Raw genomic sequence first — 63,446 nt, forward strand, 5'->3', positions numbered from 1 at the left:
TTATATAATTATAATTATAAAATTTATAATTTATAAATTATAATTATACTAAATGAGGCAACAAGAGAATTTGATTTTGATATATAATAACCCATTTTGTTGTACGTACCAACCTTTTTCTTTTTAATGCTACAAACAAACAACATATTCATGAGTAGTCTATCTTTATAGAGAAAAGCATACTTTTATATCTAATTAACCAACAAATAACTACCACCATCTTAGGGTTTACCAAACATTATTATATATATAATAAATAATCATAATATATACATGCAAAGTAATGAAATAATGTATAATATTATTACCCTTGTATTAATTTTAATTGTGTTGATCAAGGAATCAAGGGCAAAATAGAAAATATAAGCTATTCTATGGATTAAAAGTGCATAGAGTTTATTAAGTCGTATTTTATATTATATCTTTGTTAAATTTTATTTTATACTAAAATATTATATATATTATATATTTATAAAAGTTAATATAATTTATAGATTGTTCAAAAAAAAAACTTATAATTTTACATAAAATATAATTCAATATATTATAATACTATACTATACTATATTATATGGTGTAATATGACGTACGAAACGAACCAATATCAAATTACATAGTGTCATTACCACTTGTTAAAAAAAAATATTTGCGGAAAATTTTTTTTATGTTTTTGGTTTTATACACTTAAACACTATATATATTTTTTCGACGGATTAAATATACCTTAAGTTACATTTCTATTACTTCTGTCACTATTATGTTAAATCTTACTCAAACAAGGAGTATTTGCAGTATAAATATTTGATATTTTAGATTTCATACATTTATAAACCACATGTTTTTTTTTTCTAGTGGATTATATACTTAAAATTACATTTACAATATTTTCATCGCGTCCGCTGAATCCTATTAGAAGCAGATTATGTTGACAATAGTCAATATATTATTAGTGGTTTACTCTTATATATTTCTAATAAAATTAAATGCTAAATAGTTTTTAAAACAAAAAAATAACTAAATAATAATAAAATTAGAAAATAACAATCACATTCAGAATAAGAAGAGGAAACAAGAAAAGAGATATACTTGTAAATATTGTTTTTTATTTTTTTTTTATTATTTTGTTAATTAAATAAATATTATTTAGTTATTTTTAAATTTTAAAATTATTTAATAAGGCTTTTTATTGAAAAATACATTTTATTCACATACAATTATACTGCCCAATTTACTACTTTTTTTTTATTATTATTTTTGGATTTTTACAGTATATATTGAAATTTTTAATTTTTTTTTCTCTTTTATTACTATGGGGCAAATTTTTTTTTTTCAAAAATATTGTATTTTTTTTCAAATGTGTATTGTGTTAAGTTTTTACTGTTACTCCATGGTTGTTTTTAGTTATTTTACTATTATTTTTAATTGTTCTATTTTATTATTTTACGGTTATTTTAAGTTATTTTAAAAAAAGATAATATTTTTGTAAAAAATTTCGTGTGACAGTAAAATTATAAACTTTTGCCCAAAATTCAATATTTTTATAAAACTCTCTCTTTTTTTTAAGGCATAATATTAACAATTTTATTCACTAAATACTTATTTACACCCCCAACTTAATCACCGATATGCTTAAGATTAAGGGATTATTTCACAAATACACAAAAACAACAAAAAAAATTACAAAAATACGGTTTTACGGAATTTTAAATATTTTTACGATTTTTTTGATTTTATTTATAGAAAATACGGTCTTTTTATGTTGTATTTTTGCTAATTTGTTGTTGATTCTTTGTCATCCGTATGTCATTTTTTGTTGTTGTTTTGACGTTATTTAAATGTTATTTTCATGTTACTTTTATGTAGTTTTCTTGTTGTTTTTGTATTATTTATATGGAAAACCACAAAAATATATATATATAAAAAATTAAACGTAAAAATATAATTTTTTTACAAAAAATAATGCTTTATGTAATTATCTCTAATCCTCTTGTACAAGATATGCATTATTATTTTACTTGTGATATTGTAATCTCTAGTTTTCCATAATGTTTTGGCAAAAGTATTATTAATAAGAAAAAAAATATTATAACTTAGAGAGGAAGAAAAAAAAATTGAAATAGTTACCTCATACATGATTTTTTCTCACTTTTCTTTTGATAATCTTTTTAGAAAATTAATTAATGACATTCCAAAAAAAATGTGTTGAGTGTGGAGTAAATATATGTGTTTAGAGAAATGCTAAAAGACACAACACGTCATATGATTGTTGGTAAGTATTGGATCCATATAAATTAATAAAATAATTTTTATAGAATATCGTTAACCAATTCAATCGCAAGGCACCACCATGGTTGTAACGCCCGCATTTTATAATAATAAACTCGGAAATTAATTTTAATAATTTATATATTAATAACCATATAGATTGGGATCCCAGGTATCAAAATTCAGGTTAAAAGTACTTTACTATTACATATATATATTATTTTTTTAAAACTTTGCGGACTTGCATTTTCAAATTCGGATTCAAAATAGTAAAAGACCGAAACCCTCCGGGTTGCACTGCCGCGATATGTACAATCATGTCGAGTTCCGCCTCACTGTTCCTCCAGCTTTGCCTTTCCTTTACCTACACAAGGTAGCAAACTGATGAGTCAACAGACTCAGTAAGATATGCAAGAAAAACACGAAAGTAACACGTTGTCAGCTTTATGATCAAGCTGCCCTGAGCTTAACAACGAAGCTCCCCAAATGGTTAAGAACGCTCTTAAGGGTAGTACGACTACTGTACCATATGCACTAAAGTACCAACTTTGTACTTGTGTTGGTAGAGTCCTAAGTGTACTCCCGAGAATTTACTAAGTGTTGTACCACGATCACGACGTACCCTAGGCACTCGTGATGGTAACACCGTAATTTTATTAACATCCAAAGCAAGCATAAACATTTATATATATATATTCTTACGCTATCTTACCTCGTTCCGTGCTCAAGTGTGCCGGTCAGCCTGAGTGGAAGTGCAGCTCGACGTATAACAGGGCCCTAAATCATTATGTTCAAAAACCGATGAGAGACTCGCTAAAACACTTATCGGGAATATAAAATGCAAACTAAGCTTAACCCTATCGATGAAAAGGATGCTAATACCCTAAATTACGTAAAAACGGGAAAAACTAGGGCTCGGGAAAAAGCCCCAACCGGCAGGCCGGTTCCCAACCGGAAGTCCGGTTCCTGGGACCAACCGGTCGACCGGTTGCAACAGGGCCCCAGGAACCGGAATTCCGGTTCTGAGCTGGGAACCCAAAAATCCATCCCCTTAATTCAAAACAATCCCAAATCTTTTCAAAACTTCCAGAATACCTGTATATATTATATTAAACCAATCCCAAGTGACAAATCACAACAAATCAAACAAAATCCCAATTCACCATTAAAGCTCCAATTGAACTCACAACTTTAAATTCAATACAAATATCAAATTATTCACTTAGCTTAGCTTATAACCAGAATAACAACCTCTAATTAATACCAGGAACTAACCTAAACAAATCCCACATCAAACAACCACCTATTTCCCAAAATTCACACCAAAACCTAGTTTAACTACAATATTTTCAAGAGTAAGAAAATAAGAAGAATTACCTTAATCAAAGCCTCAATTCCAACCAATATCCTCTAATTCAATTACACAAATAAAATTCCCAGCTGCTGCCCAAGAGAATCGAAAGAGAGAGAGAGAGATTTCTATCTTTCCTTCCTTTCTTCAAGCTTAAGCAAAGCTTCTTCTTTTCTTTCTATCTTATCTCTTTTCTTTTTTTTTTTTTTTAAAATCCTTCACTAACTTATTCACAGCCCAAATAAAACTAAAATAAAACAAAAACAAGTCTTGTAAAAGACCTTCTTGCCCCCATCACTAATAAAAGTAATTAAAACATCACAAGGGTAAAATGGTCATTTACTAAACCCCGGAAATACCAATACCACTAAAACTTAACAATGATATCCCGAAAATATTCTAAACCATATAAAATGCGACTCTCTAGAGGCCCAACGTCGCTTCCACAGCTTCCGAACACAATCACAGAAATTAGGTAATTAAATATAAAACAGCATAAAAATATATATGATATATAAAATATATTTCTAAAATATGCATTCCATAATTATTAATACATAAACCTTAAATAATTAATAATATATAGTACTATTCATAGGCGGTCTTTACAATTATCCCCCCGTTAAAAGGATTTCGCCCCCGAAATCTACCTGAATAACTCAGGATGTTGAGTCCTCATATCAGATTCAAGTTCCCAAGTGGCCTCTTCCACTTTACTGTTTCTCCAAAGTACCTTGACCAATAATATGGTTTTGGTTCGGAGAACCTTTTCCTTTTTATCCAGAATTTGCACTGGTTGTTCGTCATATGATAAATCAGGTTGCAATTCCAATGCTTCGTAACTCAAAATATGCATTGGATCAGACACGTACTTCCTTAGCATAGAAACATGAAATACATTATGTACTGCTGATAATGCTGGAGGTAAGGCTAACCTATAAGCCACTTGCCCAACTTTTTCCAGAATTTCAAAAGGTCCAATAAACCTAGGGCTCAGTTTACCTTTCTTTCCAAAACGTCTGACTCCCTTCATCGGGGATACACGCAAAAAGACATGATCACCAGGTTGGAATGTAACATCCCGTCGCTTGGGATCTGCATAACTTTTCTGCCTGCTTTGAGAAGCAAGCATTCGAGCTTTGATCTTGTCTATTGCTTCATTCGTTTTCTGGACTAATTCAGGGCCCAAGTATTTCTGTTCTCCTGTTTCGTCCCAATGAATTGGGGAACGACATTTCCTTCCATAGAGCAGCTCATAGGGAGCCATTCCTATGGTACTTTGATAGCTATTATTATAGGAGAATTCAATCAGAGGCAAATACTTACTCCATGACCCTCCAAAGTCCATAACACAAGCTCGTAACAAGTCTTCAAGTATCTGGATGGTTCGTTCAGATTGACCATCTGTTTGAGGATGAAAGGCTGTGCTGAACTTCAAATTAGTTCCCATAGCCTTTTGCAAACTCACCCAAAACTTTGAGGTAAATTTAGGATCCCTATCTGAAACGATTGACTTCGGTACCCCATGAAGACGGACAATTTCTTTCACATACAAATCAGCATACTGATCCACTGAATAGGTTACCTTAACAGGTAAGAAATGTGCTGACTTTGTAAAACGATCCACCACGACCCAAACTGAGTCGTACATCCCTGTGGTTCTAGGCAATCCAACCACAAAGTCCATTGCAATGTCTTCCCACTTCCATTCCGGAAGTGTTAACGGTTGAAGTAACCCTGCCGGTCGTTGATGCTCGGCTTTGATTTGCTGACAGGTTAGGCATTTAGTGACATAGTCCACTACATCCCTCTTCATCCCGTACCACCAGAAATAGGGCTTCAAATCTTGATACATTTTGGTGGTTCCTGGATGTAATGAGTAAGGGGTAGTATGAGCTTCTTCCAAAATTTCTTTCTTAAGCTCACTGATATCAGGGACACACACCCGTGCCTTAAACAACAGCATCCCACTGTCAGAAAAAGAGAAGTCCTTAGCTTTGCCTGCTAAGACATCTTCTCGGATTTTTACCAATTCAAGATCTTCTAACTGGGCCGTTCTGATTCTTTCTAACAAATCTGACTGAAGTGTCAGATTAAATAATTCCTCAGTCACCAACTCAATGTTTGCTCTAGCCATTTCCGAGGCTAGCTGTGAGGAAATCATAACCATGTTGGCTATTTGATCAGGTCCTTTTCTGCTTAAGGCATCAGCCACCACATTTGCCTTTCCAGGATGATATAGGATTTCACAGTCATAATCTTTTACCAATTCTAACCACCTTCTTTGTCTCATATTCAAATCCTTCTGAGTGAAGAAATACTTGAGACTCTTGTGATCAGTGTAAATCTCACACCTTTCACCATACAAGTAATGTCGCCAAATTTTCAAGGCGAACACCACTGCTGCAAGTTCTAGGTCGTGAGTTGGGTAACGCTGCTCATAATCTTTCAGTTGCTGAGAAGCATAAGCTATGACTTTATCTGCTTGCATCAACACACAGCCTAAACCCTGCCTAGAAGCATCACAATACACCACAAACTTTTCTTGATCAGAAGGCAAGGCTAGAACAGGAGCTGTAATCAATCGTTGCTTCAGCTCTTGAAAACTCTTTTCACACTTATCTGACCATATAAATCGCTGATTCTTCCTAGTTAACTCAGATAACGGCATGGCAATTTTGGAAAATCCTTCCACAAAACGCCGATAATAACCTGCTAAGCCGAGAAAACTTCGAATTTCAGTGACTGTTTTAGGTCTAGGCCAATTCTTCACTGCTTCAATCTTTCCTGGATCAACCATAATTCCATCTTTTCCAACAATATGCCCCAGAAAAGACACTTGTGACAGCCAAAACTCACACTTTTTGAACTTTGCATAGAGTTTATGATCCCTAAGTCGCTGCAGAACCATTCGAAGATGTTGCTCATGCTCTGCCTCTGACCGAGAGTACACAAGAATATCATCGATAAATACAATTACAAAATTATCGAGGAAATCCTTGAATACCCTATTCATGAGATCCATAAAAGCTGCCGGAGCATTTGTTAACCCAAAAGACATAACCAGGAATTCATAGTGACCATACCTGGTTCGAAAAGCTGTCTTCGGGATATCCTCTTCTCGAATTCTCAATTGATGATACCCAGACCTCAAGTCAATTTTTGAGAATACAGTCTTGCCCTGAAGTTGGTCAAACAAATCATCAATTCTGGGTAGAGGATACTTGTTCTTAATGGTTAACTTATTCAGCTCCCGATAATCAATGCACATACGAAGAGTTCCATCTTTCTTCTTCACGAATAGCACAGGGGCTCCCCAAGGTGACACACTAGGCCGAGTAAACCCTAGATCCAACATCCCTTGGAGTTGTATCTTTAGTTCTTTTAATTCGGCAGGTGCCATTCGGTAGGGTGCCTTTGAAACAGGTTCTGCTTCAGGAATTAAATCAATGATAAAATCTATCTCACGCTGAGGTGGTAATCCCGGCAATTCCTCTGGAAATACATCCAGGAATTCCTTAACCACATTAACTTCTTCTGGCCCAAGTAACACAGGTTTACTAGAATCCACTACCACTGCGAGAAATCCAATACATCCATCTCGTAATAAATCCCTAGCTTTCAGTGCTGAGATTCTAGGGACACGAGAGCCTTGAACCAAACCAACAAAAACAAAAGGTTCCTCATTTTCCGGTTCAAAAGTCACCATTTTCCGTTTACAATCAATACTAGCAGAGTACTTGGACAGAAAGTCCATACCAAGTATAATATCGAATTCGGCCAATGGTAACTCCACGAGATCGGCATTCAACTCTCTATCTTCAATTCTAATTATTACTGATCTAACCCACTTTCTTGAAATAATCAATTCCCCATTAGGCAACAGGGTTCCAAACCCCGTCTCGAGAATCTCACTAGGTCTAACAAACTGATCTAAAAGTCTTGATGATACATAAGACCGAGTAGCACCCGAATCAAATAAAACAGTATAAACAAAACCATTGATTAGAAGCTGACCTGCAACTACTGAAGGACTGGCAGCAGCATCTGCCTGAGTAATAGCAAAGACGCGTGCAGGGGCAGGTACAGGTCTGACCTCAGGCTTTGGTTCCTCTTTCTTCAACTGAGGACAGTCCTTCCTGAGATGTCCCACCGAACCACACTGAAAACAGGCTCTCCGGTTGCAAACCCCGGGATGATGCTTCTTGCAACGCGGGCACTCAGGATAAGAATAAGTCTGACGTTCTCCTCTATTCTGGTTTCCTCGAAACCTTTTACCTTGCCCTGAACTTCCCGAAGATGGAAAAGTTCTTTTCTTCTGTTCAAAGGTAGAACCCCCACTCTCTTTCTCAGGACCCGATATAGGGAGAGTAGTAGCCCTACCAACACCAGAAGACTCTCGGGTTTCTTGTAAAAATTTAACTGCCCCTTCAGCTCGAAGAGCCTTATCAACCATTTCTGCATAGGTTGTGGTATCACTTGTTGTAATAACCAAGTCATGTCTGATTTTGGCATTCAGCCCAGCCAAATACTTTTCTTTCTTGCTGAAATCTGTTGGTACAATTCCGGAGGCCAACTTGGCCAAGCGGTCAAACTTGGTAGTATACTCGGTCACTGACATACTCTCACCTTGTACCAACTCAATAAATTCCTTCCGCTTTGCACTGCGGACTGCCTCGTTGTAATACTTGGCATTAAACAATTCTCGAAACTCTTCCCAGGTCATTCTAGTTACATCTCTGGTGAGGGATACCATTTCCCACCAGATCAGGGCATCCTCTTGAAATTGAAATGTGGCACACGCCACCCTATCATTTCCGGCTACTCCCATAAAATTCAATATTTTCTCAATAACAGTCAACCACTGCTCAGCTTTTAACACATCAGGGCCTCCCAAAAATACTGGAGGGGCTTGCTTTCTAAACCTCTCATACAAAGGCTCCATGCGGTTACCAGCAACATGTTGCTCAGCTGGCACCGCAGGGGCTGCAGGAACTGCAACAGCCGGTTGCAGGGGAGGCTCAACAGGGGCATCCCGTTGCCTAAGTCGCCGGATCTCTTCTTCTTGTTGCTCAATTCTAGTTTGCATCTCGGCAAACCTTTGCTCCCAATCAACAGGGGCCTGAGGTGGATTCTCCTGTCCACCTCTCGGGACTCGACCGCGGCCTCTACCGCGTCCACGGGGGTTTTGGGGATTTCTACCACCCCGACCACCTCCGGTCTCAACCAACTCACCCTGCCTTCTAACGTTTCGCTGGTCGTCCATTATTTAGGACTTAGCCTGCGAACCCACAAGGCACGTAGGTTAGACAGTGGTCAAAATACTTTCAAGACCGCAATTAATATTTATTTAATCATATATACAACACCACATATCTTAAAACAGTTTGCAAAAAGAAATAAAGCTTACGGAACCGTGAGTTGAACTCGACACTGGCCTTGATTGTACATATCTTGACGGTCATCAGTGAACAACCCGGTGGCTCTGATACCAAACTGTAACGCCCGCATTTTATAATAATAAACTCGGAAATTAATTTTAATAATTTATATATTAATAACCATATAGATTGGGATCCCAGGTATCAAAATTCAGGTTAAAAGTACTTTACTATTACATATATATATTATTTTTTTAAAACTTTGCGGACTTGCATTTTCAAATTCGGATTCAAAATAGTAAAAGACCGAAACCCTCCGGGTTGCACTGCCGCGATATGTACAATCATGTCGAGTTCCGCCTCACTGTTCCTCCAGCTTTGCCTTTCCTTTACCTACACAAGGTAGCAAACTGATGAGTCAACAGACTCAGTAAGATATGCAAGAAAAACACGAAAGTAACACGTTGTCAGCTTTATGATCAAGCTGCCCTGAGCTTAACAACGAAGCTCCCCAAATGGTTAAGAACGCTCTTAAGGGTAGTACGACTACTGTACCATATGCACTAAAGTACCAACTTTGTACTTGTGTTGGTAGAGTCCTAAGTGTACTCCCGAGAATTTACTAAGTGTTGTACCACGATCACGACGTACCCTAGGCACTCGTGATGGTAACACCGTAATTTTATTAACATCCAAAGCAAGCATAAACATTTATATATATATATTCTTACGCTATCTTACCTCGTTCCGTGCTCAAGTGTGCCGGTCAGCCTGAGTGGAAGTGCAGCTCGACGTATAACAGGGCCCTAAATCATTATGTTCAAAAACCGATGAGAGACTCGCTAAAACACTTATCGGGAATATAAAATGCAAACTAAGCTTAACCCTATCGATGAAAAGGATGCTAATACCCTAAATTACGTAAAAACGGGAAAAACTAGGGCTCGGGAAAAAGCCCCAACCGGCAGGCCGGTTCCCAACCGGAAGTCCGGTTCCTGGGACCAACCGGTCGGCCAGGTTGCAACAGGGCCCCAGGATTCGGAATTCCGGTTCTGAGCTGGGAACCCAAAAAACCTTCCCCTTAAATCAAAACAATCCCAAATCTTTTCAAAACTTCCAGAATACCTGTATATATTATATTAAACCAATCCCAAGTGACAAATCACAACAAATCAAACAAAATCCCAATTCACCATTAAAGCTCCAATTGAACTCACAACTTTAAATTCAATACAAATATCAAATTATTCACTTAGCTTAGCTTATAACCAGAATAACAACCTCTAATTAATACCAGGAACTAACCTAAACAAATCCCACATCAAACAACCACCTATTTCCCAAAATTCACACCAAAACCTAGTTTAACTACAATATTTTCAAGAGTAAGAAAATAAGAAGAATTACCTTAATCAAAGCCTCAATTCCAACCAATATCCTCTAATTCAATTACACAAATAAAATTCCCGAAATTTCTTTGCCCAAGAGAGAATCGAAAGAGAGAGAGAGAGATATCTATCTTTCCTTCCTTTCTTCAAGCTTAAGCAAAGCTTCTTCCTTTTCTTTCTATCTTATCCCTTCTTTCTTTCTTCTTTTTTTTTTTAAAAAAAAAATCCTTCACTACTTATTCACAGCCCAAATAAAACTAAAATAAGACAAAAATAAGTCTTGTAAAAGACTTTCTTGCCCCCACCACTAATTAAAGTAATTAAAACATCACAAGGGTAAAATGGTCATTAACTAAACCCCGAAAATACCAATACCACTAAAACTTAACAATGATATCCCGAAAATATTCTAAACCATATAAAATGCGACTCTCTAGAGGCCCAACGTCGCTTCCACAGCTTCCGAACACAATCACAGAAATTAGGTAATTAAATATAAAACAGCATAAAAATATATATGATATATAAAATATATTTCTAAAATATGCATTCCATAATTATTAATACATAAACTTTAAATAATTAATAATATATTAAGTACTATTCATAGGCGGTCTTTACAATGGTGCTACACAATGGCGGAGTTAGCCCAATAATTTAATGGGGGCAAAAATGTTTTTTTTTTTTTTGAAGCATTAATGAAAACTACAAATAAAAATATATGGGATAAAAATAAAAAAGATAAATTTTATGAGGACAAATATAAAAATATGTAAGGACATAAATAAAAAAAAATTATGGAGTTAAAATATAAAATACTCAAAAATTTATATGAATAAAAAGTTGAGGGGAGCAAATGATTCTACATGCTCCCCTTTCCTCCGCTACCGGTGTTAAACACTACTAATGTTTTATAACAATACTCATATATTAAATATTATTTTCTAAAAAAAATAATATAAATTTAAAAAGAATAATTGTAACTATTAAATAACTAATAAATAACTTTGGAAAATTCTATAATACATCCTCTTAAAAGGGATGCACTGATACATCTCTATCCGTTTTAGTATCCGTAATAATTTTTTAGTCAAATTTTTTCTCATGATCATGTAAATTATAGTTATTTAAGATATCCTGCGAAATTGTAAGAAATTTAGAAAAGTTTAACACGTCGAAAACTGCATTCAAATAGTGTGTTGTATGCGTGACTATTTTATTTTATACACATGTAACATAGACTGTTTAAACATTATTTTCTATATTGTAAATTATTTTGAATTTCTCAAAAATTTGTAGGATATCTTAAATTGCTATAACGTACATGAATATAAAAAAAAATAGACTAAAAAATTATTCTGAATGCCGAAACAAGCAAAAGAACGCATCAGTATATCCCTTTTAAAAGGGTGCATTGTAGAATCACCTAATAACTTTATAGCATGTTTAATGTAAACGATTTAGTTAGTTTATTTTTGTTGATTATACTAAGTGAGCCATTTTTGCATGTAATAAACTATATTTGGTTTACTTAATGAAATTTCCATTTACCTTTAAAAGGAAAAAAGAATAAAATAACTATTTTTTAGGCAAAATAGTTTATCAATAAAATTTGGCTTCATAGTAATTAGTGAAAATCTATATTGAGATGTGGATATTATTATAATTATTTGTTTTGCCTAAATGAAGAATACACCTAACCCAAATGGTTGATTCAAAAGAACAATAAGTATTCACAAAGAAATATATTATCTTTGGAGTGGGAGAAAGATACAATATTGTATAGAAATCAAGGTCAACACCCATAAACGCATTGGGGGTTTTGTCTCTATATATGAAATATGTAAGAACTATCTCTAGCTAGAAATTAATTAGTAAAGTTAATATAAATTATTATTTGTAACTTCCATTACACTTCAAGAAAAATCATTAACTAGGTAGTTTTCAAAGATGAAAACATACTAATTGGCCTATTTTGTTTTGATAAGCAAAAAAGAAGTTAATAATTTCTTTTGCAAGTTTGTACAAATAACACATTACCTATAAGGTTTTTTTTTTTTTTTGAAAGACCTATAAGGTTTTTTTTATACAATAATCACATTACCTAGAAGTTGTATATAATATTAAAACATGTATATTATTAATATAGTTATTTAAAGAAAAGCCTACATTACATAATGATAATGATTGCAACATTTCTCAATAAAATAATAAAAAGTAAGTAGTGTAAGTACTAAAATTTTAAGTTTAGATCCAATAATTTTTTTAGCAGCATTATTACTTGATATTTAGTAAAATTATAATTTTCATCAAGTTTCGTTAATACGATTCCGTTAATATTTTAAATTTGTAACTAGACTTATTAGTTTAGACTTATTAGTTTACTGCATCCATCCAGAGCCAATAATATAGAACCTAAGCCTATGCAAAGACCTATTTAAAACAATAATAGAATTTGTATTGACGAAATTATAAAAAAAATTACAATTTTACTAATATATTATTATGGATACTTATGTTATTAAAAATAATTATTAGCTTTATATAATTACAAACTTAAAATGTTAATTACTTATGCCGCAATTATTCTAAATAATAACAATAATAGTCATATTTGAGTTATTTACAATAAAAGCATCGTCATGAAAATAAATTTATTAGCCATGTGACACAATCATCGATATATAAAATGTTAGGTAGGATTTTTACCTTCCAAATTTTGAGATACTAAATCACGCTCCTTGAACTTTTAAGGTCATTAAAATTCCCCTCTGAACTATTGAGATTATTGGATTTAATGACTTTTGTCTAATTTTAGTAAGGAAAGTCTAACATGAATAAAAGTTTAAGAAGTATAATTTGGTACATGTCAAAATTTGAGGGACATAATTTGGTAGATATCAAAGCCTGGGGGCATGATTTATGAGAAATGCTAAAAGGCACCAGTGGTGCCTAGCACTCTCCTACGTGTCAATATCACTATTGGTCTAACTAAATATCGGGTCTCATATAGTTTAATGCAATAACTTTTAAGGAGTATCGCTAGCCAATTGCAATGCGACACATCTAGAAGGTACTAAGCACCACTAGTGCCCACTAAGTAGGATTTTTACCTTCCGAATTTTGAGATACTAAAGCATGCCCCTTGAACTTTTAAGGTCATTAAAAATTTCCCTAAACTATTGAGATTATTGGATTTAAGGACTTTTGTCCAATTTTAATAAGGAAAGTCTAACATGGATAAAAGCTTAGGAGGCATGATTTGGTACATGTCAAAGTTTGAGTGACATAATTTGGTAGACATCAAAGTTTGGAGGCATGATTTATGAGAAATGCTAAAAGGCACCAGTGGTGCCTAGCACTCTTCTACATGTCAATATCGCTATTGGTCTAACTAAATATTGCGTCCCATATAATTTAATGCAATAACTTTTAAGGAGTATCGCTAGTCAATTGCAAGACGATATATCTAGAAATTACTAAGCAATACTGATGTTAAATAGCAATGCTCTATGATTTAATACATAAATATTAGTAAAATTGAATGAATTTTGACAAAAATTCCTAAATTTAACAATCTCAATAATTAATAAATATTAAAGTTTAAAGGGCAAAACTCTTACTCGGCATAAAATATTTAACAATAATGTGGCCATTAAGTAAAAGGATGTTCGTACGGTTGTTCCCACCAAGTAAAGCTAAAAACTTTTTCACATTTGCAAAGCACTTTCATAATGATTAAATTGTTGGCTTTCAAACTATCAATAAGTGGGAGCCAAGGCTCCAAATTAAAACAAGTAAAAAGCTAAAAGAAACAAATTATTATTAAAGTATAATCTAATCTTGTTCCTTTTTCCTATTCCCATATGCTCCTTTTATTTATAACAAATATTTCACTATTAGTATTCTTTAACTTAAATCACTTTGCAAAAATATTTTTTCAATCGCCATGACCAATTAATTTTGAATTAAATATAGGGTAAATATTATTTTAAATCTGATGTTTTACAAAAGTTATCAATTGGACCATCTGTTTTGTAAAATGAGAAAATGAACTTTGTATTTTTTAAAATGGTAAAAATAGGACCTTGAACTTAATTTTTGACAACTTTTTTTTTCTTCAATATAACCAACTTGAAGACAATGCCTAACACGAACATATACAGAAAATGTGAACAGTTTTGTCATAACACCTTTATATCGGATTATTATTAATTTTTTTGATAAAAAAATTAGTTTAGGGTCCTATTTGTACCATTTTGAAAAATGGTAAATTGCGGCATAAATGCCTAATATTTCAGATTTTATACACTTAAATACATAATGTTTATTTTTAGAGGCAAAAATACCTAATGTTACATTTCTCTTACACCGTTACTACCACTTCCGTTAACTTATCATAAATATAGACACGTGGAGGGCTCAAATACATTACATTTATTTATTTTATTTTAAAATTTAATATTCTTAATATCAAAAACTAAATACTACTTGTTTAAAAAAAATAAGAGAGATGCAATACTAAATTACCATAGCTAAGTGAACCAGTGCAGTATATGGAACATTATTATCGAATTGAAGTACAAATATCATGTGAAAATTGTTATGAGAACTGATTTTTTTTTTTTTTGGAACAAGTAACATTTAGTTTCTGATATTAAGAATATTAAGTTTTAAAATAAAATAAAAATAAATGTAATGCATCTGAACCCTCCATGTGTCTATATTTATGAGTTAACGGAAATAGTAGTAACGGTGTAAGAAAATTGTAACATTAGGTATTTTCGCCTTCAAAAATTAACATTAGATATTTAAGTGTATAAAATTTGAAACATTAGGTATTTATGCCGCAATTTACCCTTTTGAAAAATACTGAGTCTATTTTATCATTTAACAAAACAGATGGTCCATTTGATAACTTTTGCAAAACACAGAGTCTAAAATGGTATTTATCCTTAAGGGCTCGTTTGGAACGCCGTATTGTAATGTATTGTATTGTATTGTGTTGGATTGTGTTGTATTGTATTGTATTAGTATTATTTAATACAATACAATGTTTGGTATTGACTTGTATTAATTGATTATGTAAAGTTATAATATATTTTTAATACACTTGATCCCAACACAAACTACAGGTCCGGGTCTGGGTCGGATTCGGAGTCCGGGTCCGGGTCCGGGTCGAAGTCGAAGTCGGGTCCGTGTATGGGTCAGGGTCCGGGGTCAGGGTATGGGTTCGGGGTTCGGGTCCGGGTCTGGGTCCGGGTCGAGGTCCGGGGTCGGAGTCGGGGTCTGGGTTCGAGGTTCGGGGTCCGGGTCCGGGTCCGAGTCCGAGTCCCGGTCCGAGATCCGGGTGGTTCGGGTCTGGGTCCAGGTCCGAGTCCGAGTCCGGGTCTGAGATCCGGGTTGTCCGGGTCCGGGTCTGGGGTCCAGGCCGGGGTCCAGGGTCTGGGTCTTGGTCCAGGTCCGGGTCCGGGTCGGAGATTGGTGTTGACTCCAAATTCTTTGTAAATATTATAATACAAGCTAATACGGACCATTTATTATGTATTAAATAATACAACATACATTGTATTAAAAAATTTGGTCGTAATAATTAATACAATACATTGCTTAATCCAAATATAGTGTTATTTATTATTTATTATAATACAATCCTTATACGGCGTACCAAACGAGCCCTAAATGTATAGAGTAAAAGGAAAATATTATACGAAGAATGAACACAAACGTTACTTACACACACTTAAAAAAATGCATTTAGTAACTTTATAGTGATAATTTTTTTAATCATATCACAATAAAAAAAAAATTGACTAAATATCACTTTAGTTGTCACAAAAAATTGATTGTTATTAAAAAAATAGTATTTATAAATTGTTACTAAATTTTTTATTATAATAAATTACAATTTTTGTGAATAATATTTTTACTCTATGTTTGGTAGGGAAAAAATGGGAGGAAAAAAATATAAAGTAGAAAGAGAGAAAAAAATAAAATATAAGTGTTTAGTAAAAAAGAATAAAAAAGAAAAGAGAAAAGTGGAGAGAATCATTTTAAGTAGAGCTTACCAAAAATTTTCTCCTCCAATTTGGAAAGAAATATTTTATAAAACAATTAACATAAGTAATTTAAGGATAATATAGTTATTTTAGAATTCTGTCCTTCAAATCTACCAAACACACAAAAAAATAAATAAATAAATAAATATTTTCCCCTTCTATAGTTTTTTTTTTTTTTGGGAAATTTTAAAATATCCTTCTTTTATGTTTTGTTTATAATTTTATGGCTTAGAATTTTTAATTATAAAAATATGTTTGTAAATTTTTTAAAAAATAACTAAAAAAAAACAAAAAATTAATCTCATGATAACTATAAATAAACTATAAAATAAAGAGTAATTTGCATCATAAATATTTAAGTTTAACTTCCAGTTGCAAATAAATACTTAAATTTAATTTTTGGCGGTAATAATACCTTAGTTATATTTCTGGAAGTCTATAGGTACCTAACCGTTAAATATTAAGCCATTAAATCCACGTGTCATTTTCTTATTAGTATATTTGAATTAATTTTTTTTAAATAATAAAAATTTAATGACTTGGACCAATCAGGAATTGTCACGTGGTAATTTACTTAACCAGGTACCTACAGAAGTTTTAAAATTATAACTAGGGTTATTACCGCCAAAAATTAAACTTAGGTATTTATTTGCAACTGGAAGTTAAACTTAGGTATTTTTGCCGCAAATTACTCTAAAATAAACTAGAAAAACAACCTCACAACAATTATAAAACAACTATAAATAAATTATAAAACAACTAAAAAAATGATTTACTATTTTTACTAGAGAGATATTTTTGTAAATAAAAAATTTTAAAGAGTCAAAATTAAAAAAAAAAATTGTGTTAACGTATTTTTGTAATTTTTTTTTTCAAAATTTTAATTTATTATGTAATTTTTTTTAGAATATGTTTGATAGAGATGAAGAGTGTAGGATGGGTGAGTTTTTTTACTTATACATTTAATCACATCAAAATAACATCTATCTTAAGATTGGTATTAAGAAAAGAGAGGAAAAGAATGGTTTAAAGTGTAAATATAAAATTAGTATAAAATATATCTATTTTCTTTCTTATTAAACAATAAAATTTTGCTCTCCCTAATCTCACTCTCCATCCCTCTATATTTCCTTTATACTTGATATAGTGTTGGTCATAAACATTTAAATTATAACATAAACATAATTTTACTTTTTTAGTAACAAAATTTTAACTCTAAAGAGCCAAGCTAGGTACATATATAAAACAAAATTATTGTTTCTGAATACATATATAATGCAAGAACAAGATGTATAGCTGGATTTGTGAAAACATGTGGATAAACTAAATTAAGGAGAAAGGGTTTCAATATATTTTTTTGTCAAAAAATGAGAAAAGAGAAGATTTTTTCTAATTAAAACAATGGGTAGCATATATAGATTGACAAAAGAGTTAGGTGTGTATGTATGCATGTTTTGTAATTGCCAATGATATAGTTGATAAAAGAGAATTGTTAAAATATATTATTGGTGTCTAACATCCTCCTCGGTGTCATACTGATATTGTTATAATTAAGTATCGAGTTTTATATAACTTAAGAAAATAGTTTTTAGAGAATTCGCTAATCAATTATAGAACGCCATCTATAAAAGATTTTGGGTACCACTGACACTCAATAATAATCTTCTAAAGTGCTAATTACACTTTTGAAATATTTTAGGACAGGGCTTTGTCACTCTAAAAATTTCATATTAAAATATATTGTTTTCTTTTTTGAAAGAAACATATTTAAATTCTCTAGCTAAAAAAACACAACTTTTGATTATTATAATAATTAAATTTTCATTCAAAGAAAAATAATTAAAAAAATAAAATAAAAAACAGTTAGAGTTCTACTACTATCTGGTTTGATTTAAACTGGTACCAAATTTTATTTATTTATTTTGAGTGACTTTATTATCATATCGTTTACGTATCAAACTTTATAAAGAAAAATGTAGTTTACTTTTGAAAAAACGTGAAGTGGTAAAATTAAAAAGAAATAATAGTAATGGCAGGTTCCAATATGTTATTTACTAGTTTCAGAATAAAATTGTCGTTGAAATTTGTCTGTGTTTTGTCCCACATTATTTATATGTGAGTAATTTTTGATTAAATGTGTGGGATTGAAATATTTATTTTCTTAGTAATTTTTTAACATAGTGATTATAATCACTTATGAATTTACGTTACAAAAATTTAAAATCAGTGCAAGACACTCCTCGAACTAAGATAACTCATCGTCTTATCGAAAAACATGTTATATCAAACTATGGGTTGCTAAAATCTTAACGCGAACCACATGGGACAAAATTACTCATAAAAATTTAGACAATAAAACTATAACGTCTTCAAAGAGTATCTCAACACATTGAAAAATACTTTCCCATTATTAATAGCTATCACTAGAGGGCCTAGAGCCGAAACTAAAAATAAAAACATCGCATACCAAATCAAAAAATATATATATTAGAATGACAATCTTCAACATAAAAACTTAGAATTTAACACACAATCTATTTTACTAGCTCAACAGTATTAAAAAACTAAAAACTCATAAAGAAATTCTAACTATAATACTGTAAAATTTTATTATACGCTTGTACAATTTTTTTAGTAAAATTTTATTATACGCTCAATATTATAATACTATTACAGAAAAATATTGACTTTTGTTGTTGTTACTTTCATAACATGATTTTGAAGATTTAATTACTGAATTGAATGAAAGATCAATAGATGAATCATAACCCTATCTCATTTCCTTTTTGGAAGGAAGGTATCTACTAATTTTTTGATTCTCAATTAGTAAGAGAGATGTTGAACTAAAAAATAGGTTCTAAAAGCTAAAAAAAACATCTTAGCAATTTCACTAATCAAGTTATTGATATTCCTCAAGAAAATTGTAATCTTTGTTATTTTAAGTATTTTTATGTTATTTTACATAAACATATGTAACAATATTTAGTTACTAAATATATTAATTTTTAGCTAATAATATTTGTTTAACCCCACTCTAGCTATGTTGGTAGGAAGGAAAGAAGGAAAGAGAGGGAAATGAATGGAGAGACTAAAAAGGAGAGAGAGGAGAAGGGAAAAGTTTTAAGGATGTGCAGAAAATCATCCAATCTAATTATTAATTGATATAATAGAATTGAACATCCAATCATAATTGGATTGGATTGGATGTAAATTTAAAAATTCAATTGAGATCAAATCGGTTGTTGGATGAAACATCCGATCCAATAGATAACCGAACCGAACCAATTCAATTATCATTCAATAGTCATTTACTTATACTTATATATTTTTAAAATACATTTATAATTTTATATATTTAATATATTTTATTTTAAAAAAAACTTAGATCTAAAATATTTATTTTTATCTTCCTAAACATTAATCAAATTGTCAATGCGCATTGAATAAGTTTTATATTTTTGCAGTTTTATATGAGTTCATGAGAATTAAGTTGGATTAAACTAATGTTTATTATGTATATTGGATAATTAGGTTTTAAATTATGTTATTTTTTTAAATATTTATCTCTTAAGGAAATCAACTTAAGTGGTAACTAAAATAGATTGGATGGATCTAAACTAATCTAACAGAAAACCAGTTAAAAGCTAAAGCGACAATCCAGAAAGGTGCCTGCAATATGGTATCTGATGGTAAAGACACCAAGATCTGGGAGGATCCCTAGATTCCTCATGAACTAGACTTCTATCCCACTCCTATGGTAATCATTCCCTTGGGCTCAATGTAGTCGCGGATCTTCTCACAGAGAGGTAATTAGGACCTCCAGAAGCTTCATTCCTTATTTGATCAGGAAACAACCCAAGCTATTTTAAAAGGAAGAAAACCTTTGAGTAAAGGGAGGGATTCTTGGGTTTGGATGAAGGAAAGCAGTGGTAAGTTCTCTTGTAAGTCTGCATACTTAATTCAGGCTCTTCAACGAGCCCCCCTTTATGATGTCTCGCCCTCCTTTTGGAACAAACTTTGGAATAGTAAAATACTAGAGCGCCATAAGATTCTGTAGTGGAGTATCCTTTCTAATGCGATTCCAGTTCGTTATATCCTTAATAGGAGGTTCTAGTTAGAAAATCCCCTATGCCCTATTTGTGGGGTTGAGGAAGAATCAATGGAGCATCTCTTCCTTCATTGCAAATTGGCTTATCATTTATGGAGGTCTTTCCCGTAGAGTAGTTTCCTTGTTCTCGACACTAGTATTCGTATGTGAGATTGAGTAAAGTTTCTTTGGAATTTAAAAGACAAGGGCATTGATGTGATGAAGTTTTTCAGTATGCGTCCATTATGGTGGGCACCATTTGGCGGGCACGGAACGATAAGATTCATAATAATAATCTGGGTAGCATTAAGTTTTACATTGACTCTATCTATTTTTGCTATACTAAGTATCGAGTTTCTTTCTCAGTTGCCTAACCTACAGTGCGTAGAGATATTTGGTGCCCCTTCCAATTGACTGGATCAAACTGAACTGCGATGTCAAAGTAAGTTCGGAGCACATGTGTATTGCTATGGTCGCTATAAATCATTTGGGTGCGGTCTGTTGGGTGACTACGTCAAGTCTTGACTTTTCAAATGTTCTTAGTGGTGAAGTTGATGCTTTGCTCTGGATGCGACAGCTGAGAAAGGGTGCAGTTTTGTAATTGTTGAAAGTGACTCTAAGGTGGTGATCAACTCTTTTATTGGGCTGAGTTCAGATGAGAGATTGAAAACTACTCGCGTAACTGTCGATACACTTCTTCTACTTTTGTTAGTTGTAATTTTTCTAATATCAATCGATCTTGTAATTTTGTTGCCCATAACATGACTAAATGTGTGTTTATTCACAATAGGTACAACTATTAAAATGTTGAAGACTTACCGTCAGACTTATTTTGTAATGATCACAAAATCTAATTTTATTATTCTATATATTACACTTTTTTTTAAAAAAAAGAAGCTTAATAGTAAAAATGAATACAAGGAAGGGTAATCTAGTAAAGTAGGGTACCTTAATAATAAATTATTATTATTATTGAATAAGAAAGTAATAAATTATTAGTTGAGTATCATATGATATGATATCTATTATCTACCGAAGTCACCAACCTATAAAATAATATAAATATAAGTTAAAAAGAGTCACGATATTATATAATATCTAATTAATTTAATCAGTTAAAATGAGTTCCAAAAATGATTCTTTTCCAAAAGGTTATGAGAAAATATTATTAAAAAACTCCAATAGTAATTCCAAAAGATACACAGTACAATTCAGTGATGCAGAAGGTACAATCTCTTAAAAGCACAAAGTTTTTTTTTTTTTTTCCCTTGAAGAAAAAAAAAACATTTTCTGGGTAATCTGTGAGGAAAAAGCCAGTGAAAAAAAAAATATAAAAAAAATTCCTTTAGAGAGAGAAAGAGAGAGAAAAGGCAAATGCCCCTTTGGATATTCTGTGTGGTCCGTAAAATTTCAACTGATGGCAACTGTTCAAATGTCACAGACACCCTTCAGAGAACGCACTTACTCCTCTCTCTCTATATGTCTCTCTCTCTCTCTCTCTCTCTCTCTCTCTCTCTCTCTCTCTGTCTCTCTCTTAATTTTGCATATAACCAAATGAGAAGTTGGAGTAATAAGAGGGTCTGAGGGGATCTTCTTCTTCTTCTCTCTTCCTTATTTCTCTACTTATTAGAGCCAACAAAGTTGGAAAGAGAGGTTTTTTATTCAAGTCACTTATTAAAGAGTGGTAAAAATCATGACTTTTGTTCTTTGGTGCATTATGTTTGTGTAATTAATGATATATGGTGGTGTAGTCTTAGTCTCTGGGATGAGTTTTCTTTCTTTCTCTTGTTTTTATTTGGTGGGTTTAGTGTCTAATATGGTTGTTTCTAATTATCTTCTCTGCATGCAAGTCTTGTTGCTTTTTAATCTTTTTTTTAAGCTCTTTTTCTGCTTTTCCTTGTTGGGTTTTTCATATATTTTACTTTCTTCTAAGGTTTTTGTGTTTACTTAACCATGGTTAAGCTGGTTTTTCCTATATCTAACGTATTACTTTTACTAATGTGCAAAAGTTTTGGTTTTGATCATCTGGGGTGCTTATTATTCATAACTGTACTTGTTTACATGTTGAAATTACTGTTTTTATGGAACTTGGGTATTCAACAAACTTGTCAGATCAGACTGTATTTCTATCTTTTATGGACTATACATGTGCAGTTTCCATTTAGTATTTTTATTCATTTTATTTTGCTGTGATTTATTATTTATATATATTTTCTTAGTTGGAATAGTAGCTAGAGAGATCAAGATTATTATAGATCAAGCAAAGATGGGTCTGATTTGTGATATTATTATTTTTTTTGAATCACCATGCAGAAGTAAGTAAGTGGATGTTTTATAAGAGGAAAAATCTGCTAAACTACTCCAAGAGGGCCTGAGAAACGATGCCAAACCAGCTATGGTTTGCACTGCTAATGACTTGGAAGAATGGAAAGATTTCCCAAAGGGTCTTAGGGTGCTTGTCCTTGATCAAGACACCACTTCTGCTACCAATATAAGATCAAATCTTGAGGCAATGGATTATGTTGGTTAGTGATTCTTAGCTCTTAACTTCTTTGTTTGTTATGTTTCTGTAGCTGTTTAGTTTCCTAAACCAGAAATTTTTTAGTTTCACTCATTTTTCTTCATTACTTATTACTAATCCTTAAACCTTTCATAAAGTTTATTTTCTGTATTATTAAATGAGCTCTTTAAATCACAAGCTACTTTTAAACCCACCCCCCTTTTTTCTTTCATTTCCCCATTTGGTCCATTTTGTCAAGTATTGATTAAAAGTTTCTTTTTTTACCTTAAAGGGTGGTAGTGATTGCTTACTTTTGTTGCTTTTAATAACCCATTTTGATCTCATTTCCTTTTATATCTTTAAGCTGTTGATTCTGATAATTAGTAACCAGGCTTTGAACATTTTCTTTGATGGGGTAAAATACAAAAAAACATAAGTTTATTTATTTAGTTTTTGTACTTTAGATCTTAAATGTAATTATTTCTAGATCCAAGTTTATTTATTGTAAACAGTGAAAATTTAAACTGTTTGATATTCTTTTCTTGTGTCTTTTATCAAAGTTGGTTGTTTGTAACTGGTTACATCTGTTCATAGCTTTTCCATTATTAACTTTTGCAGTTTCAATATTTTGCAATGAGAGTGAGGCCATCTCTGCGTTTTCGAGTACACCCGAAAGTTTTCATCTTGCTATAGTAGAGGTGATGATGAAATTCAATTAAAACAAAAGCATGACAAGCATTGATGGAACATGGATGAGTTATATAATGCTCTAAGTTTCATCTATTATGGTTACAGGTGAATACGAGCAACGAAAATGAGACATTCAAGTTTCTTGAAACTGCGAAGGAGTTGCCTATCATAAGTAAGTTCACAAGATAGACAATGTAATCATTTTTTTGCAGATATAATAGTGTTTTTTTTTATATATTTGCTATAGTTCTTCATACTTTCAATTTGTTGATTGAATGAATATGGAAGTCATGTAAGGGGAAAGAAATCATCTCATGAAGCAATTTAGTTTCTAACGAAAAAGTTGTTTTCTTTTACAGTGACTTCGACTGTTCATTGCTTGAGCACCATGATGAAGTGCATAGCAGTAAGTTATCTGATTTGGCTCCCTACTAATGTTGTACATAAAACTATTGATGTTTATATTGATGTTTAGTTAATTTTGAATTAATCTTAGCCAGAATTCGATCTTATAGCGTATAATTTTCTGGTTTAAATTGCTTAAGTTTGTCATGATATCACATGAAAAAAGAATATATATACTGTACTTTCCATTGTTGTAACAGTTCATTCATATCTGATAATTCATTTTCAGCTTGGTGCAGTTGAATTCTTGCCAAAACCGCTCTCTGAGGACAAGCTTAGGAATATCTGGCAGCACGTTGTTCATAAGGTCTGCGGATTGCTAACAATATGTGCCCTTTTTCATTTATATATTTCTTTTTTGGAAGTGTTGTTAAATCCTGCAAACTTCATATTTCTGATTCTGTTAATGATATGAGCAGGCATTTAATGCAGGAGGTGGTACTCCCCCTGAGCCGCTCAAGCCCGTCAAAGAATCGATAGCATCAATGCTGCATCTTAAGCTTGAAAAGGAAGAACCAAATACTACAATCTCAATTGAAGTAGAAAATTTGTCTGGGAATAAGGAAAATAATCACGAGCAATCAGCAGGAAGTGATAAGTATCCGGCTCCTTCAACCCCACAGCTAAAGCAAGGAGCACGGTTACTTGATGATGGAGACTGCCAAGATCAAACTAATTGCTCAACTGAGAAAGAGAACGGGGAGCAGGATGGTGAATCTAAATCTGTCGAAACTACATATGGCGACTCAGTTGCTGAAGAAGATACTCTCTTAATTGGCGAGCCTGAGATGCAGGCTAAGTCTATTGTCAAGGAGGAGGAGGATTCTGTTGATGGTTCCAAGAATGAGAGTGAGAGTCACATGTCTCCTCACTTACATAATGATGATAGTCCCAACAATGCTATATCTCCTCACTTACATAATGTTGATTGTCCCAACAATGTTATATCTCCTCATCTTCATAATGATGATAATTCCAACAATGTTATGTTCCCTCAACTACATAATGATGATAGTCCCAACAATGTGATTGGTGGTGCTAACCAACCAAGCAAAGCTTCTGCTTTGACTAATTCTTCTATGTCAAAATCAAATAGGAAGAAGATGAAGGTAAGATAAAATTGTAAGAAGTTGTAGGTTGTATTGGATTTAGTATCGAAAAAGAGGGTAAAAAACTCATCATAGTTTTATTTCATTTTGTGAATCTAATTTTCGGTTTCAGGTAGACTGGACACCTGAGCTCCACAAGAAATTTGTTCATGCAGTGGAGCAGCTAGGGGTGGATCAAGCCATTCCTTCTCGAATACTCGAACTTATGAAAGTTGAAGGCTTGACGAGGCACAATGTAGCTAGCCACCTCCAGGTTGGTGTTTGTTTCCCTTTATTCCCAATGATTAATATCTAAGTTAGAGAATTGTACTCATAAGATTATGTACATTAAAAATTAGCCTTTGGTATTTGGTTGTTGTCTGCTAGTGAGAAACTCATGGAAGCTATGCCAAAATTGTTTTTTGACACTGAACAAACAAAACACCATTATCTATGCAACCCATGAGACTTGGGGATCTATTCTTCATGTAGACTTAACAATATGCTTTATTCTTCATTTAGAAATATCGAATGCATAAGAGGCACATTTTACCCAAGGAAGAAGACCGAAGATGGCCAAGACCAAGAGATCCGGTGCAAAAGAATTATTATCCGCATCAACCTATCATGGCCTATCCTTCATATCATTCTAACCATGCCGTGCCAGTAGCACCAGTCTATTCTATGTGGGGGCAACCGGGAAACCATCCTGCCAGTGTCCATATGTGGGGATCTCCTGCTTATCATACTCCATGGCAATCTGCGGAAAGTTGGCAGTGGAAATCTTTCCCTGGGGTAAGAATTTTAATTTTCTACCTTATTAGAACCGTTGTGCATATGGTCTCCTTTCGAACATGCTTATTTGACCATAGTGTTAAAAGCTTATGAAAAATAGTAATAGGGAATCTAAAGTGTGAATTTGTATAATGTGAAATTCAGATGCATGCTGATGCATGGGGTTGCCCGGTAATGCCACCACCTCCTCACAGTCCATATGCCTCATATGCTCCTCAAGTGGTATACCAATCAAATATTGTTAATATATTTGCTGTGTCATTTCTTAATGGCATTCATGCATCATTCTACTAACATTTCTTTCGCCATCTTTTTAAATTCGCAGAATGTATCAGGTTTCCACAACACGGGTGCAGTCAATAATGTATGCAGCATGCCACAGAACACTTTCGACGTTCAACCGGTAACATTAGAGCTTTATCCTCATTGTTCATGAAAAGAAAAGTCTTTTTTTTTTCGGTTGCTATTGGATATTAAAGCACTCAATACACTATTTTCATTCCACAAGAATGTAAAATCTAGACATGAATTGGCAACAATGGTAAGAATTACACATGAGAATTTTGCAGCATGGCCACAACTAAGCCGCACTAAAACTGTTTTATGTTACATCCAATAAATTAACATCTAATTCTGAAAACTACTCTTTGAAAGATCCATGTTTGACATTAGTGACTTGACTTACACATCATGCGCGTGGAAATGTTTAGTCATTGCCCCACTTTCCTGATAATGTAGAAATGAAAGTTTGACTTGATCATAAGATAATCCCAAAGATGTGATAGTCCCATAATTTTTATTTTCCTCTTAGCATGTATTCTTCTGTTATTTCAGGCAGAAGAGGTAATTGACAAGGTTGTGAAGGAAGCAATAAGCAAGCCATGGCTACCTCTTCCTTTGGGGCTCAAACCTCCTTCAACTGATAGTGTACTATATGAGCTCTCAAGGCAAGGCATCTCAAACATCCCACCTCATTTAGGCAACTCAGATTCATTATGCCATGGCAGAACTTTACATCATGATTAAATTCCTGATAAAAAAGGACAGTCCTAGTTGGTATCATTCAATCAAGTTTATGGTCTTGTTTGGCAACAATTTTGTCTAGGAAAGATTAAATATATAAAATAAGTAAAAGAAGAGTTTTAGGCCTTTAGCTACATGTTGAGACTTTATTGATGAAGACCAGCTCAGCTTGATAAGGTGCTCTCCCCCACCACTACCAACAACAAGACACTGAATTTCTAGCCTAGTCAGAGAGAGAGAGATGTACAAAATAAAAAGGGAAAAATGAATGAGTGAGATGATGAACAATGGTCCAAAAATTGCAGCAGTTGTACTTGGACAGCTGAGAGTTTGCCACGTATGTGAATTTTGTACCACATATGACATGAGAAACATATATGGCTGTAAATAGATCCTAACAAGAGTGGTTCCCACTTGGGGGGTTGTAATTTTTTTAATGTTTTTTCAAGTTTTGTTTTAGGAGTTATGAATTGAAGGAGATGGGGTTTGATCTGATGGGGGCATGGTGCAACAATTTATAGTGTGTTTCTTTGTTTTTCTTTTTGTTGGGTGGGAGCCAAATTGTGGCAGTAGAAAAAAGCTGCATGCCTTAATAAATGAAGGTACAGTTTCAATCATAGACCATAGAATAGTGTTTTACCTAGCTGGACTTTGTGAATAAATTTGACTTGAGCTTAGTTGATGCTGACTCTGACCCTTACACAGTATCAAGAAATTTATTTTATTATTATTTTTTTTGGGACCTTTATTGATATGAACAATCTAGATGTGTAGGTCCTTTTCTTCTTATATGAAGTTCATTGCTGTCCCAATTGAAGATATTTAGCATATGATCATATAAATGGTTAAAAGGGCATGTCATATCTTAAATGAGTGTTACTACATAAATGGTCATTATGAAGTTTGTGTATAGAATATAGATGCACTTAATGTATTTTTGTTTTTGAAATTGATGATAGTAAAAGATAAATTTCAAATAACATCTTCAAGGTATGCTATGCTGCATGATTTTTTCTTTGTCTTTACTCTTGCTTTCCATCTCACTAGTCACTATCTTTCTTTTAATTAAATAAATTAATAAATAATCTTCAATTTAGTTTATGAAAATGTCTTTAGAGATAAATGGGAACTGCCAAAAACGTTATGGACTTTTTGGAGGTATATTCCTGGTAGAAATGCCTTAATAATGTAATTTGTGGAAATTCAACTATTCTTTACTCTTTTCTCAATTTTTCTTTTTCTCAATATGCTTTAATATAATTTGTTATTTAATTCATTTCCAAAACATGAAATATATATTTTTTTAAAAAAAATTAAGTTGCTGATATTTTAATTTACTAAATGTGTTTAAAAGAATTTAAATTTGTTTTCGATACTGTAAATTATTTGGAAATTTTTAAAGATTTACAAAAATAGTACTCCTTTTGCTAAAAGATAATTGATCTTCATTGATAGGCAATAGTCAAAAAGGTACAAAATATGAGCAATTACTCATGCCACTAGACTTTTGCTTGTTTCATTGTCAAAGGTTGGCTAAGAAAATGTGCAATGGTGTGTGGGCAACTTTGTTACAATGAGTGAATGAGATAGTATGGGAAGTTCTACATAAATTAACACATCCGCAAACAATCAGTTTCCACAACCACAGACACAAGCAAAGAAGAATACCTTGAAGCACCCTAGTGCTCCTGCAGCATAGGGCCTCATTGTAGAAGAGAAAGGAGTCTGAAGAGTTCAAACAAATCCCATCACATTTATGAGTAAACCTCCATTCCCACTTCTATGTTTAGGGCATCAATCGCTGCATCGACATTTAAGTTTTATCATAACTTCATTTGGTGGCATTGTAGTTTCTGACATTGTTTGGATGTGTAATGTTCAGTTTTTATTTAGTCATAGGGAGACCAATGAGGCAGCTCATAGACTTGCTAAGTTAATTCTTTTCTCTGGTTCTGAGCATGTTTGGTGGCCGAGTTATCCCGATTCAGTTGTTTGTTTGATTTTAGTTGATTTAGACCCTTTTATTATTGAATCATATTTATTCAAAAAAAAAAAAAAAAGACCAAGCGTTGTCCAACATCGCAACAGTTATAACTATGAGAAGCACAAGAGACCAATTGATACAAACTCATCCTCTATCCAACTATTTTCATGCACCTAAACTTAACTAGTTCCCCAAAGACAATACTAGATGTTTCTCTATTTATTCTTTAGTGATGGTACATATATTGTTAGAATTTGGAAATAAGATGAATGAGGTTCATCTCAAAAGCAATTCGCAATGGGAGGAGTAGCCCATTCCTCTTATATATCACAATTTATTTCTACACATTTGCAATGTGGGACTAACTCTTAATATATACAAGAATAAACTCATAAAAATAAGTAGAGGAATGAAATTTATCATTCACTTAATTTGGGATTGAACAAATGGTGTGTTTCAACTTAGCATAGCCCCAAAGTACATCATTACAAAGAGGACATAGATAAGAAATTGGCATCCTATCTCTAAAAATGCCACCTTTGGGTCTGAATTGTCAATGATTAGTGTGTAAAATTACATTTATTAGATTGTACATATATAAAATGAAATTTTAGTTATTTGTCTCACAATTTTCATTACAAAAATAATTCGTTTAACATGTTATTTAATCAAATTTGTGTTATATTGCAGATTTTGCGCATAATTGATAGAAGTTAAAATAATGGGATAATTATATCAAACATAAATTTTTATGCTTGATTTTTTTTTTAAAATTTTTTTTTTACGGAATTTTATAAAAATACAAGAAAAATAAATGAACGTAACCCAAAAATAACATCTAAATAATAACAAAACAACATAAAAAATAATACACAAATAACAAAAAATTAACAATAAAATAATAAGAGTACAACATAAAAAGATTATGTAAATAAAATCTAAAAAACTGTAAAAATGTTAAAATTTCTATAAATACCATATTTTTATGTTGTTTTTCTATTCTTTTTGAAATTATCCCTAAAAATAAAAGTATCAAAGATTAAAAGCCCAAAGATAAGAAGGCCTAACTTTCCTTACATGGGCTACACACTTCACTTTAGTGCCAATGTTTGTTTCAATACTCTTTTACAAGAGAAAACCAAAAATACTCCAAAAGAAATTTAGTTAATTTTTACCCTTTTTTACAAACTTTATTATTGTTTAATGCGTGGAGTTTACTTTTCAAAACATTATGTTTATATTTTTAAGATCACTATTTTAAATTTTAAAGGTGTGAGAATTATTTTTTATGGTGTGGAGTTTACTATTTGATAGGAGCAAAATTGGTAGTAGTTAAAAAAATGGTAAAAATGAAAGGCATCAACATAAAAAGTGAAAAAGTACACATTATGAGTTCTTCTACAATTTGTACAAAAAATATGGCTTTTATTTTATGGGAAAAATTCAAAAAGATATGGGAAAAATTGTATAAAATATCTAGTTACCCTAAAGAAGTAACTGGTTAGTGGTTACCCTAAACATTTTTCCTTGTAACTTTTTCTTTTATATATAAAATTTCCCTCAAGATAATTTTTTTTCGAAAAATAACAACCATATTTTTGCAATCTTTGCCCAAAAAAAAAACGTAAAAATAAAAATTCCCCACTTAAAAAATTAGGGTGATTCTACAATGCACACCTTTAAAAGGGATGTACTGATACACCCTTGACTTGTTTTGACATCTAGAAAAATTTTTTAGTCTAATTTTTTTTCATATTCATGTACGTTATAGCTATTTAAGATAACTTACAAAATTTTAAGAAATTCCGAATAATTTACAATATAGAAAATAATGTTCAAACAGTCTATTTTACACGAGTGTAAAATAAAATAGTCACGCGTGTAATATACTGTTTGAACGTAGTTTTCGGAGTGTTAAACTTTTCTAAATTTTTTAAAATTTTGTAGGATGTTTTAAATAATTATAACGTACGGCCATGAGAAGAAAATTGACTAAAAAATTATTTCGGGTACTAAAACAGATAAGGGTGCATCAATATATTCTTTTTAAGGGGGTGCATTGTAGAATTTTCCTAAAAAATATATGAGATTTTTGAATCTCAAATGACCTCACGTGCCGTGCATGTGCCTCCTAACTTGTTTTCTCTTATAAATACCTTCTTTCTCTCCTAGGTTTCAATCATCTAAAACCCTAATCCCTCTGAAAACCCTAAAATTTCTTTCGATTTGATTTTTCAAGTTCTTTCTTTGTCTGTTACAGCAGTGAGCCGTGAGGAAGAATTACCTGTGCCAGAGGCATATCTCTTGCCGATGATGGCTACACAACCCTCTAAGAAGTTCTGAGCTCTCCGCCTTTTTGTTTTTGTTTTTATTTTCAAAGTATTGATTTTTTTTTTCTAAGATTTATCAGAGGAAATTGTGGAGACGAAGGAAAAGGCGAGGTGACGATAAAAATTCAATAGTCAATTGCTGATAACAATGATGTTATTGTGAATCTCGACAGGTTCCGATCGCTTTCTTCCCACTTCCCCCTTTACAATTTTTTTTTTTTGTTTATTAATTGATTTTTGGGGCAGATGATGAAATCTTGTTTTAAATGGGTAATTTGCGTCTGAATTAATCGTGATGCTACACCTTGGAGAACTGATCCCTTTATATTCTTCTTATTTACACAAAAAAATTCACCTTTTAAACATAAACAATGATTCTACATATGCTGTGTTTGATTATGAGATTGAATAGTTTAATGTGAGTTTTGGGCAGCTTATAGAAAAGTTTATTGTATTTTGATATTTGAAGGCTTCATTATCTGGTCGTTGCGGATGATTTTTAATCATAATTCCCATCGAACTCGTTCCCTTGAAGCAATAGTAATAGGTGCTACTTGCTTTTTCATTTAGGTTTTTTTCTATTCTATGAGAGAAACTATGAAAAGCTAGTAGCTAAATATAGTATATTGTTGGAAGAAGTTATGTGAGTCTTGTGTGATTAACTGTGATGAGTCTTAACAGACCTGTAATGATTTTGCGGAAATGATCGCAGATCAATTGAACATCTAAGGGACTGAGTTTATCATACAATTCTACTCTTCCATTAGTAATTGTAAGTGGTGTGTTGAATTTATAAGTAGTATGTAATTGTGTAGTTGTTAATGGATATGAAATGGAAAAAAAAATAGAACTTTGGTTGATTTGGGAGATTTGTGTTATTTCAATTAATGACTACACAATTACTTTATTTGTAGGTTTTATGCACACTCTTTACAATTACTAAAAAATTCTCTATTATTTTTGTAGTGTAACATATTGTTTGATTTTATTATCTTTTGTTTTCCAAGTTTTGGCTTCATGTTTTCATTGAGAAGCATACATTAATGAGTCAAATCAAATTTGTGTATGTTGTTTAATGAAGCCAAATATAAAATGTTCCCCTCGCTATCCGGTGTCTACTTTTAATGTTGCATTTGGACGTTGGGAAACTACAATTTTCAACATTTTTGTATAGTCATTAAATCCTTTTCATAGTGGTTTTGAAGTGTGCCAAGAATGAACTCTGGCTTGGAATGGCTTGTTTTAGTTATTGTTTCATAGGTTGAATAAAGAACTTGTTAGAAAGTCAAGAGTCCTTATTCTTGGCAGGAAACATGAGTTTTTAGGAAAGGGTAAGGAGAGGACAGTAAATGATTTTAGTATTTTTCATTGTATGGTATTAGTACAAAATTGTCTGGCTGATGACATGTTATATACTCTAATTTCCCTTTCATTTTATGTACACTAAAGTCTGTAAAGTCTCTATGGTGATTATGATGATCCTCACTATTTTTTGAAGAGAGGGGGAGAGAACTTTTTGCAACTGTTTTCTCAAATAATTGGACAATTTAGATTAACAACATTCAAGATGAATGTGAAAAAGAGACATGGTCTTGTTGATTGCCCTTTTAGTAACAGCTTGTGTTATTTTTGAGTTATATCTTCTGGCTTTTTTAGTACTGTTAATACAGGTTGAGTTTTTTGACACGTAACTAACAGAGTCTGGAGGCATGGCACGATAACATGGAAAAAATGTGTATAAGCATGACATGGCCCAAAAAATTAAGTGATGTGAAAACAAAGTTCAATTGTATGATATACATCTTTGTTTTTTTATTGTAACACATTTAAATTGTTTGTAAAGGGAAATATAATTATTGATGCACATAATTGTTCAGCAAAAAAATAAAAAAAGATGCCCATAATTAGTCATTTGGCCAGAAAGTGCCATATTTCCATGCAAGCATTAAAGCATTATTTATTCATTTCTATTGAGTCATCAAGTTCAATATTTTCTTTCAAATAAACAGAATGACAAAACTAAGGATAGAGCATCTCCATTGAAGATCTGCAAATTATAATTGTGATTGCAAATATAAGAAAAAGTGATTCAAATTTAAATTGTAATATAACATTTTTCTATTTATTTTCAATATTTTATTATTAAATTTTAATTAATTTATTCTTTTGCACTAACTGATATTATTATTATTATTAAATTTTATATATTTATTTTTATATTCTTATATTTTTATATTTTTTTTAATAAGCTATTAAGTGAAAATTAAACCATATATTAAATAGTAAAATTTGATGAAAAATGTCACAGAATTATATTTGTTATAAATAAGGGTAAGATAACTAGGGATGTGGAGAAAGTGACAGAAATAAGTGATAGAAAATCAAGCAGATGGTTTTTTTTTTTTCTGGGAAATAAGCAGGTGGTTGTTTTTATTCATTTCTGAGATTTTCAGTGGTAACAAATTCAACTAAGAACATTGAAGCAGAAGAGAAAATGTGATGATCATGTCACAATAATTAAAATTATACAGATAGCTTCTTCTCTTCTTTTCTTCTTATTATTTTGGTTGTGAGATCTGAGCTATTACTCCAACTTTAGATGATCAAGTCGGCTCTTACCATCAAGCTTGTTATTGACAATAAATCTGAGATAATCCTCTGAGCTAATAGTTTTATACATAGCCTTACTCTTTTTCACTACATCTGGTAAAGGGCCAATATTGCCTTTAATATTTGGACCATGAAATGCAGCAATGGAAATACGTTTCTTCTCTGGGTTCACTACAGCCCTGTGCTCAGTGCTCTTGTACTCCCCATTGCTCATTATCTGCATATATATATATATACATACTTTACATGGTTTGTAACTACAAACATCACTTGTTGAAATACAGTATATCTCACCTCAATGATGTCACCAATGTTGACTATGAATGCACCTGGGACAGGTTTCACAACTATCCATTTCCCATTTTTCTTGATCTGCAAACCTTGTACATCATTTACTTGGAGTAGCAGAGTCAATCCAGTGGCATCAGAATGTGGAGTGAGACCAATTACTTTGTCAGCTTCAACACAAGGTGGGTAGTAATTAATTCTCATCCCTTGTCTTCCATCCTCAAATTTACTAGCTAGTGTCTCAGAATTCAGCCCCAGGTTCCTAGACATGAATTTCATTACACAAACTGCAACTTTCTGCACTTCCCTTGAGTAATTATCCAGATTTTCTCTGAAAATTTTAGTAAAGGTTACAATTTTAATTGTGTCTATATTAGGGAAATAGTGAAGATTAAGTTTTATATACCTAAAAGAAATAGGTTGCATAGGCCAACATCTCATATTTCTGTGTGAGAGAGGAAGAGCTCTAATGAATAACATGTCTCCCCAATCAAGCTTTTGGTGTTCAGACTGAACATAAGCTTGGCCATAGCCTTCAATACTATTTGGCTGCTGTGCATAAGCTTTTTTAGTCACTAATGGCAGTTTGAAGAATTCTTCTATGTCATTCTTCATTTTTTGAATGACTTCCTCTGAAACCCCATGATTGATTAACTGCATCATATCATTATGGAAACTAGTCATGATCAAATTATGCCTACAATTGAATTTTGGACAAAAGTTGTGTTTGATGAGTTTATTACCTGAAAGAATCCCCATCCTTTACAAGCTAAATGAAGTTTTGCCAATTCATCATGATGCCATTGGTGTTGATTGTCACCAATCATCAATTTGGTCATATCAATTACTGGAAACTCAAATGATTCTAGTACAGAAACTGGTTTGAGCTCAACTTCAGGCCGGAGATAGCGAGGTGGAATTTTGGTCTGGTTCTTTGAAGCAAGATCTTGAACACACTCAACTGGGAGAGAACCCCCATAATCTACACTTGAAAGCTGTTGAGTATTCTTCATTTCTGTTTAGTTCTTGATAATTGACAATAGTATGCTACTTGTATTCTTTGCATAATGATTGAGGCAATTTAAAAGCCAAGAAGATAATGGTATTTCTTGCATTATGTTATTATATTGTTCGCCTTTGGTTGGAAGGAATAAAATGGAACAGAATAGAAATGAAATAAATTTTATTCTATTCTTTTGTTTGATTTTATTTTAAAGTATTAGAATGTCATTCTTATTCTAACTATAAACATTCTTTGCTAGTGTTTTGTGCATTCCAGGTTGTGTTATTATAGTGGTAACAAATTCAATTAACAACATTGAAGCAGAAGAGAAAATGTGATGATCATGTCATAATAATTGTATAAATAGCTTCTTCTTCTTCTTCTTTCTTATTTTTGGCTTCGAGTCATTACTTTACTCCAACTTAAGACGATCTACTCGGCTTTTACCATCAAGCTTGGTACTAAACTGAAGTCTGATATAATCCTCTGTGCTAATAGTCATATACTTAGCCTTACAATTTCTTACTACATCTGGTAAAGGACAGATAATGCCTTTGGTATGTGGACCATGAAATGCAGCAACTGAAATACGTTGCTTCTCTGGATTCACAACAGCCCTGTGCTCTATGCTCTTGTACTCCCCATTGCTCATTATCTGCATATATACATTACATGGTTTATAAGTACAAACATCACTTGTAGAAAAAAAGACAAGACAAAAATACAGTATTATCTCACCTCAATGATGTCACCAATGTTGACTATGAATGCACCTGGGACAGGTTTCACAACTATCCACTTCCCATTTTTCTTGATCTGCAAACCTTGTACATCATTTACTTGAAGTAGCATAGTCAATCCAGTGGCATCAGAATGTGGAGTGAGACCAATTACTTTGTCAGCTTCAACACAAGGTGGGTAGTAATTGATTCTCATCCCTTGTGTTCCATCCTCAAATTTACTACATAGTGTCTCAGAATTAAGCCCAAGGTTCCTAGACATGAATTTCATTACACAAACTGCAACTTTCTGCACTTCCCTTGAGTATTTATCTAGACTTTCTCTGAAAATTTTAATAAGGGTAACAATCAAATTTTGTTTTAGGTGTAGGGAAATAGTAAAGATTTAATTTTTGTACCTAAAAGAAATAGGCCAACATCTCATATTTCTGTGTGAGAGAGGAAGAGTTCTAAGGAATAACATGTCTCCCCAGTCAAGCTTTTGGTCTTCAGAATGAACATATGCTTGGCCATAGCCTTCAACATCATTTGGCTGCTGTGCATAAGCTTTTTTCTTCACTAATGACAGTTTGAAAAATTCTTCTATGTCAATCTTCATTTTGTCAATGATTTCCTCAGGAACCCCATGATTGATTAACTGCTTCATCATCATGGAAATTAGTCATGATCAAATTATGCCTACAACTGAATTTTGGACAAAAGTTGTGTTTGAGTTTACCTGAAAGAATCCCCAGTCTTTACAAGCTAAATGAAGTTTTGCCAATTCATCATGGTGCCATGGATGTTGGTTGTCAGCTATCAGTTTGGTCATATCAATTACTGGAAGCTCCAATGATTGTAGGACAGAAACTGAATCGAGTTCAGCTTCAGGCCGGAGATAGCGAGGTGGGATTTCTTTATGGTTGTTTGAAGCTAGATCTTGGACATTCTCAACCGGGAGAGAACCACCATAACCTTCACTCAAAAGCTCTTGATCTTGAGTCTCCATTTCTGTTTAGCTCTTTATATGATCACAGCTATCTTTGTAATCACAATTTGAGTGATTTTTTTTTTACAATAAAAATGACCAAATGATCATTAGTGAGAATAATGAATGTCAAAATTTAAAGTGAATTTGTATATTTGGTGAGACTAAACAGAAGAAGAAGAAAGTAATAAGACATATAATTGAAAAGACAGAAAATAAGAATCTAAAGATGACCCGTGGCAAGTGGTAAGATATAGTTTGAAATTATCCTTTTTTTTTTACAAAAAGAATCACGTGGTGCAGATCTAATCTCCCCTCTTTTGATGCTTTAATAATACCGAGTATCACATGTCAGCTATAGGGGTCTTATACTTCATCCTGCTTTACTTGAGTTGACCGTACTTACAACTCATGAGGGTTCCCATCTTAAAGATGACCCATCACAATAAGCTAGCCTTCGAGGGCCAAGTATATTCTCTCACAATGAGGGGCATACTAAGAGTTGAATCAGTGACCCAAACATATAAATACTTCTCTACCACAACACCACACAACACATGATTTTTGAAATTATCTGTTAGACAATAAAAATACTATAGGAAGTTATTAATAATTTGCAAGTAGTGTGAAGGCCTAAATATGTAATTGTGTAGCTATTATTAGATATGGAATGAAATAATAGAATTTTGGTTCATTTAGAATTTAACACTGACTTGAAGAATGTATTTTAAGAGGTTTATCCTGTCTCGAAAAAAACCCGTTATCAAACATTATCTTTTAGGTTAATTTTTTATTTTTATTTTTTTTTTATGTTCTATTCCAGATTTTTGTTTTTGTTTTTTTTTTACCTAATGCTTTGTTTTTTTGTTTTATTTAATTAAGATAAAGAAATAAGAAAGAAGTTAGCATGTCATTCGAAATGGGTCCACTTGAAATTAGTGGAGTGGGGTTTGGTGGTGTTAGTTGGATTTATTATTTATTTTCTGGTATATCAATTATTTTTTTAGTAATTAGAATTGATTTCTCCACTTCTAGTAGTAATTATAGTCATTTGGAAAGTTAATCCTAAATCTATGTGGTGTTGTTTGTTGTTAATCTTTTGCGTGTGTTGCTATTGGTCAAATTAATATGATTTTGCTTTGAGTCTTGACCTTTATTTATAAAAAAAAAAAAAAGTAAAAAACTAGTTTGGTTTGGTACTAGCTTGTGAAAGACCTTAAATCATATATTATGCAATTGCAAATTTCAAACCATGAAACAAATTTGATAAACAACTTGTGGTGTTTATAGTACAAAAAGTAAGAAGAGGCCATGGTATTTTTGAGCCACTACTACTCACTCCTTGAGAAAATCTAGTTGGCTCTTACCATCAAGCTTTTTCCTAAACACAAGTTTAAGATAATCTTCTGTAATAATAGTTTTATACTTAGCCTTACTCTTTGTCACTAAATCTTGTAAAGGCCCAATAATGTCTTTAGCATGTGGACCATGAAATGCAGCAATAGAAAGACGTTGCTTCATTGGGTTCACCACAACTCTGTGCTCCATGCTCTTGTATTCTCCATTGCTCATTATCTGCTACATATATACATTTATGAGTTGAGTTTCACCCTCAAACAGTTTCTCTTATCATTCAAGAGTTTCATGTAATAATCATTAGTTTACCTCAATGATGTCACCAATGTTGACTATGAATGCACCTGGGACAGGTTTCACAAGTATCCATTTACCATTTTTGTTGATCTGTAAACCTTGTACATCATTCACTTGGAGTAATAGAGTCAATCCAGTGGCATCAGAATGTGGAGTGAGCCCCATTACTTTGTTAGCTTCAACACAAGGTGGGTAGAAATTTATCCTAATTGCTTGTCTTCCATCCTCAAACTTGCTACTAAGTGTGTCTAATTCTAGCCCCAAGTTTCTAGACATGAATTTCAAAACACATAATGCAACTTTCTGCACTTCCCTAGAGTATTTGTCCAGATTTTCTCTGAAATTTTCAGTGCATGAATGATCATTTTAGGATCTAAGTTTTAAAGGGTTTGTTTCTTATAACTATTTTATGGTCTTACACTTGTTATTTGCATATAAAAGTTCTATAGTACACTTTTCAAAAGTTTATAATGTCGAAAATAAATTTCAGACAGTTACTTACTACTTGTATTAAAAAACAGTTATGCGTGCAACAAAATATTTGAACCTTATTTTCAGCAATGTTAACGAGAACATACATAATTTTTTAAGGGGTGTATTATAAAATTTCCTTTTTGTTTTGTATGTAAGAAAATAATGAAGTTTGATTAAAATTTTACCTGAAAGAAATAGGTTGAGTAGGCCAATATCTCATATTTCTAAGAGATACAGGAAGAGCTCTAAGGAATAATGCATCACCCCAATCAAGCTTTTTTTGCTCTTCAAACTGAATATAGGCTTGGCCATAGCCTTCAATATCATTTGGCTGCTGTGCATAATCTTTTTTAGTCACTAATGACAGTTTAGAGAATTCTTCTATGTCAATCTTCACTTTTTCAATGATTTCCTCATGAACCTCATGATTGATTAACTGCATCATCATTATTATGGAAATTAAAATATTATTTTAAACTCTGTGTTTTGTAAAAGTTATTAATTGGACCCTATGTTTTGTTAAATAATAAAATAGGCCTTGTATTTTTTAAAATGGTATAAATAGGACCATGAACTGATTTTTTTTTTTCAAAATAAAACTTAGGCTAATTAGCAATTTTTCCCCTTGAACTTTGACATGTACCAAATCATGTCCCCTGAACTTTTTTGGCCGTTAAAAATTCCCCCTGAACTATTAAGATTGTTAGATTTGAGGACTTTTGTCTTATTCCAGTAAAAAAATTCTAACATGGATGAAAGTTCATGAGACATGATTTAGTACGTATCAAAGTTTGAGGGACATGATTTGGTAGATATCAAAGTCTGGGGAGCATGGTTTAGTACATAAACAATCACTGAAAGAGTAAAATTGAATGAAATTAGACAAAAGTCCTTAAATCTAACAATCGTTTAGGGGGAATTTTTAATTGCCAAAAAGGTTCCGGGGGCATGATTTGGTACATGTCAACGTTTGGGAAAAAAAATTCCTAATTAGCCTAAAACTTAATAATAATCCGATCTAGAGATATTATGACAAAACTAGTTACATTTTATGTATCTGTTCGTGTTAGAAATTTATCTTCAAGTTGGTTATATTAAAAAAAAATCGAAAATCGAGATCAAGGTCCTAGCTATTTTTACTATTTTAAAAAATATATGATATATTTTATCATTTAACCAAAACAGAAAATCTAATCTGTAACTTTTATAAAACATAAGGTATACAATGGTATTTACCCTCAAATTTAAATGATAGAACTCTTAGAACTTTGGACAATAGCTTTTGTTTAATGAGTTTACCTGAAAGAATCCCCATTCTTTACAAGCTAAATGAAGTTTTGCCAATTCATCATGGTGCCACTGATGTTGATTGTCACCAATTAGTTTGGTCATATCAATTATTGGAAGCTCCAATGATTCTATGACTAAAACAGGATCGAGCTCAGTTTCAGGCCGAAGATAGCGAGGTGGAATTTCGGTCTGATTCTTTGAAGCGAGATCTTGAACACACTTGATTGGGAGAGAACCGCCATAATTTACACTCAAAAGCTTTTGATCTTGAGTCTCCATTTCTGTTTAGTTCTTGATATGATGATCACAATATAGTATACTACTTATATTTACACAATGATAGAGGTGTTTCCTTACATTATGTTATATTATTGTTGTTGGACACTACCAACACCACCACCTAGTGGCATGTTTAAAATATAGTTTTTCTATTCATTGAATTAATGTTATGGCTTTTGACTGAAATGGAATCAATGGTGTGAATGATATTTGATCATATTTTAATTTGTTTTTAATTATTGTAGTGGGCATATGTAAAGTACATAAAAAAAAATAATATAATTTGTGGCATAAATATTTATGTTTAACTTTTTCAGTTGCAAATAAATATTTAAGTTTAATTTTTAGCGATAATAATACCTCAGTTATATTTATAGAACTCTCTAAGTACCTAGTTGTTAAATATTAAATAAATTGTCACGTGGCAATCTTTGATTGATCCAAGTCATGAATTTTTATTTTTTTTAAAAAATATTTATATATACCAATAAAAAATGACGCGTGGATAATGACTTGACATTTAACAGTCAGGTACCGATAGAGTTCTAAAAATATAACTTAGGTATTATTACCGACAAAAATTAAACTTATGTATTTATTTGTAACTGAGAGTTAAAATTAAGTATTTAAGCCGCAAATTATTTAAAAAGTATTACAATAAAATTATATGGGACGAAGAAGAAGAGATTACAAATTTTTACAATAATAATAAATAACACTCTGTGAATATAAAGAAGAGAAGAAGATCTATCAAAGGTTTAAACAAAGTTAAGGACTTTTGTCCTAAAAGTTATTTCCTCCTTCACATAGACACTTAGGTTGCATTTGGTTGGGAGGAATGAAAACTTCAGAATAAGAATAAAAATAGGAATGGGAATAAGAATAGAAATAAAATAGAATCAAATTTGAAATAATGCTTAAAAAAAAGATAAAAAAATCATTAATTTTTTTTTTCCATGTTGCATTAGAATGGTCTTTCTTTCCATTTCAAAATGGAATAACCATTCCACCAAAATAGTAGAAAAGTCATTCCACTAGAATGATATTCCATTACTTTAAAATATAACCAAACAAATGAATGGAAATAAATTTTTTCCTGTCCATTCCATTCTATTTTATTACCTCCAACCAAACGTCACCTTAGGGAAACTCTAAAAATACTTTTAAAGATTTATTAAGCTTCATATGTAACGTCAATTTTCAACACACAAGTATACGTATCACTTACAAGTAATAGACTCACAAAGTAGGGTCGATCCCACAAGAACTGTAGTTAATTACCAAACAACTAAATTCCTAATTCTATTTGGTGACAATAAAAATAATAATAAAAAAGATATTTAATTTCTACTAAAAAACAAAGAAAACAAATAATTAAGGTGAAATTAACAATGATTGAAGCTTAGGGTGATTAATTTTGATTGCATCTACTTTATATGGTTTAATATAATTTAATTCTCAAATTCAAATTTTCATGTGATAGCAAATTTACTAAAGAAACTTATATTCGAGCTAGGACATATAAATCTCAACATATATATAAAATTTCTACTCTTATGATAAATTTAAACACATAAGAGACATCAAGCATAAAAATCATAAATGATACACAACCATATAACACTACAAGAAATATCGTTTTTACCAGCACAGTTCGTTACCAGCGCATAAGAGACATTAAGCATAAACTGCACTAATTAGCAATTTTTTACCCCGAACTTTGACATGTACTAAATCATGCCCCCTGAACTTTTTTGGCCGTTAAAAATTCCCCCTGAACTATTAAGATTGTTAGATTTAAGGACTTTTGTCTAATTTTAGTAAAAAAATTTTAACATGGATGAAAGTTTAGGGAGCATGATTTAGTACTTATCAAAGTTTGAGGGACATGATTTGGTAGATATCAAAATCTGGGGAGCATGGTTTAATACATAAACAATCACTGAAACAGTAAAATTGAATGAAATTAGACAAAAGTCCTTAAATATAACAATCTCAATAGTTCAAGGGAAATTTTTAACGGCCAAAAAAGTTCAGGGGGCATGATTTGGTATATGTCAAAGTTCGGGAGGAAAAATTGCTAATTAGCCTACAATTTAATTAACTACTTTTAGGTTATAAAAATAAAGATAAAAAATAAAAAGAACATCTTATTATTATTGAGAAATTCTACAATACACCCCCTTAAAATAGATACATTGATGTACCCTTATTTGTTTTAGCATCTGAAATAATTTTTTAGTCAAATTTTTTCTCATGGTCATGTACTTTATAGTTATTTAAGACATCTTGCAAAATTTTAAAAAATTTGGAAAAGTTTAACACGTCAAAAAATACGTTTAAACAGTGTGTTGCACGCGTGACTATTTTATTTTATACGTGTGTAAAATAAATTGTTTGAACATTGTTTTCTATATTGTAAATTATTCTGAATTTCTCAAAATTTTGTAGGTTATCTTAAATAGCTATAACGTATATGAATATGAAAAAAAAAATTAGACTAAAAAATGTACATGAGTACATTCCTTTTAAGGGGTGCATGGTAGAATCACTCATTATTATTTATTTATTTATTTATTTTTTTAAAAAAAAAAAGTTAATTTTCGTACGTAATACCGTTTCATTGAAGAAAACGACAAGTCGTTATATGTAAATAATAGAGGTTTTCCGGAAGAGGGGGAAGAAAGAAGGCAGTCCAGACTTCAGTCCTGGGTTGGGTTGTTTCAGAAATCATTCACATAATGGAAGCTACTATGATGAGATACTGCTCTAATAGTATTAGTAATAATGGTCTTGTACTCAAAGCCCTCAAACCTCTCCAATTCAAACTTACAAACCCACCTCAGTGCTCCATCTCTTCTCACTCTCTCCACTCTGGTACTCTCTTTTTTTTTCATCATTATGTTCATTTATGTTAGACCGCTGAAATTAGTTTCAATTTAATTAAATTTGGTGAAGATGATGAATTAGGTTCTTCTGTTAGGAGGGTATATGATGGACTGTTATTGGATGCTGGGGGTACCCTTTTGCAGCTGGCAAAGCCAGTCGAAGAGACTTATGCCACAATTGGTGCCAAATATGGTGAGTTTAATAGTTTTATCGTTTTGGGTCTTTTTCATTTTTCTCCAAAATGTTAAAGTTTGAGTTTTTTTTTCAGGTCTGACTACTACTCCTGCTGAAATAAAGCAAGGGTTTAAGAGGGTTTTTTCAGCTCCATGGCCTGAAAAGCTTCGTTACCAGGTGAGTTGTTCTATACTTTCTTTCTGTGATTGTTCTTTTGTCTGTACTGTGGCTTTAAGGAGAGAATTGGGTATTTGATTATGCATCAAAACTGTGCAATTACTGACAGGGAGATGGGAGACCATTTTGGAAACTTGTTGTTTCTCAAGCCACTGGATGTTCTGATATTGATTATTTTGAAGAAGTTTATGAGGTTCATTATCATTCTTTTTAAGTCTTGCTTATTGGTACTTTTATTTTAGAGCACTTTCTTTCACCTGATCTTTTGGTATCATTAGGATTCACTTGTTGATTTTCTCAGTACTATGCTAATGGTCATGCTTGGCATCTTCCTTGTGGAGCTTATGAAACGATAAACCTACTTAAAGATGCTGGAGGTCGGATTTATCGAGTATTTCCCTTTGTTTTTGTAAAGTTCCTGTTCTTTGTTACTGAATGTGCAAGCAAAAATACAGTTAAAGTTGCTGTAGTATCCAATTTTGACACTCGCTTGAGGAAGCTCTTGAAGGACCTCAATGTTATAGACCTGTAAGCATTAGTACTTCTCTTTTACAAACTTAAGAAGACAAATAAATAATTGATATTCCATCACCTTTTAAGCAGGATATGATGAACAGTGCCTTTGTTTCTTTTCAGGTTTGATGCAGTCATTATATCTTCAGAGGTTAAGTATGAAAAACCAGATCCAAAGATATTTGAAACAGCTTTAGGTAAAGAAACCATAATCAGAGCAATATCTTCCTCTAGGATCCCAACTTGTCAGGAGTTTGATTTATACTAGATGTTCATCTTATTTTTAATTTTTTTTTTATGGAATTGTAAACATAACTCCTTGTTTACATCAGTTATTGTGAAAATACGTAGTTTGTGGGGGAAACATTGTTTAATAAATCTTTAGCATTTCAAACTCTAAACTATAATTTTAAGTCATTCTGAAAGAATCCATCGAGGCTACCTTTAACATTTGTTTTCTTTATTTGAAGATCAAATTAATGTGAAGGCTTGCAAAGCTGTACATGTTGGAGATGATACGAAGGCAGACAAGGTTGGTGCCAACGCCGTTGGGGTCGATTGCTGGTTATGGGGAGTTGATGTGAAGACATTCTCAGATATTCAAAATGGCATTCTCATTTCCGAGTCGTAGTGCTCATTTCTTGATATTGATTCAGGTTTCTTTGTTCATGACCTGTATCTTTTATTATGCTTTCAATTGTAAACTCAATTTCTTCATAAAAGGAAAATTAACTAGCCAATTTTACAAAGAGCCCGTTTGCCTTTCATGAGATTATGAAATGTTCTGTGTTTTTCTTGGTCGTATTCCATTTTATTATGTCAGATTCTGTTCATGATTCCATGAAATGTTTTACTTATAATATGGATTTGATGGTTACCATTTATTTCACCTAAAGATTGATCACATATTTTTTTTATGTGTTTGTACTATAGACTGTGGACACTTTTTAGGAGGATGGAAACTGAGTTTGACACAATTTCCTTTTTCCTCCTAATAATAATATTATATATTAGTATGAATTATGGGTTTGGACCCTTTCATGTACAGAAAGTTTGAAACTTTATTCAATTGCAAATTAAATCATGGAACGACTTAACAACATTGGAATTTGAAAGAGAAGATGGTGCTGTGTTTATTGTACATCAAGTAATATTTTGTGGTCGTATGAGCCAGCAACTACTCCTTCAGACAATCTATGTGGCTTTTCCCATCAAGTTTTTTGCTGAACAAAAGTCTGAGATAATCCTCTGTGCTAATAGTTTTATACATAGGCTTATTCTTTTTCACTAGCTCTGGTAAAGGGCCAACATTGCTTTTAGCATGTGGACCATGAAAGGCAGCTATGGAAATACGTTTCTTCTCCGGGTTCACAACAGCTCTGTGTTCTATGCTCTTGTACTCACCATTGCTCATTATCTGCATAAATGGTAAGATTTTGTTAAGAATAATCTATTATCATGTGAGAGTTTTCTTCTCAAACTATTGAAAGTGTGATCCCATTATAGAGTGCATTTCTTTTATAAAAGATGTATGAGAATGTACATTTGTATGATAAATTGAGTACAGGGCAATATGGTTACAAATTTGTCCCATCATTTGGACTGTGTTTAGAAGACCACTCTATAATTGGATTTGAGTAAGATTTGAGGCAATTACTAAATTTGACATGTTTGTGTGATTATCTTATTACACGGTGCCCCTGTAATTAGAGGTAATTGAGGAGTCTCAACTCCCAATTACACGACCTATCTAGTAATTACACAGTGACTTCTAAACAAAAATAGTATATATTATGCTTAGTTTACCTCAATGACATCACCAATGTTGACTATGAATGAATTTGGGACAGGTTTCACAACTATCCATTTGCCATTTTTCTTAATCTGCAGACCTTGTACATCATTTACTTGTAGCAGCATAGTCAATCCAGTGGCATCAGAATGTGGAGTGAGCCCCATAACTTTGTTAGCTTGAACACAAGGAGGGTAGTAATTTATTCTCATACCTTGTCTTCCATCCTCAAAATTACTAGTAAGTGTCTCTGAATTTAGCCTAAGGTTTCTAGAAATAAATTTCAATAAGCAAAGCACTACTTTCTGCAGCTCCCTTGAGTATTTATCCACACTTTCTCTGAAATTTACAAGATCTATGTCAGAAAGGATTTGTTTCTCACAACAATATTATGTATTTTTATATGTTGGGAATTTGCATTTACCTCATGGAAATAGGTTGAGTAGGCCAAAATTTCATATTTCTGGCAGAGACAGGAAGAGCTTGAACATAGAACATATCTCCCCAATCAAGCTTTTGGTCTTCAGACTTAACAAAGGCCTGGCCATAGCCTTCAAGACTATTTGGCTGTTGGGCATAAGCTTTTTTCTTCTCTAATGGCATTTTGAAGAATTCTTCTGTGTCAATCTTCATATTCTCAATGACTTCTTCTGAAACCCCATGATTAATTAACTGCATTGAAATTTGCATCAACTATCTCAATTGGACCATTTCCAATTAGAGATGTGAAAATAGTGCTATATTTGGCACAAGAAATAACTTTGTGATATATTTGTATCAGTTTTGACTATTGTGTTTCAATGCACAATTGTAAAACTTGATGTAAAATTTAGGGCGCGTTTGGAAAGTCATGTTGTAGTTGGATTTGGGTGTAATTAGAGGTAATTATACAATTTGGCATGTTTGTTTGACCATATAATTACACTATAACTGTGTAATTGAAGGTAATTGATGAGTTACAATTATTCTCTTCAATTCTCATGCCCCCATGAGAATTGAGTGTAATTACACTGTGTAATTACTAAAAACTTTCCATTTAAATATTAACTACTAATAGTATTATTTTTTGTGTAATTACTAACTAATTTGTCGAATAAAATATTAAAAATTCATTATAATTACCACCTCATATCCAAACACACTTTATATTTAGAATATAGTGTAAGTACTAAACTGTCTAATTACACTACTTAGTAATTACACAGTTACATTCAAACACACTATTAATTTAATGCTTTTATTAAAAGTATAAAAATATAATAACTCTATTATTAATTTAATTATATTAATTAATAAAAATTAAATATAAAAAGTTTATAATTGAATGCATCAACTAAATTTATTAATAAAATATTAAAAATAGCATAAAAGTAAATATATAATTGGATGCAAAATGCATATTGTGATCTAAATTTGGATCAACTTTTGTTATGTGGCAAATTTAGATAACTTTTGGCACACTATTAGAGCAAATTTTTACAAAATGAGTTATATTTTAACAATAGATCATCAATTTGTATCTTCATTGGAGATGCTTTGAATCCCCAATTTGCATCTAAGAGGTAAATTATTATTAATATTATAAATTAAGCTGAGTGAGTTTATTATTACCTGAAAGAATCCCCATTCCTTACAAGCTGAATGGAGTTTTGCCAATTCATCATGGTGCAATGGATGTTGATGATCAAGAAGTTTGGTCATATTAATTACAGGCAGCTCAAGTGATTCTAGGACAGGAATTTGATGGAGTTCGGGTTCGGGTTGGAGATAGCGAGTTGGGATTTCTGTCTGGTTTTTTGAAGCTAGATCTTGAACACTCTCAACTGGGAGAGAACCTCCATAGCTAAACTTAGTCTCCATTGCTTTTTTTGTTATGGTAAGATCACTAGACATCTTTGGAGTCAAGGGTCAAAGCTACTTTTATTATTGGCACAATTATTGGGTGATTTTAATATTCATAAGTAATGGCACGTGGTTATATATACTTTAAATTTTAATACCACCACGACCACAAAAAAATAAAATTAGCACAAATTAAATTATTTTCTCTCTCTTTTTTTTTTTTAACTGATATTTTTAAGAATGACAATTATACCTGCGGGTTCAACTATCTGCGGGTACTCGCCTCTAATGGGACGGGGGCGGGGTGGGTATGGATTTAAATGTTCATACCCGAGTCGGAAACGGGACGAGGGCGGGAGAATAGATACCCGCTCCGAACCCATCTCGATATAATATATGTATATATTTAAGTTTTAAAATCATAACTACTACAATGAAAATAACTTCATGCTTTAGGTTTTTTTATTGATTATAGTAATTAGATGTTTTAGTTTTCATAAAAATGTATGTGGTGATGCATATTTATAATCACACTTAACTGCTTTAAAATAATGATACTGAACCATTTATTTTTTATTACCAATTTTGTATTTATTTACTCCATTTATTACTATACACACTATTTTACTTATGTTTGTTATTTTACTAAGCTTTTATGATTGTTTTTTTATTTCTAAATTCTCTTTGAGACATTTTTTTTATTTTTAAAAAATATATATGTAATGGGTACCTGATGGGAATTCTTCTCTCGTCGGGTAATCCTCGCCCCGCCCCCGCTTTAATTTAAACGGGTATTGGGGTGGGTATGGGGTGAATTTAGAAAGCGGGTATAAGGGTGGGGGAGCAATCCCGGCACCCGCCCTGTCCCGTTACATCCCTAAATTTTCTTTTTTTTTTAGTGAATAAAAAATAATATATTTTTTTGTGTCCACATTTTGTTCAAGCTAACAAAGTGATAGGCCTTTTACACAATCTCTAAGGTGACATTTGGTTGGAGGTAATGAAATAGAATGGAAAGGTAAGGAAACAATCTTCATTTCATTCTTTTGTTTGGTTGCATATTAAAACATTAGAATGACTTTTCTACTATTTTGATGGAGTGACTATTCCATTTTGAAATGGAAGGAAATACCATTCTATTTTAATTTAAACATTCTTAAGCCACTATACTAATATTGGTGTAATTAATTATTTAATCCCATAAAAACGCTTGTGAATAATATAAATGGACACTGACTATACTGGCTGATATTAACTCTTACTCCCATTCATAATCTGTACACAGTTTGAGGAAATGAGAAGAATAAACCCTTTTGCAGGTGCCATTTCAAATCATTGAGCCATAAAATGACAGTGTCTGCTCTATATAGTATATAACATTATTTCTTCTTCTTCTTCTTCTTATTATTATTATTTAAGTAACTAGTCTTCTTGCTTCAGAAAATCTAGTTGGGTTTTACCATCAAGCTTGTTAGTGACAATAAGTCTGATGTAATCCTCTGTACTGATAGTTTTATAGTTAGGCTTACAATGTTGTTTTACTAGATCTGGTAAAGGACCAACAATGCCTTTAATATGTGGACTATGAAATGCAGCAATTGAAATACGTTGCTTCTCTGGGTTCACAACAGCTCTGTGCTCTATGCTCTTGTACTCCCCATTGCTCATTATCTACATATATACATAATTGGTTGGTAATGATATGTACAAGTACAACAAACACTTGGTCAATATAGAGTATCCATTTTCATTTTTACAAAGTGTGGCTTTTTTTCAAAATAGTTATTTTATAATTTTTTTAATATATATAAAAAAGCTAACAAAAAAAAAAAAGGAAAAAGAATAGGATAAATACTATTGTAGACCATGTATTTTGCAAAAGTTACTAATTGGAACTTCTGTTTTATTAAATGACAAAATGGATCCTGTATTTTATAAAATTGTACAAATAGAACCCTGAATTGATTTTTTGCTAAAATAAAACTTAATAATAATCCGATTTAGAGATGTTATGACAAATCTGGTTATATTTTTTTGTATCTGTTCAAGTTAGAAATTATCTTAAAGTTGGTTATATTAAAAAATAAAATTGTTGAAAATTGAGTTCAGGGTCTTATTTTTACTATTTTTGAAAATATAAGGTCTATTTTGTTATTTAATAAAATAAGTTCTAATTAGTAACTTTTACAAAACACGGAGTCTAAAATAGTATTTACCCAAAACAATATAAGGTAGTACCGTAAACTATTTTTCCCATATTTTAATTTTAATTTTTTTCATCAAATAATTTTTATGAAAAAAAGTTAAAACAGATAAAATGTGTAATTTTCTCGTACTTAATTTACCTCAATGATGTCACCAATGTTGACTATGAATGCACCTGGCACAGGTTTCACAACTATCCATTTCCCATTTTTCTTGATCTGCAAACCTTGTACATCATTCACTTGTAGCAGCAGAGTCAATCCAGTGGCATCAGAATGTGGAGTGAGGCCAATTACTTTGTCAGCTTCAACACAAGGTGGGTAGTAATTGATTCTCATTCCTTGTGTTCCATCCTCAAATTTACTAGCTAGTGTTTCAGAATTCAGTCCCAGGTTTCTAGACATGAATTTCATTACACAAACTGCAACTTTCTGCACTTCCCTTGAGTATTTATCTAGATTTTCTCTGAAAATTTTAATAAGGGTAACAATCATATTTTGTTTTAGGTGTAGGGACATAGTAAAGATTTAATTTTTTGTACCTAAAAGAAATAGGTTGAATAGGCCAACATCTCATATTTCTGTGAGAGAGAGGTAGAGCTATAAGGAATAACATGTCACCCCAATCAAGCTTTTGGTCTTCAGAATGAACAAAAGCTTGGCCATAGCCTTCAATACTGTTTGGTTGTTGTGCATAACTTTGTTTCTTCTCTAATGGCATTTTAAAGAATTCTTCTATATCAATCTTTATTTTCTCAATCACTTCCTCTGAAACCCCATGATTGATTAGCTGCCTCATCATCATTGAAAAATTAGTCATGATGAACTCGCGCTTTATTATATTATATAGTATTATATTAAATTGTTTGTGTAACATAATTTTAATAAAATTAAAACGAACTATATAAAAATATGACATATAATACAATTCTTAAGTTGTGTTATAATACCTGGAAGAATCCCCAATCTTTACAAGCTAAATGAAGTTTTTCCAATTCATGATGGCGATGATCAAGTAGTTTGGTCATATCGATTACGGGTAGCTCCAGTGTTTCTACGACGGAAATTTGATCAAGTAGGGTTTCGGGCTGAAGATAGCGAGATGGGATTTGAGTGGGGTTGTTTGAAGCCAATTCTTGAACATTATCAACAGGGAGAGATCCACCATAGTCAACAGTGGAAAGCTCCTCATTCTCCATTTTTGTCTAGTACTACTTGATATATGATCAATAATACTTTAGTGTTTGTTTAGTGAAGTTGTGCTATATATACAAGCAAGTTGCTTTGAAAATGTCGTTAGTTTTTGGATTTTAGTTCAATTGTCGTTAGTTAATGTTGGGAATTGAAAGATAGATGCTGTCTTTTCTTGTCTTGCATTGCATATTACACTCTCAATTGCTACATTAGAAGCTCTCTCTCTTGCATGTAAATTTTGATTTGGCCTGCCCAAAAGATGCTCTAATGCCTAGAGAGAATTATTTGGTGATTTTTGTAGTGTTGTGATGTGGTTGTTCTTGGTTTGAGAAATTATAAAAACTACAAGTGTGGTTTTGGTTAAAAAAATAATCGAAATCGCAATGTTCAAATAGAAATTCGAAATGGGGCGACGCAGAAAATTTTAACCAGGGTGAGTAATATCCAGTTATTTAAATAAATAAAAGACAAATTATTTTAAAAAATAAATGGATTTTAACCTCGAAATAAAAATAATTTTTATAAAATGGTAACAGTATAACTTTGCAATGAAAAACAACATAATCTTAAAATGGAAAGGCTTATTTATAATTTTATTTATTTATATTTTTATAATTAATTTTTTATTCATTTATAAAAATGAAAACAACATCATAACATAAATTTTATAAAATGAAACAACATAACCAAAATAAAAATAACATAGCACTAAACTGATAACAACTTTTATAAAAATAAAAAAAATATTAAAAAAAATCAATTACAAAATTATAATGGGTAACTTAATTATATCAAATAATATTGACAAGAATATTTGTCAATTAACTAAATATTGGCTCTTTATAAATTAATAAAAATTAATATTAATAATTTTATTATTAATACTATATACAACAATATGTTAAATTGCGGCATAAATACCTAATGTTTCCGATTTTATACACTTAAATACTTAATGTTTATTTTTGGTGGCAAAAATATCTAATGTTACAATTCTACACCGTTATTGCCACTTCCGTTATTAACTCATAAATATAGACACGTGGAGGGCCCAAATGCATTACATTTATTTATTTTATTTTAAAATTTGATATTCTTAATATAAAAAATTAAATATTACTTGTTTTTTTAAAAAAAAAATAAGAGAGATACAATACTAAATTACCATAGCTGAGTGAAGCGGTGTAGTATACAGAACATGATAATCGAATTGAAGTGTCAATATCATGTAAAAATTGTTAATGAGAACACATTTTTTTTAAACAAGTAGCATTTAGTTTATGATGTTAAGAATATTAAGTTTTAAAATAAAATAAAAATAAATGTAATGCATCTGAACCCTTCACGTGTCCATATTTATAAGTTAACGGAAGTGGTAGTAACAGTGTAAGAGAATTGTAACATTAGGTATTTTTGCCACCAAAAATAAACATTAAGTATTTAAGTGTATAAAATTAGAAACATTAAGTATTTATGCCACAATTTACCCTTCTTATAATAACCTCAATTATTATCCTACTTTTAAATAGAAATTATTCTTTTTTGAGGAAAACAAAAATATAGTTTCATTTTACTATTTTATTTTTATTTTAATATTAAGAAAGGGAGATTTGAACTTGGAAGTTCTTTTTTAGGAGGAGAAGTTTGAAATTATTATATTATACCTATGATAACTAATTTTAACTCTTATTTAAATAAGATATATATATTTTTTGAATTAGTATTAGTTACCCATTAATCTTTTCTCTCTTTCTAAAATGAGCTCTTAATCTACCATTAGTGTAATGTGATGATTTGATGATAATTAATTTAGGTATTATTTATATATATGTATGGACAATTAGAGTTTTTTTATTATTATTATTATTATTATTATCTCATCTCTAGAAAACATAATTAGAGTTTTTCTATTACTTTTTTTTTTCTTTTAAAAAAAACATGGACAATTACTTTTCTTTTCTTTCACTAAATATATAATCATTTCGTTGAACATGATAATAATGATCCAAGTGACCGTTCTTATTCTATGCTCTTTTCATGAACACATTATTTGTCTACTTTTTATTTATTTATTTATTATTTTTTTTAGAAGACATGAACACATTATTTATTTTTTGCAGAAAAAAAAAAGAAAAACACACACACCAAATTCAAACCCTATCCTTTTAACAAAAAAAATATATTTAATTAATTAATAGTTCCAATCCTCACCGACCCCATATGTCATACACTCTAAAATAAAAACATTATAGAGCCAGCCAGTTTGGCTGCCCTAATCACATGCTCAACTGTATAATGACAATAGTACCCTCATTGTGAACGTAGAGCTAGTTATGGGTAATTATGTAATTTCGTAACAATTAAGTTGATTCCACCACAAAAGTATGGAGCGCTCCGATCAAAATGCCAACTGGACGGTGACCGTAGTACAGAGAAAAAAGGTTAATTAAAGAAAATTAATAAAAAAAAAAAATTCATTCTATTTCTCTCTCTATCTCTTTTCTCTCCGAAAAATTTCAGACCAAAACAGATTGAAAAGAAAAAAGCGGAAAGAAGCTTCAAAATCTCATAATCCATAGGGATCGCAGCTCTAATCGTAAGGTTTTATTTATTTATTTTAATTTAATTTGCTTTTGCTGGTTTTTTATTAACCAAACTATTATATGTAGATTTTTTAGATAATATTTGTCCGAATTTCGAATATCGGTGTTTAGAGTCATTTTATTGCTGTTTGGAAATTATGAGCTGATTAGAGCTCGAAATTAGATCAATTCTTATGTATGAGGGTTTTTGCTCTTAGTACGGATGAATGATTAATTTTCTATTTTGGAGCAATGAATCGAGTTTTATATGTGTGTGTGTGTTTTGTGTTTTTAATTTGGACTTTTTTTTGTAAGTTTAAATGTGGTTATGTTGATTTGTTTTTTGATTATTTGTGTAAATGTGGGGTTTTTGTTTGGTGGATGATGATTGAAAGAATGTACATTGATGAAATAGGAGAGAACAATTTGAGTTGATTGGAAGGAAGGATAGGAGATTTTGTAAAGGATGGCTTGCAGAGGATGCTTGGAATGTCTGTTGAAGCTTTTTAACTTCTTGATGACCGTTTCGGGTTTGGCTATGGTGGGTTATGGAATCTACTTGCTAGTTGAGTACAAAAGGTCTACTGATGAGTCCCAAGTGCTATCACCTGTTGGAGGTGATGATAGTTTGATACAACTTGGCAGACCATTGCTGGCTGTGTCACTCTCTGCTAACATTTTCGATAACTTGCCCAAAGCTTGGTATGGCTGCTGACCCTTGTCCTTAATAAATACAAGTTTGTTTGAAATTTCTCAACATTTTTGCTTGCTAGCTACTTTGTTTCATGGGAAAAATAGATTTTCCTGATTTTTGCCAATAATGTTCAATTCAAGTTTCCTTAATGTTTACCATCATGCTTAGGGGCAATGAGTTTTTTTCTTGTTGCTTCAAATTCATTCTCTATTAAGATACAAGCATTTTCATGTCCACATGCTAGGTTTCTTGTTGTATTTCTTGAATGATCTCCTTGTACTAGAAAAACTTCGTACTTTTTTAAAATTATCATTTTTATATGTTGTGAATATTTATTTGTAGTGTAAATTGCTTTATAGCAAGGTCATGTTAGCTAAGTATGATTGAATTAAGAAATATACAAGAAAAAACTAGGAAGAATGAATAAGTTGATTATTAGGCAATAATAAATTATGAGTAAACAAGTTTAATACAATGTTGTACATCATACATGGAGATGTGGATTAGATAAGATTAATTATCTCAGGTTTTCCAATCAGATTAAGTTATCCCATACTAGGTGAATTAAGTAGGTTGTTTGGATTAATTTTTTCAATATCCTCTCCAATTTCATAATAAAATCACATGATAAAAATTATTGAATCCTATCCAATTCCATGCTACTTTCTAAACACGACCCAAGTCAAGTGTACTGTATTTTACTTTGATAGGACATGGATTGTTATTAATGATATTTTCTTTAGAATTAACATTATTATTAATGACATTTTCGTCATCAAAGATTCGAAGTCACCAAGATAAAACCCATCTTTGAAAATTGTATTGTGGTGTTGGAATGATTATCCTTTTGTCCCCTCTTGATTGTGCAATGCATGATGATGGTAGACGCCTTTTTATATTAGTGGATTAAGCAAACAAAAGAAAGTTCTCTTCTGAGAGCTGTAGAGTTTGTAAGAATAGGATTTTAGTGTCTCATTTGCAACCAAGTGATGATACACTGTCCAGGCTGGCTTCATTTTTAGATGAATGTTCCTTTCTGTTAAGTCATGCAATATGGTTAGTGTTCTTGTTTTTTTGCAGTAAACTCTAAGATAACTATTAAAGAAAAATTAGCCTCCTCGTAAAGGAAAAAAAAATTAGCTTTAGTTGTGAAAGCAACGTAATTCTTTGCAAATACCAGTGCCATTTTCCCACATTGATCATTTTACTTTTTGATTATTTTTCTTTCTGTGAAGAAAATCTTTATTTATTGTATTTATCTATCTTCGTGTCTTTAGCATAGTTTTACTGTTGAATTGATATTTCTGTTTTCAATGCCATATTTGAGCTTCTTGATGATTTGGCATGTCATGATATTCAGGTTCATTTACTTATTTATTGGAATTGGGGCAATTCTCTTCGTCATCTCGTGTTTTGGATGTGTTGCAGCTGTTACTCGGAATGGCTGCTGCTTGAGTTGTGTATCCTAATAATTAAGTGTTCGTTATATCTAATATCTAAATATGAATGTCATGCTACATTATTTAAATGACTAGCATTTTTCTTGTTAAAAAGAAATCAATAACAATGTCATGCTCGTACCAATATCATTTACTGCGTGTGACCCACTACTTTTTCCATTTATAGTTGATAAGTGGTTTCCTTAAGTTGATATAGTATTCAGTGTTGGTGGTTCTCTTAATCTTGGCGGAGCTTGGATGTGCAGCCTTTATTTTCTTTGACAAAAGCTGGGAAGAAGTAAGTATTGCTTTCTTGTTTTCAAATCTAAGATTGTCAGACTGGATATAGCTTGGATATCTGATCAATGACATAAGTTGCTTTTAGGAAATCCCAACTGACAAAACTGGAGACTTTGACAAAATATATGCTTTTCTGAAAGAGAACTGGAACATTGCCAGATGGGTCGCTCTCGGGGTTGTTGTTTTTGAGGTAAGCGTGAACTGTTTCCTCTTGTTTTGTGGATAATTTACATGCCATGCATACCATCCACATGGAATTATTGGTGCTTACTATGTCTGTTTGTCTCTCTTTTTCCTCTTCACACTTTTAACTGTGAGATTAATAAACTATAACTCGAACAATATTCATAATTCATCTATTGCTGTCCGCATACTTATTGTAAATTTAATCTTCATGAAAAATTCATGTTTTACTAGCTTTTCTAGAGACAACTAACTGAATTTTACTCCTTTGTGGAGTTTTGATTGAATAGTCTCATCACCATCAAGGGCATAGCTCATGTTAAATTTTCATATGAATGGTAATTCTATTTTTCTTATGGCGTGGGAAAAAAGTAATCTAAGTTTATTTCTTTAAACTAAAGAGGAAAAAAAAATTCATGCAAACAAGTTAGATGGGGAAAGTATTTTGTGGTTTGGTTGGAATTATGATGACTCAAATCACATGTATTATGATGTACTAGTACCTCTCCATCAGTTAATATTTGTATGATTATTTATTTATTTGTAAAGGGATTCTGTGATTTTCTAGAATGCTGATTTTTCTATTTCTGAGCCAGGCTATGGTAATTCTTGGATAAACATTTAAATGGTTGTTTTCTTAAACTTCAGGCTGTGCTTTTCTTGTTAGCTCTTATTGTGAGGGCGGCAAACAGGCCGGTGGAGTATGACAGTGATGACGAGATCATTGCCCCAAGGCAACAAATCCGACAACCGTTGATCGGCAGACCACCAGTTCCAGTGACAGGGGTACCTGTTTCTGGTAACCTTGATCAGCGTCCAAGCAGAAATGATGCTTGGAGTACTCGCATGAGGGAAAAGGTGATATATGTTAATCTATATCTTTTTCGGTTTGTCTTAAGAAATCTGAAGTATTTGCATTATCTTTTAGCTGTCATGCTCAAGAGTAGTTATTTTTGTAGCAGCATACCTATTACTTACAGAATCTTTATTTATTTTACTTTGTTCGAAAGAGCAGTTGGAATTTGGTCTGCCAAAATTTAATTGTGTTGCTATGATTTTTTTTTTCAATTATATATTTGTCAATTTTAAGCTCATATGGTTTTAGTTATCGCTGCCTATATTATTTGTAAAAGTCAGTTTGCTTTGCTCATTTTTGTGTGGTTTGATTTGATGATTTAATTTTCTGTTCAAATGTTTCCTCTGGCTCTAATACGGTTCTGTACATTTTTCTTATTTCGTTTAAACCAGTATGGGCTTGATACTACTGAGTTTACATACAATCCAAATGACTCGAGTAGATTCCCGCAAGCTACCAATCAACCAACAGAAGAAAGAAGCCGTTGCGCCATCATGTGAGAGAGCTTAAGATTTTAACCGAACGAAAAGTTTAATCTAAAGTTGGTGTCTGAAGACTGATCAACGCGACCATGGTTTGTAACCTCGAGCATCTAAGAATTCCCTTCGTCGAGTTTGTGTAGAACAGAAAACAGTCGAGTCCTTTTACTGTATTGGTGTGTGTATAATTGTGTTGTTACTTTGGTGGAGTCAATTTGAGTATATAGCTTGTTATTCAAGTGGATTCCACTTTGAGCATAATATGAAATTTAAGGTGCATTTATGAGACATAAAATTGATTTTAGAAGGTGTTTAATTGAACATCATTTTATTTTTCTTTTTTATTTGTATTTTTCTAAGTTTTCAGTGTTGCAGTTTTACAGGGCAGAATTACATTTTTTTGGGTTGATGTCTGTTGATTTTCCATCTTGAAGTGCGCATCAGTAATTGTAATGAATTGGCTCAACCGCAATGCTATTTTTGTCTTCTTTGTTATGAAAAAGAGTAATTTGGGGTATAAATATGGGTAAATTTAATTTTTTACAGTAATAATATTTAAATTATATTCTTGAAATTTTTGTAGGTACATGATCGTTAAGTTCATAAGATGTTATTACGTGTCATTTTTTTATTGGTATATTTATTTTAACGTTTAAATAAAAAATAAAAATTTAATGATCTAGACCAATTATAAATTGTCACTTGATAATTTACTTGACACTTAACGGTTAGGTGTTTACAAAAGCTTTAAAATTATAACTTAGGTATTATTACTTTTAAAAATTAAACTTAGGTATTTATTTGTAATTGATAGTTAAATTTAAATATTTATGCCGTAAATTACTCTATGAAATATTGATCTTCTAGTTGGGTAGGCCAATTTGGTTGGTATATTTATCCAATCTAATCTTATTTTATTTATATTGTATTCGATTCATACCATTTTGGATTAGATGAGTTACATTTGTAATATTACATTATTTAATATTTATTAATTTATTTTACTTATAATAAAATAAATTATTATTGTTTTATGTTTTTAACAACAAATTAAAAAGTATTTCCCCTCCAAAAAAAAAAAAACAAATTAAATAAATAATACAATTATTTTTTTTTGGAATAAAGTATAATATTTTATTAATAACAAGATAAAATAATAGCCTCCAATCTAATCAGGACATCTCCCCGTTGTAAACACGAGCATGATTAAAATTAGAAAAACGAGTCAAATATTCAATTGCCTAATTCTAAGATCGTTTGACAAAAAAACTAAAAATAAAATTAGATGAAAAGATTGTAGACCTTGATAACACTTATATTCTATTTCATCTACCGCTTAGAAGAGATAATAGTTGAAACTGTTGCAGCAGGTTCATTCAACCTCATAGCTTGAGTACTCAACTATTGTGTAAGGTATGTAACTGCACTACCTTCAGTCGCAGAGAAATGTTATTCCTAACTACTAATAACGATTTGATAGCGAGCCATCGAATAATAAAAAAGAATTAACAATGAAACAGAACAAAACTATGTCATAGAGACAAGACTAAAACACTTGAAATTATGTCACAAGATTAAAACACTCAAAACCATATCACAAAAACAAAACTAATTGCAATAGCAAAAATCGAATTAGTAGCAAAACACAATCCCAACCAAGCCGCACCTAAGCCCAAAGAAGGTGGTAAGCTTGATCGAACAAAAAAGACGACCTCTGATAGCTATAGATTTAAGAACAAGAAACTCTAATTTTCTCCCACAAAATAAGAAATATTAATGATTCCTCTTTAAATTAAACAATTGTTAGAAAATGTTATATGTAAAAATAAATATTTAATTTTAATTTTACTATATAAAAATATATACATTTGTTATATTAAATTTTAAAATGTATTTATATTATACTAGGTGATTGTTACGTGCCAAGGCACGTAGTGTTAGTTTTATTTAATATTTTAGTTTTTTATTTTAATTAATAATTAAAATAGTATAATTATTTGAACGATTTGTTTTATAAAAATAAAATATGTGTCCGTATATTTAGTAAGTAAAACATAGTTGTGTTATAATAATGTATGTTATTAATAGTAAAATGTACATTAATCTTCTAATTGAAAAAAATTCTATTATCTCATTTCATATCTAATAATAGCTACACAACTATATATTTATAAACTTTCACATTCTTTGCAAATTACTAATAAGCACCAATAATATTTTCATATCTATATATTTATTTTAAAAAAAATAAATAAAAAAACTATTAATATTCTCTCAAGATAGGTTTGTTAGAGAGAGATGTGGGTAAGATGATTTTTTTAATTTAAAAAGAGATTATTAATATTTAAGAGATTGTTTAATTTTTTGGTTAAATTATTGGGTTTATTTGTTAACGGAGATCAAAAGTAATCGTTAAATTTAACAGAATATTCTTTTTATTTTTAAGTATATTCTGTTAAACCAAGAAATGCCGTTAGATAGACACTTTTAATATATAAAGATATATTAGATTTTTAAATTATTATTTTTTTACTTTAAAATTTTAATTATAAATATAATTTCTTAAATATATACATAGGTGTTAGTTGGATTTTTTTTTTTTGACGCGGTGATCCAGATCACACATGATTAACAAAGCAGCAATCCATAATCGGCGGCGGCACCTCCTCGAACCAGGATAGCTCATTGTCTAACCGAAGAGCATGTTTTGCCAAACCATGTGCTGCAGAATTCATATTCCGAGCCACATGGGACAAAACTGCTCCCGGGAGTTTAGACAATAAAGCTATGACATCCTCAAAAAGCACTCCCAGCTCGTTGAAAAAAATCTTTCCTTTGTTTATAGCTGTGACTAGAGACAGAGAATCGGAAAAAACCTCTTTAATTTGGATTCCGCATGAAAGAGCCCAATTAAGTCCAAACAAAAGTGCCAAGGTCTCCGCTTGTAAAACAGAGATACTTCCTGAAGACATAGCAAACCAGAAAACACCACAATGAAAATTATGAGTCAAAGTTAAAGGCAAACTACCACAAGAGACGCAACCCCAAAACGATAAAATCAACAATGCTAAGAAAAATTAAAAGGAAAAAACTAGCCAAAGGGATAACCCTTTGGCTAGTGAAAGAACACCATAAAACATAAAATAAACATTTGGCAAAAACATATTAGTCTTGATACATTCAAGCCTGATACAAGTGCACTCCAAAACTAGCCTACCAATGATTAACTAATCAGTCTAAAAATACATATCCACATTATATAAGCACCACTAGGTACTGCTCAATCACTTAGCTAGAAGCATATTTTAAAACTTGTTACATCAGACCTAGCCCTTTTAGCAATTAAGATATAAAAGACCCTGCTTCATCTGAAACATATAGAACCAGACCTAATACTATTCAACCATAAAACCGCCCCATGTATAACGTTTGGAAAACCTGTTCAAAACACTATGCTATAAAATTTAAGGTTAATACAAATCGAAAAAATTTCCTTAAAGATAAAGATCTGTCTACCTTTGAGAGGCTTGCAAACTGCTGCCCTCACCCTTCTATCTTCTGAAAGGATAATAGCCCCTAAACCAACTGAACTTGTATTATTCGATCTTCTTTGCATCAACCATAAGTATTGTATGTCTCTGTTCTTCTTGAGGATCCCTATGTAGAACTTCTGAATTATTTCTATTTCTTTGAAAAGGAAGGCTACTAACCTTGGCTCCATCACGAGCAGATACAACAGTATAATCCGCACAAGCGCAGATTTTAAATTTTTTACTTCAATTCAATATAATCCGTGCAAGTATGAAAATCCGTATTTTACAGATTAGATTGAATTGAATTGTTTATTTTGAGGTCTAACATGGTCCATGTGCACAATATTTACGTCAAGCTCAAGTTAGTTTTGTATTTCGAGGGGCTGAAATACAAGTTTGTTTTATTCAAGTTTAAATTTGTGCTTGTTTTAGTAATATTTTTCAAATAAATTTGTTCAACTTAAATATTTTTTTAAAGTAAAAATGATCAGTGTAAAGTTTTTTTTATATAATATATAAAAAAGTGACAATAATAGTCCTTTTATTATTTTGTTGCCACGGTGCCCTTTTAATTATTAAATGATTAAATGTGAGCTAAATTTGTTAAATACTAACTAAAATATTTCGTTGTAAGGGTGCCCTTTTAGTTGTTAAATGCCACCTAAATTCATTAAGCGTTTGGAAAACCACAATGTAATTAGATTTGTGTGTAATTGAAGATAATTACACAATTTGACATGTTTGTCTGACCATGTAATTACATTGTAACTGTGTAATTAGAAGGAATTGAGGGGTTCCAATTACACTCTCCAATTCTCATGGCCCCTATGAGAATTAGATGTAATTACACCGTGTAATTACTAAAAACTTTTCATATTAAACATTAGCTACTAAAAAATATTATTTTTCCATGTAATTACTAACTATTTTGCCAAACAAGATATTAGGAATTCATATGTAATTATCACCTTATATCCAAACACACCTTGCATTTTAAAATAGTGTAATTATTAAACTGTATAATTACCACCCTAATAATTACCCTACCTAGTAATTACACAGTTACTTCCAATAAATTTTCTTACTTTTAATTGATAAAATTTATTTTCTAATAGTTTTTTTTTTTTTTGTATAATTTATAAATTACATCAAACATAGTATTTATTCAAATATTACAAGCCTCATTATGGTTCATAAAAAAATATTATGAGATTAAAATTTGATAGCTACTAAATATAATATAAACACCCTAAATTGTTTACATATAAGCAATATGAGACAAACACATGTGCAAGTTGTTTTTTTTTTTTTTTTTTGATAAATTACACCAAAGATGGTATTTATCTTATTACCAAAGATTTCTAATAACCATAAATAGTTGTTAAGTAAAATATTTGTTGAAGTTTTTTTTGGTTAATAAAATGATCAGATGTAATAATACTCATACTATGAGAATGCACATGTCACTACTTATTGCTCAACTTTCGGTCAATTTTAAAATATAGAAAAAGAAAAAAAAGGCCAAATATCATAAATTTTAAATAAATAATACTATTATTTTAAACAACATATCACTCTAAATGAGATATTTTAATATAATAATAATAATTTTATACAAATATCCATGATAGTATTGAATTTCTTAAATTACAGTAAGGTCATTTTAGAGACTTTCACGTTGAAAGTATTTCTTTTGGAAAATCAACGTAACTTTTATTTATTTATTTATTTGATATTTTTGTGTCACATATATGCACTTAATTATTTATTTTTAATATTTTTGTCACATTTTTTTTTTTGTTTAAAAATCACTAAAATACATCGTACACGCAAAGCCTGATAAACTTAAAAACTAATTAGTAAGTTATTGAAAGATCAGACTTCATTATACTGTTAATGCCTGTTCATCAATAAATTAATATTACATCTTTTATATTATAACAAA

The 63,446-nt window shown here is 31.4% G+C and overlaps 8 protein-coding genes and 5 non-coding genes across 21 annotated transcripts; 8 read left to right on the forward strand and 5 right to left on the reverse strand.

Moving 5' to 3' along the window:
* Positions 1–21,894: 21,894 nt before the first annotated feature.
* Positions 21,895–27,720, forward strand: LOC115715581 (two-component response regulator-like APRR2). Of its 4 annotated transcripts, none has more exons than XM_030644216.2 (12): positions 21,895–22,215; positions 22,845–23,056; positions 23,650–23,729; positions 23,827–23,893; positions 24,081–24,127; positions 24,356–24,433; positions 24,546–25,235; positions 25,348–25,488; positions 25,737–26,009; positions 26,154–26,231; positions 26,335–26,412; positions 26,844–27,720. In XM_030644216.2, exons 2-12 carry the CDS (start codon positions 22,927–22,929, stop codon positions 27,033–27,035), a joined length of 1,854 nt encoding a protein of 617 aa, XP_030500076.2. In that variant the 5' UTR covers positions 21,895–22,215; positions 22,845–22,926; the 3' UTR covers positions 27,036–27,720. The 4 variants fall into 4 exon arrangements, with proteins under 4 accessions (XP_030500076.2, XP_030500077.2, XP_060972061.1 ...); XM_030644217.2 differs by having other exon boundaries at positions 22,035–22,215; positions 22,849–23,056; XM_061116078.1 differs by lacking the exon at positions 21,895–22,215 and adding an exon at positions 22,239–22,329.
* A 3,560-nt stretch (positions 27,721–31,280) lies between these two features.
* Positions 31,281–31,363, forward strand: LOC115718285 (small nucleolar RNA U61). The gene has a single exon (XR_004011867.2). It is a non-coding gene; the product is annotated as a small nucleolar RNA U61 (small nucleolar RNA).
* An 89-nt stretch (positions 31,364–31,452) lies between these two features.
* On the forward strand, positions 31,453–31,530 carry LOC115718291 (small nucleolar RNA snoR14). Its single transcript, XR_004011873.1, has one exon. It is a non-coding gene; the product is annotated as a small nucleolar RNA snoR14 (small nucleolar RNA).
* A 53-nt stretch (positions 31,531–31,583) lies between these two features.
* LOC115718277 (small nucleolar RNA Z101) lies at positions 31,584–31,671 on the forward strand. The gene has a single exon (XR_004011859.2). It is a non-coding gene; the product is annotated as a small nucleolar RNA Z101 (small nucleolar RNA).
* A 332-nt stretch (positions 31,672–32,003) lies between these two features.
* Positions 32,004–32,089, forward strand: LOC115718299 (small nucleolar RNA SNORD25). Its single transcript, XR_004011879.1, has one exon. It is a non-coding gene; the product is annotated as a small nucleolar RNA SNORD25 (small nucleolar RNA).
* A 266-nt stretch (positions 32,090–32,355) lies between these two features.
* Positions 32,356–32,502, forward strand: LOC115718298 (small nucleolar RNA snoR136). Its single transcript, XR_004011878.2, has one exon. It is a non-coding gene; the product is annotated as a small nucleolar RNA snoR136 (small nucleolar RNA).
* Positions 32,503–33,339: 837 nt separating this feature from the next.
* LOC133038061 (S-norcoclaurine synthase 1-like) lies at positions 33,340–35,336 on the reverse strand. Of its 2 annotated transcripts, XM_061116080.1 has the most exons (4): positions 34,988–35,336; positions 34,651–34,898; positions 34,251–34,575; positions 33,661–34,173 (listed from the first exon to the last, which is right to left on the reverse strand). In XM_061116080.1, the coding sequence occupies exons 1-4, from the start codon at positions 35,255–35,257 to the stop codon at positions 33,931–33,933; spliced, it is 1,086 nt and encodes a 361-aa protein (XP_060972063.1). In that variant the 5' UTR covers positions 35,258–35,336; the 3' UTR covers positions 33,661–33,930. The 2 variants fall into 2 exon arrangements, with proteins under 2 accessions (XP_060972062.1, XP_060972063.1); XM_061116079.1 differs by having other exon boundaries at positions 33,340–34,173; positions 34,251–34,898.
* A 226-nt stretch (positions 35,337–35,562) lies between these two features.
* On the reverse strand, positions 35,563–37,562 carry LOC115716224 (S-norcoclaurine synthase 1). The gene is made up of 4 exons (XM_030644975.2): positions 36,706–37,562; positions 36,386–36,624; positions 35,986–36,310; positions 35,563–35,902 (listed from the first exon to the last, which is right to left on the reverse strand). The coding sequence occupies exons 1-4, from the start codon at positions 36,973–36,975 to the stop codon at positions 35,660–35,662; spliced, it is 1,077 nt and encodes a 358-aa protein (XP_030500835.2). The 5' UTR covers positions 36,976–37,562; the 3' UTR covers positions 35,563–35,659.
* A 637-nt stretch (positions 37,563–38,199) lies between these two features.
* On the reverse strand, positions 38,200–40,866 carry LOC115716223 (S-norcoclaurine synthase 1). The gene is made up of 4 exons (XM_030644974.2): positions 40,381–40,866; positions 39,267–39,517; positions 38,620–38,944; positions 38,200–38,529 (listed from the first exon to the last, which is right to left on the reverse strand). Exons 1-4 carry the CDS (start codon positions 40,648–40,650, stop codon positions 38,290–38,292), a joined length of 1,086 nt encoding a protein of 361 aa, XP_030500834.2. The 5' UTR covers positions 40,651–40,866; the 3' UTR covers positions 38,200–38,289.
* A 2,373-nt stretch (positions 40,867–43,239) lies between these two features.
* LOC115716227 (uncharacterized) lies at positions 43,240–45,152 on the forward strand. 2 transcript variants are annotated; one of them, XM_061116081.1, is made up of 8 exons: positions 43,240–43,527; positions 43,609–43,731; positions 43,808–43,890; positions 44,000–44,083; positions 44,192–44,267; positions 44,346–44,418; positions 44,527–44,600; positions 44,874–45,152. In XM_061116081.1, the coding sequence occupies exons 1-8, from the start codon at positions 43,392–43,394 to the stop codon at positions 45,032–45,034; spliced, it is 810 nt and encodes a 269-aa protein (XP_060972064.1). In that variant the 5' UTR covers positions 43,240–43,391; the 3' UTR covers positions 45,035–45,152. The 2 variants fall into 2 exon arrangements, with proteins under 2 accessions (XP_060972064.1, XP_060972065.1); XM_061116082.1 differs by having other exon boundaries at positions 43,293–43,527; positions 43,621–43,731.
* Positions 45,153–45,446: 294 nt separating this feature from the next.
* On the reverse strand, positions 45,447–48,145 carry LOC115716226 (S-norcoclaurine synthase 1). The gene is made up of 4 exons (XM_030644977.2): positions 47,807–48,145; positions 46,620–46,867; positions 46,210–46,534; positions 45,447–45,820 (listed from the first exon to the last, which is right to left on the reverse strand). Exons 1-4 carry the CDS (start codon positions 48,086–48,088, stop codon positions 45,581–45,583), a joined length of 1,095 nt encoding a protein of 364 aa, XP_030500837.2. The 5' UTR covers positions 48,089–48,145; the 3' UTR covers positions 45,447–45,580.
* A 1,136-nt stretch (positions 48,146–49,281) lies between these two features.
* LOC115716225 (S-norcoclaurine synthase 1) lies at positions 49,282–51,481 on the reverse strand. The gene is made up of 4 exons (XM_030644976.2): positions 51,192–51,481; positions 50,784–51,031; positions 50,383–50,707; positions 49,282–49,708 (listed from the first exon to the last, which is right to left on the reverse strand). The coding sequence occupies exons 1-4, from the start codon at positions 51,438–51,440 to the stop codon at positions 49,460–49,462; spliced, it is 1,071 nt and encodes a 356-aa protein (XP_030500836.2). The 5' UTR covers positions 51,441–51,481; the 3' UTR covers positions 49,282–49,459.
* Positions 51,482–53,678: 2,197 nt separating this feature from the next.
* On the forward strand, positions 53,679–58,470 carry LOC115716453 (tobamovirus multiplication protein 2A). 4 transcript variants are annotated; one of them, XM_030645256.2, is made up of 7 exons: positions 53,679–54,036; positions 54,433–54,719; positions 56,072–56,171; positions 56,368–56,448; positions 56,536–56,640; positions 57,282–57,491; positions 57,882–58,470. In XM_030645256.2, the coding sequence occupies exons 2-7, from the start codon at positions 54,484–54,486 to the stop codon at positions 57,987–57,989; spliced, it is 840 nt and encodes a 279-aa protein (XP_030501116.1). In that variant the 5' UTR covers positions 53,679–54,036; positions 54,433–54,483; the 3' UTR covers positions 57,990–58,470. The 4 variants fall into 4 exon arrangements, with proteins under 4 accessions (XP_030501116.1, XP_030501118.1, XP_030501117.1 ...); XM_030645258.2 differs by having other exon boundaries at positions 53,680–54,036; positions 54,413–54,719; XM_030645257.2 differs by having other exon boundaries at positions 53,680–54,031; positions 54,413–54,719.
* The last annotated feature ends 4,976 nt before the right edge of the window (positions 58,471–63,446 follow it).

The sequence above is a fragment of the Cannabis sativa genome, chromosome 5, assembly GCF_029168945.1.
Source record: "Cannabis sativa cultivar Pink pepper isolate KNU-18-1 chromosome 5, ASM2916894v1, whole genome shotgun sequence".
Taxonomy (NCBI): Eukaryota; Viridiplantae; Streptophyta; class Magnoliopsida; order Rosales; family Cannabaceae; genus Cannabis; species Cannabis sativa.

What these genes read in the sequence shown, in the direction of transcription:
- LOC115716224 (XM_030644975.2), bottom strand. Translation starts at nt 36,975, where the DNA reads ATGGAGACTCAAGATCAAGAGCTTTTGAGTGAAGGTTATGGTGGTTCT. An exon ending in TGTTGGCCTATTTCTTTTAG is followed by an intron (nt 36,311 to 36,385) that starts GTACAAAAATTA and finishes TAAAATTTTCAG; the next exon opens with AGAAAGTCTAGATAAATACT. An exon ending in ACATTGGTGACATCATTGAG is followed by an intron (nt 35,903 to 35,985) that starts GTGAGATAATAC and finishes GTATATATGCAG; the next exon opens with ATAATGAGCAATGGGGAGTA.
- LOC115716225 (XM_030644976.2), bottom strand. Translation starts at nt 51,440, where the DNA reads ATGGAGAATGAGGAGCTTTCCACTGTTGACTATGGTGGATCTCTCCCT. An exon ending in ATTCAACCTATTTCTTTTAG is followed by an intron (nt 50,708 to 50,783) that starts GTACAAAAAATT and finishes TAAAATTTTCAG; the next exon opens with AGAAAATCTAGATAAATACT. An exon ending in ACATTGGTGACATCATTGAG is followed by an intron (nt 49,709 to 50,382) that starts GTAAATTAAGTA and finishes GTATATATGTAG; the next exon opens with ATAATGAGCAATGGGGAGTA.
- LOC115716453 (XM_030645256.2), top strand. Translation starts at nt 54,484, where the DNA reads ATGGCTTGCAGAGGATGCTTGGAATGTCTGTTGAAGCTTTTTAACTTC. An exon ending in ATGGCTGCTGCTTGAGTTGT is followed by an intron (nt 56,172 to 56,367) that starts GTATCCTAATAA and finishes AAGTTGATATAG; the next exon opens with TATTCAGTGTTGGTGGTTCT. An exon ending in TCGGGGTTGTTGTTTTTGAG is followed by an intron (nt 56,641 to 57,281) that starts GTAAGCGTGAAC and finishes CTTAAACTTCAG; the next exon opens with GCTGTGCTTTTCTTGTTAGC.
- LOC115716223 (XM_030644974.2), bottom strand. Translation starts at nt 40,650, where the DNA reads ATGGAGACTCAAGATCAAAAGCTTTTGAGTGTAAATTATGGCGGTTCT. An exon ending in AAGAATGGGGATTCTTTCAG is followed by an intron (nt 39,518 to 40,380) that starts GTAAACTCATTA and finishes ATGATGATGCAG; the next exon opens with TTAATCAATCATGAGGTTCA. An exon ending in ACATTGGTGACATCATTGAG is followed by an intron (nt 38,530 to 38,619) that starts GTAAACTAATGA and finishes TATATGTAGCAG; the next exon opens with ATAATGAGCAATGGAGAATA.
- LOC115716227 (XM_061116081.1), top strand. Translation starts at nt 43,392, where the DNA reads ATGGAAGCTACTATGATGAGATACTGCTCTAATAGTATTAGTAATAAT. An exon ending in TTCTCACTCTCTCCACTCTG is followed by an intron (nt 43,528 to 43,608) that starts GTACTCTCTTTT and finishes AATTTGGTGAAG; the next exon opens with ATGATGAATTAGGTTCTTCT. An exon ending in ATTTTGAAGAAGTTTATGAG is followed by an intron (nt 44,084 to 44,191) that starts GTTCATTATCAT and finishes TGATTTTCTCAG; the next exon opens with TACTATGCTAATGGTCATGC.
- LOC133038061 (XM_061116079.1), bottom strand. Translation starts at nt 35,257, where the DNA reads ATGAAGAATACTCAACAGCTTTCAAGTGTAGATTATGGGGGTTCTCTC. An exon ending in AAGGATGGGGATTCTTTCAG is followed by an intron (nt 34,899 to 34,987) that starts GTAATAAACTCA and finishes GATATGATGCAG; the next exon opens with TTAATCAATCATGGGGTTTC. An exon ending in ACATTGGTGACATCATTGAG is followed by an intron (nt 34,174 to 34,250) that starts GTGAGATATACT and finishes ATATATATGCAG; the next exon opens with ATAATGAGCAATGGGGAGTA.
- LOC115716226 (XM_030644977.2), bottom strand. Translation starts at nt 48,088, where the DNA reads ATGTCTAGTGATCTTACCATAACAAAAAAAGCAATGGAGACTAAGTTT. An exon ending in ACTCAACCTATTTCCATGAG is followed by an intron (nt 46,535 to 46,619) that starts GTAAATGCAAAT and finishes TGTAAATTTCAG; the next exon opens with AGAAAGTGTGGATAAATACT. An exon ending in ACATTGGTGATGTCATTGAG is followed by an intron (nt 45,821 to 46,209) that starts GTAAACTAAGCA and finishes CCATTTATGCAG; the next exon opens with ATAATGAGCAATGGTGAGTA.
- LOC115715581 (XM_030644216.2), top strand. Translation starts at nt 22,927, where the DNA reads ATGGTTTGCACTGCTAATGACTTGGAAGAATGGAAAGATTTCCCAAAG. An exon ending in CAAATAGGAAGAAGATGAAG is followed by an intron (nt 25,236 to 25,347) that starts GTAAGATAAAAT and finishes TTTCGGTTTCAG; the next exon opens with GTAGACTGGACACCTGAGCT. An exon ending in ATGTAGCTAGCCACCTCCAG is followed by an intron (nt 25,489 to 25,736) that starts GTTGGTGTTTGT and finishes TTCTTCATTTAG; the next exon opens with AAATATCGAATGCATAAGAG.